Source organism: Ochotona princeps, chromosome 6 (assembly GCF_030435755.1).
Source record: "Ochotona princeps isolate mOchPri1 chromosome 6, mOchPri1.hap1, whole genome shotgun sequence".
Taxonomy (NCBI): Eukaryota; Metazoa; Chordata; class Mammalia; order Lagomorpha; family Ochotonidae; genus Ochotona; species Ochotona princeps.
In genome coordinates, this window is record NC_080837.1 from 68,323,035 (window position 1) to 68,395,123 (window position 72,089).

Consider the following 72,089-nt stretch of genomic DNA (forward strand, 5'->3'; position numbering starts at 1 on the left):
GTTTTCCTAAATTGGCCATGGAGAAGAATTACCTGCATTGCTTGTTTTTAAAAATGTAGTGATTTCAGCTGAGAGAAGTTATAAGGCCATCTGGGGTCAGATGACGTTGAAGTTGCTCATTAAAAGTCTGATACTAGCAAGGCGAAATGTATGTGATTTATTCTGTGTCAAAATATAGCAGGAGTGGGGAACATTTTCCCCTGCAACATATAAAAACTGGGACTCATTTGCTTTGACTCTGCCAAGGCAACCAAAGTGGAACTTGAAATGTGCAATGTGATAATTTTTTCAAGGGTCATTACTTTTATTTGAAACTCAGAGATACAGAGAAAGAAGAAAGAGAAAGAGAAAAAGAACTTCCATCCACTGGTTCACTCCTCAAATGGCTGCAATGGTCAGAGATGAGAGGATCTGAAGCTAGGAGCCAGGAGCTGCCTGTCGGTCTCCCATGTGGGAGATCCAAAGGCTTTGGGTCATCCTCTACTGCTTTCCTAGGCCACAAGCAGGGAGCTAGATTGGAAGTGTAGCATCTGTGCAAGTTTCCTAGCATCTGATATGTAAGGAATCAGGTTTTGTTTTTGTTTTTTTTTTCCACGAGTGCTTCCTTTGCTTAGCTTTGAAAACACAGAGGAAGAGGCTAGAGAATTGAAAATGACCGTGAGTGTATTACACACTCTAGCATTTGCTGCCTGCTGTCTGTGACATAACCGCATGTTCCTCTTGCGCGGTCATCAGTTTACAGGGAGCAAAGAGCAGAGGAACAAGAGGAAGGAGAGACTTGAGTGGTGGATTGTGGAGCTGCATCTAGAATCTTAGCAGAGGTGGGCCACGAAGAGGAGCGGGGGTGGACTCTGAGGGAATGACTCCCTCTGCTCATTCTCTGCGAGTGCTTCTACCCTCTGCTGTTTCTAGGAAAGTAGGTACTTGGCCAAGTTAGGAGAGGAGGCTGCCCAGATGCCAGCGGAGGGTGGCTGTGCTGGCAATGACAGCACAGTGTAGAGTTACAGTGTTTCCTACCACAGCCATTGGGGTGATGAAGAAGTGGTAGAAATTCTTAGAATAACATAGCTTGTGGGGCCTGGCTTGATAGCCTAGTGGCTAAAATCCTCGTCTTACATGCACTGGGATCCCATATGAGTGCTGGTTCATATCCCAGCTGCTCCACTTCTCATCCAACTCCCTGCTTGTGGCCTGGGAAAGCAGTAGAGGACGGCCCAAAGCCTTGGGACCTTGTACCCATGTGGGAGACCTGGAAGAAGTTCCTGGCTCCTGGCTTTGGATCTGCTCAGCGTTACGGCCACTTGAGGGAGTGAACTAGTGGATGGAAGATCTTTCTCTCTGTCTCTCCTTCTCTTCATAAATCTGCCTCTCTGTCTCTCCTTCTCTTCATAAATCTGCCTTTCCAATAAAAATAAAGAAATCTTAGAACAAAAAGAAGCAGGACAGCCTAGCTGACACCTGGAAGGTTGGCTGCCAGTGGTTCTAAGTCATGACTTTAACATACAGAAGGACACTTCAGAATGTCCATGAAAAGCCCATGGAAAATAAAACGGTATGTATTTGGGTACAAAAATTGCAAAGCCTGTGTCTCACTGTTTCATAGCATATGATTTTCATACATTTTGGAAGATCCAAGATGTGCATGGATTTCAAATTGCTTTGCACCAGTGTCAGCTTACCTTGCTAAATCCATTTTCATGGATCTTTTGTTTCATAGATCGAGTAAGATAAGTGAATCCACCAATGTGATGTCAACTAAACACTAGGAAGAATGATAAAGGAGGGTCGAGGACTCCAGAGCGACTGACAGGGTGGTGACCTCTGGGTGGGCTCCCGGAGCAGGTGAGGAAGTTAAGGCAGGAGGCTGTGGAAGGCAAGGGGTCTGGCAAGGTAAATGCAGAGACCCAAGGCTCTCACCTGCTGGGTGTGTCTTCAGACCAAACGATACAGAGGGAGAGGAATCAGAGTGGTGCTTGAGTTAAGAATGGTGTGCAGGGTCAGAGGGTCAGACCACCATGAAGGTCTCTCTATGGTGTGAGAATTTCTGCTTTATTCTGAGTATGATGGATGTAATAAGTTGAAGACAAACAACAACACCAACACCATCTCTTACTCTTCCTTAATCACTGTGGTCAGAAATTTCTTGCATGAAAGGCAAGAAACACATGTACTATTTGTCAGGACCTTTGGATGAAGGACCCTAGGAAGGTAGTTGACTGCAGGTATGGAAGTCATGATGTATAGGCCTTTGTAGGATGGAGCAAGTTTAGCTAGGGCTTTGGGTTTAGTTTGTTGTCTGTCAGTACTGCCAGCAGTACAAGCCATTAGCTCAGTGACTGGGTAAAGAAGGGCAAGAAGGGCCAGGTTGGAACCAGACATCTCTGCTCCCATGTGTGGGCCCTCAGTGAATGGGAAGTTATTTGTGGGTGCAGAGAGGTGGGGGAGAAGCACATGTCAGCTGACATCCAACACTTCTGGGGTCATAGACAGTGAGAGAAATTCATGAAATAGGGGCAATAGCATGTGCATGATGTATAAGGATGGCCAGCAAGGAAGCTGAAATTCAGAAAGCACTTGAGCAATGCACCTGCTTTCATGATGCAGCCCACAGGATCCTGAACTTCAGGGACCCATGCCTTGATGACTTGAGTATGGTTTGGATCTATTATTATTGGTGTCCAGTAATAGAAATTCAGCTACAAAACGTACACAGTCCCTCCTCATGCTTTGATTAAAACTCCTTCATGTCTTCCTATTCCTACAGTCCTGCCAATCACAGACAGGAGAGCAACCAAGACTTAAGCACCTATGGCAGATGAGGCCCTTTAATTACATTGCCTCACTTGAGTTTCACAGCAGTTTTTGGTATGTGTGTTTCTTACAATATGTATTTTTAAAAATTTAGATTTATTAGAAAGTCCGATTTACAGAGAGAAGCAGAGATAAAGATCTTCTGTCCGCTGGTTCACTCCCCAAGTGGCTGCAATGGCCAGAGCTGAGCGAATTTGAAGCAAGGAGCCAGGAGCTTCTTCCAGGTCTCCCACGCAGGTGCAGGGTCCCAAGGCTCTGGACTGTCCTCAGCTGCTTTCCCAGACCACAAGCAGGGAGCTGGATGGGAAGTAGAGCAGCCGGGATGTGAACTGGGATCCCAGTGTGTGCAAGGTGAGGACTTTAGCCAGTAGGCTACCATGCTGGGCCCATATAGTGTTTTAAAGTAGGTATTGTTATCTTCACCCAGCAAGTGGTAAAATAACACTCTCAAAAAAAAAAAAAATTTCTCCAACTGGTCAAGTAGCAGAAACTGGGCCTTCCCAATCCCAAACCTAAATTCCTCTCAGGATCCTGCATGACCTACACAGAGGGCGTGGGCATTTGCAAATACCCAAGCTTCATCCTCTCCCACAAAACCTAACACCAGCAAGGGTGCATGGAGCCAAGGGATGGTCCTTCTGAGTTAGTGTCGGGATCTCATTGGATTCTGTGGATAATGGATGCCGAAGGAATGGGGTCAGTTCTGTTGCCAATGGTGTAAATCTAGCCAGGAGCAACACCAGAGAGTGAACCTTGTAGCCTGTTTTTGAAATCGGCACCTCTCTCAGCAGTCTGTTCTAGAGTCTTCTAGCTCCTATCGATGTCCTCGTTTTCAGCCTCTGTTCCCTTCACAGGAAGCTGCCGCCCTTATTGCAGGCCCTAAATCTTAAATCTTTAGACCTGAAACCACACCATAGAGGGAATAAATGACTCCAATTCCTTTGGGTTTCTTATTTTCTTGTATTTTTAAAAAATACTTTTAAGAACCATAATGTGAACATTTTTTCAAGCTTTCCATCACTTGCAGAGGTTACTGAGTTCAAACTCGGACATTTAATTCTAATAGAGTTCTGAGGAACTCTGAAAGCAGATAACTGCCCACAGTCCTGTATTCTTGTCTGCTGTGTGTATGCCCAGGGGCAATGCTATACACTGTACAGTGGCGGTAGTAGTTTGAATCATTTTCCTCACTGTGAACAAATGCCAGCTTTGAGGTAAGCAAAAGTTTTCAGAATCTGAGGCTTTTAACAGTGTCTGATAGAGCTACTGCTACTAACATCATAGACATTTCCAATCCACAGTCTTCTTCATTCTAGAACAATGAGTATTTTTCCTGCTAGGATCACAGAACTTACAAAGGATGCCAATTAAATGCACCTCATTAAGTTTCCTGGCCCAAGACAAGCAAAATCCAGAGTTTACAAACAACAGGGGAGATGTTTGTAAGAGGCAAGTAAACAAGTAAAGATAAAGACTTTGTAATACAAATTGTGTCAGAATTTTTAAAGTACCAGGATTTGGTCTCTATTTATAATTTCAGGGTGCTTTAGGAGGGATTACTCAGAAGAAAGGAAGAAGCAGCTTACTGGTTTTAAAAATACTCTCATATGCATGTAGCCCCAGGGAACCTGTTCACAATTTGGTATTTGATAGTTCTATTTTTGCTTTGGTTAATGATTCGGAGTTATGATTTCATTAAACCTTTCTTTCAGTGCAGCTTGGAGATCGAATGTTTTGTTGCATCTGTGGCCCTTGCTTCCTTTTCCTTGAGACTGTATTTTCCAGTTTCATAGAGACAGTAAGAAGAATCTGTTTATGAAAATTTCTCCTCTAACAAATGGACCAAAACAAGCATACACATCTGCCTGCACATCCCATCACACTGGCAAGACTCCATGCGACCTTGAGGAGATGATTCACCTCTCTGTGGCCCAGACTTTTTTTTTTTAGTGCAACTTACCTGTCTGCCAACTAACATACATTCGTATCTCTTTATGTCTCTGTCAGCTTCTTCCATTTGTTCTGCTGAGACTCTAATCCAGTCCTTCAAGGATTTGTCATCTCACATTTTAACAGTCTCATCCTCAGTAAAAAAAAAAAAAAAAAAAAAAAGAAGTATCAGGCAAGTGAAAGCTTTGAAAGTCCAGGATAATGCTCTCTATTCCCCAAACGGCTTTCTTGCTTTCATGTTTCTGCCTTTGCCTGCAAAGGTCTTTCTCTGTGAGCCTCTGGCTGGTGCAGCATTTCCAAGCCCTTAGGACATCCACGCGTGCTTTGTGCCTGCCAGCATGCCAGGTTTTCATGTGTGCCGTAAACTTCTACCTACCCCATGGGCACCTCTTGTTCCCTGTCTTTTAGGATTGCTGTGGTGCTGTTTGAATAAGAACTTCTATGAGGGTGCTTCAAAGGCTTCATGGAAAAAGATGAAAGTTCTTTGTGAGTTTATTTTGGTACAAAAAAAAAAAAAGACTATGCATAGCTTCTCATAAATACCCATTTTCATGAATTTCTGGAAGTACCCCCATGTTACCTTGATTTTATTTACTGGTAACTTTGCTCTCATAGAGTTTTTTCTGCCTCCCCTACCCCCAAGCCAAGTGGAAAGGGGAATTTTGTATTAACTTTGTGCCTAATTTTTAAAAACGTGGAGTGGGCAAGTCATACAAATGAAAGCCAATATTCCATTTTTTTCTGAACTAATGCAAACAAATATGGTCACACTCTGTGACAAATGGCTGCTTTGTTCCTACTCTTGTGTAGGCGTCTTTCATGATGACCTTGGACTCAGGCAGGAAACTGTGTTTGGCCATTGGAACAGTAACCTGTGTGATTTCAGGGAATACCTGACAAGTATTTGTGTGGTGGTTGGGGACTGGTGTTCTTGGAATATTTGTTCTTGAGAAAAAGCTGCCATATTGTGAGAAAGGCCAAGCAGGCACTTGGACAGGTCTAGATGGAGGGGGACGAAGCCCTTGGACAACAGCCCAACAGAGGTCCCTCTGACAGTGAGTCTGTGCTTGCAAGGAGATCCTCCAGCCCCAGTCAGCTTTCTCCAGCTAACTGTGTGTGGAGCAGAGGTACATCGTCCTGCCTGCACTTGACCAAGAGGCAGATCTGTGAGTACAGAGGGGTGATAGCTGTTGTTGGAAGTCATCAGGCTTTAACATGGTTTGTAGGTAGTTACAGGTAAATGAAACCTACAGTCACTGCCATTCCTGACCTTACAAACAGAATCAAGACAAAGTAGCAGTACATTGATGGAAAATTGGGCTGATGCCCAGTGTCGCAGGTGTGAAGCTCTTTCATTGAGGCGTGATTAGGTATGGACAACAAGGAAGGGCCTGAGACTTGGAGAGGGATCCCACAGCACTTGTTTAGTGGGGACAATGTGTTATCTATCGCCCCTTCCTCCTCTTTCTCCTTCTTCCTCTGAGACACATAAAAGAAGCAGGGAGCTTTGATGGGGCATGTTCATCATCCCACTACTTCCCAGATGTCCAGATCCACACAGTGAAGTTCTACTCACTTTCTGAACCCTTACTTTATGCTGAATTGTAAGATGATCAGAAGGTGGCTAGCTGATGAAGAGGAACAACTAGGACCTTAACCCATCCTCCAGGAGGATGACTGCGGAGATGATACATGATTGATTCATTCTTCCTTGCATACGTGTGCGCTATTGACAGATGGGTTCACTTTTGAGCTTCCTTTCCTCGGAGGATGGTGTGTCTCTCACATGGTCTTCAGATTCCAGATTTTCTGGCACCTCCTTGCTAGAGGGCCTGGTTCTCCCTGGCACTCATCAGATTTTCCTTTGTTGTCCAGTGACTGCAGATTCCTTAGTGTGAGAGAACTGATACCCTTTAGCAGCTGATGTTAAATCTGAGGGGACAAGTGAACTCTCATCTACAGCTAAAGACGAAATCAGAAGCATGGTGGCTCCTGGGTCTTCCCATGCTAGGCAGTTGGCAAGAGGACTGGAGATCCCAGATGGGAAGGGATAAAGAAAAGACATTCACTTATGTATAAGTGCAACAGATAAGCCAGTCTCCAACATAACATAGTCCAGCTGATGACAGTTCGACTTAAGAATTGTAAACTTTATGATGGTACGAGAGTGATATGTAATCAGTAGAAATTGCACCTGGAATTTTCTTCTGATACTGAATTTTCTTGTGAGACTGGACAGTGACAGCAGCCATAGCTCGCAGTTGGCTCCCCATATTTACAAGGGCAAATCACTGACCCTCTAAGCTGTGTGGCCAAGCGAGGTGGTTCCAGTTTAGGTGTGTTCTATATATTTTCTCCATATGATGCTTCCAATGTGCGATGGATTTATCATAGTGTAGTCCTATCATAAGTCCACTGTCCATTGTTGGTTTCACTTGGTTATTTCTTCAGACAACTGGAGAGTGAGATGTTTTGCTTCTCAATCTGTAAGAGTAATAGGCCGCAATGACTGCAAAAACAGGCACTGCTTGGTCATATTCTACCACTTACTAATCCTATGATTTCAGTCCAGTTGTTGAATATCACCAGGCTTCAAATGATTCCATTTACAAAATGCAGAAAATAATGATACCTACTTTGTGAGTTGTTGGGAAGAGCAAATGTGCTACTAAATGCTCAATAAATACACATGACTAGCTATTACTATTAGCCATTCTTTCCTTAAAAACTCCCCATTTCCAGCCCTTCTGAACTCTGCAAAGCTGAAAATCATACTCACCATTCTACAGACAAACCTTCGTGGATGTATCCTATTCTGATTTTCTGCAAAGACACTTAGCTACAAATTAGAAATTTCCTTGCCTCAGAAAATGTTTCCTTAATAAATGTAGTTTGAAGTCCCTGTCATAAGCCTTTTCAGTGGTACGCTGCAGTGTCAACATTTTAAAGTAAGGCTTGTCTCTCCCAAGTTATTACAGGGTGTGCGCATGATTTGTAGAAGGCTTTTGAAAGTTCTGCTGGGGGAAAGTTCCTGAACCTGTATTGTTTTTCCAAACAGACCATTCAGAAGGGAGAACTAAGATCAGTATTATTTGGTGAACCTTCAAAGATGTTCTGTTAGGATCTCTGCTGCAAAGCTGCCAAGTTCATTTGTATGCACCCACATCAGTGCATCCACAGAGCTTGACAAACACTGCATTGCCGTGTCTTTCCCTGTTCTTCCCTGTCCTTCTTTTTCCCTCCTTCCCTCTTGACAAAAATGGTGACAAAACATTGAATGTGAGATCCAGCCTTTTAACAAATCTGCGAATGCATGACAGCACCGTTGCCAGAAGGCACCATGTTGCCCAGTAGTACATCTCCAGAAAGTAGTAGTTGTGTTGCATGACTGGGTATCAACCTCCATTGAACACTAATTCCGCATTTCCTCCTGCCCTCAGTGCTTGGCCCCACCATCCTCTCTCTACTTATGTGAGTTCAACTATTTTGGATAGCTCATGTTGGGGAAATTGTACAGTGATCTTATTTTTTTTTTATCCCTGTAAGTCACATAGCTTTCTTAGGAAAATGGTCTCAAAATTTGGGTCCAGCATTATGGTGTAGTGGATTAAATCATACAGGAGTGACATTTTGCATTCTGTCTGCTCTGCTTCCAACCCATCTTTCTACTAATGTGCCCAGAAAGGCATAAGAGAGCCGATGATTGTGGGTCCCTGCCACCCACATGGGAGACCAAGATGGAGCTCCTGCCTCTTGGTTTGGGCCTGGTCCAGCCGTTGGAGTCTCTGACTCTTCTCCCTCTGTAACTGCCTTTTAAATGAGTCAATCTTCAAAAAAAAAAATGTGCTCTAAAAGTTTATCCTTGGGTGGATGAACAGGTGAAGAAAATATTGTGTATAATATGTATATTATGTAATAAAATATTACCTTTCTCTAAGAAGGAAGACCATTCTAACACATGCTACAATACAGACCTTGATTGTATCATGTTCAGTGAAATATATGCATGAGAAAAGCACAAATATGGTATGATTGTATTGATAGGAAGTATCTAAAGTATATGAATAACTTCCTTTATAAAGACAGACACGAAAGTACTGTTTGCCAGGAGTGGGTGGGAGGGGAGAGGACGAGTTACTGCATAGTGGGTATGGGGTTTCAGTATGAGAAGATGAAACCTTGGACATGGAGAGTGCTGCTGGTCACTCATCATTGTGAATAAATTTAATTTAACTTTTTAAATAAAAATCACAAGAGGCCACTGTTTTAGACAAGACTCTTGCATGTGGGGCTGGTGTGATGGCTCAGTGACTAAATCATTACCTTGCAAAACACTGGGCTCCTATATGGGCACCGGTCTGTGTCCCAGCTGCTCCACTTCCCATCCAGTTCCCTGGTTATTGCCTGGAAAAGCAGTAAAGGAAGGCTCAAAGTCTTGAGACCCTGCACCCATGGGATCCTGCACCTATGTGGGAGACCCAGAGGAAACGCCTGGCTCCTGGCTTTGGATTAACTCAGTTCTGGCCCCTCTGGCCACTGAGGGAGTAAAACAGCAGATGGAAGATCTTTTTCTCTGTATCTTCTCTCTGTAAATCTGCCTTTCCAATAAAAATGAATACATTTTTTTTTAAGATGTTGTAAATTGTTGCTGATGTGATATTGGGGCTTTGAATTGGTAGGGATGGTGCTCTGCCGCCTCTATCTTCAGACCAGAGATGGTCTCCCCAACAAGCCGTTGAATTTGTCTGTGCAATGAGATGCTGGACGCTAGGCTTGGTATATGCTTGCAATGAAAGAATCTCAACTGATTTTAAACTGTGGTAATGCAGCAAGGTGGAGGAATCTACCATGGGGGGAGGGTTTGGGGAGGGGTAGGGGGAATCCCAGTGCCTATGGGACTGTGTCACATAATTCAATGTAATTAATAAAAAAAGAGAGAGAGAGAAAAATAAAAATAAAACAATGCTATTTGACATTGGATTTGAAAAAAAAAAAGATTCCTGCAGGATATTCCAACAGATAAGATTTAAAATTCAAATGGAGTCACTCAGGATATGGCTGCATGTCACCAAGCTGAAACTAAGCTGTTTATCTGACTTACAAGAAATGACACTGAGATAACAGCTAGTTTCAATTGGCATGACAATGAAGTTTCTTTTCCTTTAGTCGTTAAGAAAAAGGACCTTAAAGTAACCAACCTCATGTTAACTCAGCCCTTGTTTTTCTGTTGTGTTGTCTCCCTATCCCTGCCTTACAAGCAAAGTAACTTTGAAATGACCAATCTTTGTTTCTCCTGTTATTCACTTTTGTCTATAAAGCAACAACAAAAAAAATATTCAAACTCAGTCATTAAATCTTGCCCTTTGGTGTGTTGAAGTCTACACTTAATAATGGTAAAGATAGTAAAACATGTGCAAGTTACCATAGTTTAAAAACACGATCAAATATAAATGCATGTTTGGAAGGTCTATTTTGTTCTATTTCTCACTGGTTGGAAAACATCCTTGTTGCAATGCTAGTGCCCAAGTCCTGTGGTGAGTTCGCTTTTCCAGTTGACACTCATGCCTGTTATTAGTAAACAGCACAGAATGAACATGCTTGTGTATTATCTCGTTTCGTCCATATGAGACAGGTAGCACAGTCATCTCTGCCTTACACAGCACTGTAATGCTCCTATGAATCCAGCTCTCAACAACGGTGTCCTAGAACCTTCCTAGGAGAGACAGGAAGGACTGTGCTTGCTTGATTTCAGTCAAAGGAAGAAGTGAAAGACACAGCTGTGTCCTTCCAGACACCAACAAAAGCTTTACAACAAGTTGGCTCTAAGTACAGCTGCATTGTGTCTCACTTCTTTATTACAGATATGACAAGGAGATCCAGAAAAACAAAGATACCTGAAGTTTCTTCCCCACCTGAGTGGGGTTGAACATTTTAGGTTTATCTCAGAACTCAGAATAAATAGAAAATGCATTTCTGTTGGATAGCCCTTTCCCCAACTGCTCCCATGCTTCGATCCAACTGGGTGGAGAACAGCTGTTCTCTGACCTAGACACTTTCCAGACCTATTGCTTCCAGGAACAGGCCTAGTTGGAGTGCCAGATAATTGCAGAGTCAGAACTGAAAATATCTGTTTTAATCAGGGAGGCCAAAACCATGCAAATCCTCCTCTTTCTTTGCAGGTTTTCTCAGGGTTCTGTGACCAGAAAGCAGGCCCTGGACCTTGCTGTCTCCCCATAATGAGACTATGTCTTATTCCTAACCAAGAGCCTCGGTGTTGGACTTGAGAAAAGGATTACATGCCTTCAGAGAATAGGTGAGAAATGGTGAAGTAATGATTCTGGAAAGTGAAGGAGAAGTTGATTATTTTCATGATGTCTTATACTAGGGCAAATTAAAAATATGTTCATTTATCTGAGGCAAAGAGATTGAGAGAGAGAGACAGAGAGAGATATGCTGTCCAGTGCTTCTTTCCTTAAATGGCTGCAGTGGCCCAGGATTGGGCAGAAACCAGGAACCAGAAACTCAATTCTGGTTTTCCATATGAGAGGGAGGAACCCAATGACTTGAGCTGTCACCAGTGCCTCCCAGTACTTGCATTCACAGGAAACTAGAGTGAGGAAGCAGAGCTGGTATTAAATCTGGGAATATGGGCCATGAACATCTTAACTACTGTTTGTAACCATTGGGCTTATACTCATAATACTCATAGGAATAAGCATAATACTCATATGCTTACATTAATATTTAGCAGCAATATCCTGTAGCTCATGAAGAGTGTGGTTAGATGGTAGGCTCATTTTTGATATCTAGTTGTCTGTGGATCTCTCCCCAAGAAGACTTCTAGCTCATTTTCCCTGGTGCCTAGCCCAGCATTTATGTAGCACAGTCTTGGCTGCAAGCAAGCAAGACTGGATTTCCTGAATGAATTTGTCTGCTGTCTGAAGGCATGTCAGTTATCAACTAATAAACATAATCATGTTTTGTGCTTCAGACTTCAAAGTTTCTAGTGCTGGTGGAGAATACATCTCTAGGAATATCTCTGGGGATCCTTCAGAGTATCATAAAACCCAACCCCTGCCTGCTTGGTCACTCTCCTGGGGTCCAAGGGAGAAGCAGAAGTAATGGCTTCTTGGTTTGGAAGGGAGACTCCATTTATGAATATTGAGGGAGCTGCTTCCAGGTTCTGAAATCATGCCTAAAATTGCTGTTGGAAAATGTTCCTCTAGTGGTACCTATGGCAGGGATGGAGATTTTATGAAAGAAAAAGTGAGTGAAGAAACATCTTCACGTCTTCTATATGATTCCAAGAGTGGTCCACTGTTGACGTCTGTGGAAAGGAAAAACAGAGTCTCTAACAAGACTACCTTGGGAAATAGAGCTCCCCTCACCCTTCCTTTTGCTGTGTCTCTCCCTCCCTTGCTTCAGTGTGGGTGTCACGTCTCAGAGCGGTCTGACCAGTTCAGGGCTGGAACCACACTCCATGGCTCTCCTCCTGATTCCCATGGCTTATCCGCTTTCTCCAAGAGTCTCTACCTCTCTCCTTCCTCAGTCCCCATCACCATTATCATAAATGCACTTGCTGGAACTCTCACTTTCTCCCAAGCAGTGTACACCTTGTACTAGTGTAGATGAGCCAGCTGCAGCCTGCAGGGTTTCAGTGGCTTGTCTGGGGTTCCAGACGCTGAGCTCCTCAACACTGGGCCAGGCATCGCCACATGGGACTTCATCTGTTCGCGGACCCTACTCCCTAGGACTGTGCTAGTGTGGGTTTTTGGGGTTTTTTAAAAATCTTTATCTACTGTCAATCTGTCAATGATGACTATCAGTGAAGCTGTCTTGTTCAAATGGAAGTAGCCTGTGTATTGCTTTTGCGAGGCGGGCTGCATTAGGAAAGTACTGCAGGTGGGGCGACGCATTGAAGATGTTTATGTTCTCACAATTCGGAGGCCAAGATCAAGATGTGAGCAGGGCTGGCTTCCTCCAAGGTATCTCTCTTTGGATTGCATTGGCCATCTTCTCGTGCTCCTCCCTCTACACATGTCTGTGTTCACATTTCCTCTTCTTGTCTAAGACACCAATCAGATTGGATCAGGGACCACCCTAATACCTATTTTTTTTTTTTATCTTCATTACTTTCCTAGAATCCCTTGCTCCCAATTTTGAAGTCCTTGGGGTTGGGCCTAAAAGACATGAATTTTGAGAGAGACACTTGAGCCCACTACTGCTAGATGAGTCACCCCTCCCAAGGGTGTTCTTAGAGACAAAAATGCTAAAGCCCAAAGGAATCGCCCTGGGTATTGAAGTCTTTAGACCAAGGCAATAAGTGCTCTGTTGAAGGGAGGTGGGAACAGAGCAGGTGTGAGCTGCTCTTCTCACACCTGGGCCAACAGCACTCTCAACTCCCATGAATCAGTTCCCAGGTCGTGTGAAGCGGCTTAGATGATGGGAAGCAGCAAATCAGACCACTGGTGCCCTTCCCTTGGGACTCCGGTTGACACCACAGAAGAATTTGTATCTTCTGCATCTTAACATAATGAACAGAAATGTTCCCTTTCCAGAGGTATCTCTGGCACAGTACATCCTCAAGGTCAATGAAAAACAAGGCCCCAGAACCATCTCTTTTTAAGTTTGGGGATTCTGTACTTGCTGTGCAAACAATTCCCTGGCCTCTGACTAGAGGGCAGCCCATAGCTCCTTCCCAGGAAGGCTCCTTAAGCTCTATTTACAAACCCTCTTTTTCACAAAAATCGAGACCCAGAAGTGGCCAGCTGTATTCTAGCTACATCCTGTAATAAAGTCAAAGGCAGAACACAGGCGCTGGTTATTGCAAGTGATCTCCAATCACTCCCCCTCCCCTGGGAACCCTCAGGGTGAGGAGGACCAGGAGTTCTTGGGAGGAATGAGGAAGCGATCCTGTAGGTTGGGAGGAGGAGGGGGGCTCCCCAGTTTCTGTTTAGAGGGTTCCACAGTGGTTCTGTTGTTCAGAAGAGAGGAGGTGCCAAACTCCTGCCCCAAGGAAGAGTGGAAACCTCTCCCCGCTCTTCACTTCCTGTGCCCTCCCTCTCCTCTCACTTTGGCATTTGAACTTGCTCTTCAGGTCAGGCAGGTTGGTACAGATGGCACATTGTTTTATTCAATACTTCTAACCTTGTCAAAAAGATCTGTTTAGTGACAGAAATGCTGCCTTCTCCCATTGATATCTCCCCCGGTGACCTGTTTTTTTTTTTTTTTTTGGTTTTTTGTTTTGTTTTGTTTTTTTTCTCTTGAAGAAGAGCTGAGCTCAGAGTATTACCTCTCATTTAAACCACTCTGCAGGATGGAAAACCATTCAAAATGAGATCTACCTTCCCAACTCTTCCACCAACTCTGTGTGCCTGGCATGAGGCCACCTGGCCCGGCCTGAATGGCCTTCCTTCTCCCAAATCCTCCAGAAGTCTCTTTCCAGCTCTCTATGTGTATGTGATTCTCCCAGGAAGGGGAGCACCAGGCAGGTGGCTGACCCCCCACCCCAAGCTCAAGGCTCTGTGGGCCTGGCTGGGTGCCATAGCCTGTGAAAGGCATTGTTGGGCTCATTCCTTCTGCCCATGGGGCCAGTGGGGAGGCAGCAGGCCACCTGCTGGCTGGGTCACCCTCCCTTGAGCCATCTTTGGAACAAGTCTGGGCGTCACCCCGACAGCTCATGAAAGCAGGTCAGAGCATGAGCTAGAGGGCAGGCACTTGGAGGAGAGGCCCCCCATGTTTGTTTTGGATCCTCAGAACATGCCATATGGGCTTAGGACAACTTGGGATTTGTAAGTGAACATTCTTGTCTGGGGCCAAAGAGGACAGAACCACAACCTCCTGCCACTTGACTCTGCCAGAGGGCGATGCTACCCTCAGAGCCTGGGGAGGCCTGGGATCAGCTCTCCACTCTCACGAGGTACAGGTGCAGGCATGAAGCCACAGCAACTCCTCCTCCACTTGCTGGCTCTTGGGTACCTTGACCAATAAAAACCCATCCAGACTTTCCTTCCTGCTCTCCATTCATTCCCTTCTTCCTTTTCTCTTTGTCTCTTCCGGAAAAAGCACTCTTTTTTTTCCCCCAAAAATTGTAACACAGATGCTTCTAGTTCTTTCTAAATAAGTGATTGAAACCCCAGTTGCCAAGTTCACATCCTGTTTTGTGAATCCTCTTCTCTGTTTAATGTGACCTCTCTGACCTCCTGCTGGACCGTTCATTCCTCACTGTTTAATATTCCTGTATCAGAAACCCTGGGGAGATAGAGATTCCAATGCTGTATGTTTCCCTTCATACCGGAGAATTGCATTCCATGGCCTAAAAGTTTCTCCTATGCTTGCATAGTCACAGATGTCCCGCTGGTTTGTAAATACCCGAAATACTCGTTCATGGAGGTTGAAGGGATTTTTCGGATGATTCATAACCATCTGGTGAGATAGCAGGAAATGAGATGTTTGGCAGATTTCTTTCCTTTTGTCAGTGCAGTCTTCGTTTTTCCTGAAGAAGTGAACCGTGTGTTCAGTGGCCTCTGATCCGCAAGAGGTATCATTGATAGTGACTAATTGTGGGCTATACTACATGAGTTGCTGTGGCGGTGCTGCGTGGCTTCTGAACACGCTGCCTCCAGTCCCCAGCTCAGGAGTCGCCTTTGGGCTGAGTGCTGTCACCTGGCATGCACAGTACAGACTCCTCCAGGCAGTGCTCAGAATATTCCTGCTCTGCAGAGCACCTACCTGAGGAGACGTTCTGGTCTCCTAAACATTGAACTTCAGCTGAGTCCATGAGTCATGCATTCTCCCACTTGTGCAGCTGCAGGCCAAGTTAGTCACCAGACAGGGTGACACAGTGGACATGAATAGGTAACCTGGCAAGCCACGGGGTCCTTACTAATCAGATTGCATGAACAGCCTCCATTTTTCTTTTTGCTCTTTAAAGATTTATTTATTTAAAAGGCAATTAGATAGAGATTTATCCACTGCTGCTTTGCTCCCCAAATGACAACAGCCATGGTGGGGACAGGCAAAGCCAGGAGCCAAAAACTCCATCCACGTTTCCCACATGAGCGGCATGGACCCAAGAACTTGGACCAGCTTTCACTCACTGCTTTCCCTGGTTCATTAGCAGGGAACTAGAGCAGAAGTGGAACAACCAGGAATTGAACCTGTGTTCACATGGGATGCCTGCATCTTAGGTAGTGGATTAACCCACTGTGCCACAACACAGGCGCCCTCCATTTTTGTCTGCAGATCCAACATTTAGTTACAGTTGTGCTCGGGAGTTCTTCTGGGTCCCTGTGGGTGAGGCTGAGTGTTAAGCCAGATCCTGGGAGGAGCCAATGGGCTCATCCTTGGCCAGGGCAGTTCTTCAGGCACCTGGTGTGGGTTTGCTCCTGCGAGGGCTGTGTGCTGGGGGACCTGGTGACCTGTGTAGGGATGATCAGCTCATTAGAGAGGCACAGAGGAGGATCACAGAGGAGGAGCCTGGGACACAGACCCTGGCAGGCTGCTCTCTGTGCTCACATCCAGAGGCTTTGGGCACTGCTATGTACATCAGGAAAGGAGCTGAGGCAGGCAGAGTTCCCGGAGGACAGAGCACTAACTGGGCCTGCAGAGTTCTACCCAAGGCACAACTGGCAGCCCCTTGGGATCACCTATCCATTAGCCATGCTTGATTGGATAGAGGGGAGGCCCATATCATGTCAACTGCTTTCCACAGAAACTGCTATTTCCCACACAGTGGTTGGGAGAACTCTGGAGGGAGGCCGAGTTGGCTCCTGGCTCAAGAGTCAGTGTCCAATTCCCAGTCAGAGGACAGCTTGAGGGACTATACCCTGCTGGGAACATGGCTCGTGCCAGGGCTATGCAAGGGCTGTGCCCCACTATGCCCCCATTGCGTACAGGTTGACTTAGGACTCTGTGGGCTAGGTTGGAGACCCCAGCATGGTGTCTCATTCTGTGGGAAGTGAGCGTGGAGAGACCTCGCTGGATGAGGACAAAGTAAGGACCCCTTGTCCTGCTGGACTGCCTTGGGAGGCTTAGAAGACACCTCGGACCAGTGAGTGCGCCCAGCACCTTTGTTGACCCTCAGAGCAGAAGAGATGTCTGGTGACCTTGGACAAAAGCTTGAATGGTGCAGTAGGAACAGCCCTCAGCAGAGAGAAGCACAGAGTCTTGGGCTGCTGCCCTGCCTCTAATGGGAAAGGTGACCTTGGATTTGTTCTTGCTTCTCTGAGTCTTAACAGTTTCCCCTCAGAATGTCAAGGTTGGACAACATCATAACATGTGGAGCATAAACTGTGCCATTCCAAGTTGTGACAGTGGCTCAACAAGAAAGTGATCTTTCTCTTTTAATACAGGAAGTTTTAGTTGAACACAGTAAGTGAACATATATGCATGGAGTATCATATGACACTTTTATTTTTTTAAGTTTTAGAAGATCTATTTTCATTTGAAATGCAGATTTGTAGAGAGAAGGAGAAGCAAAGAGAAGGAAAATTTTCATCCACACAATTCACTCCTAAAATGGTTACAATGACTGGAGCTGAGCTGATTTGAAGTAGCCAAGAGTTTCTTCTGGGTCTCCCACATGGGTGTAGGGGCACAAGGACTTGTACCATCCCCTGCTGCTTTTCTAGGACACAGGCAGGAAGCTGGATCAAAAATGGAGCAACTGCAACATGAATCATGGACTGGCTGACACTGTAGGCGGAGGCTTAGCCCACAGCCCCACAGTGCCAGCCCCTAAGTGTATATTTTAAAACTACCTTGTAGAAAGTGGGCACTTGGCCTAGTGGTTAAGACACCATTTAAGATGTTAGACCTGGGGCGCAATGTGATAGTCCAGTGGCTAAATCCTTGCCTTGCATTGCTGGGATCTCATATTGGCTCTGGTTCATATCCCGGCTGCTCCACTTCCCATCCAGCTTCCTGCTTGTGACCTGGGAAAGTAGTAGAGGATGGCCCAAATCCTTGGGACCCTGTACCCACATGGGAGATCCAGAAGAAGTTCCTGGCTTCTGGCTTCAGATCAGCTCAGCTCCGGCTGTTACGGCCACTTGAGGAGGGAACCAGCAGATGAAAATTTTTTTCTCTGTTTCTCTTTCTCACTTTAAATCTGCCTTTCCAATAAAATAGATAAATAAATCTTAAAAAAAAAAAAAAAAAGATGTCAGAACCATACCAGAGTACCTGGGTTCTGGTCCTGGTTTCTCATTCCACTTAACTCCTAATGCAGATTCAGGGAAGGCTCACCTAGTTACTAATGCAAAGCCTACGAAATAGAAGTGATGGCTCAAATGGTTAGGTTCCTGTTGCTGATATGGGAAATCCCAGCTTCTGCTTGGTCCAGTCCCAGTAGCTGCAGGTGCTTGGGGGAGAAAACCAGGGGATAGGAATTATCTGTCTCTATCTCCATCTCTCTCTCCACCCATACATCTCTCTCGTACCCTCTGCCTCGCAAACAATAACATTTAAATTAAAATTTAAAAAGCAGCTAGCAGAGAGGATTCTGAATGCTACTAGCATAAAGAAATGATTAATGTTTGAGGTAATGGATACACCAATTGCCCTATCTGGTCGTTATGCATTATAATGTGCTATAGTTCAAAATGTTTATGGAAAATGGAATTACATAAATAAATATTTAAAAAAGAAAACCTAGCTTTAAAAAAATGACCAATTAGTAGTATAAGCATCTTTGAAAACTGTGGCTGGGAATGACCCCAGGTCCGCAAAAAGTAGTGGAGCTAATTCCTAGAAAATGAAAATGGAGTCAGAAACCCAAGCATACCCTTCTTGCCATCTCATTGAATTCTGATGTAGTTGTGTCCTCTGTCCCCCACCATAGGCTGTGATCCATATTCCTTTATTTTATTATTATTGTTGTTGTTGTTGTTATTATTATTAGAGAGGTAGAGGGCTAGGGAAAGGAGAAAGAGACAACTTCCATCTGCTCATTCACTGCCCAGATGTCCACAAGGGTCTGGGGCTGAAGCTGCAAGCCAGAAACTCAATCCAGGTCTCCCACATGTGTGACAGGGACCCAACTTCTGGAGTCATGTTACTGCCTGTGGGGCTCTACATTACCAGGAAGCTTCCATTGGGAGGTGGGACCAGGAGCTGAACTCAGGCACTCAGATGTGGCGTGTGGGCACTTCACTGGCATGTCTGTCCCCTGTCATATATAGTCACATGATAGCCCATAGCCAAGCCAGAGACTCCCATAAAGGTCACAGGGGGATGAGCGTTTGGCCTGGAGGTTAAGGTATCACTTGATGCCACACTCCATATTGGCGCACCTAAGTTCAAGTTCTGATGTTGGCTCCCAGTTCTAACTTTCTGCTAATACACACCTTGGAAACACAGCAGAGGATGGCCTCAATAGTTAGGAGCCAGTTGTATCTAGGAGAAACTCGCTGTGAATTCTGGACTCCAAGCATTATCCTGGACCTGCCCTGACTGTATTGGGCATTTGGAAAATGAACCAGTAGATGAGAGATTTCTCCCTGTCTCTCTGCCCTTCAAATAAATAAATTAGTTAATAAAAAGCAAGGGTTATCTAGAGAAAACCTATAACAACCTTTTACAGTATATCCTTCAAGTATTTGTCTTATATATCATACTTTAATACTTCTAAACAAAATCAGGAATACCTACTGTATATCCTGTGACTGAATGGTAGAAGAAATGTGCCACAAGTAGATTTCTATTTAATCATCTATTTTTCTACATAGTCACTTTTAAGAACTGACAAGTATTATGTAATATGAGCATCCAGTAAGCGCCTTCATATTTAACTTCATCAGAATAACTTAACTACCATACTTTTAGATTCAAGCTACATGTATTTGCCCTCCTAGAGGAAAGACTTCAAAATTTCCCCCTTACATATTATGGTTGTTCATTGCCATTTCACTCAACATTTCTTCCTTCCTTCCTGCCTTCTTTTCTTTCATCCATTCATTTTTTTCTTTTGGCAGCTCCATTTTATTTGGCTTGAAATTTTCAATCTAGTTTCCGGAGAAATAAAAACCTCTTTTTTTGTCAATTCCTGAGTCTACATATTTCATAATTACAATAAGACTCTCAAGCAGCACCAAGTGGTTTGGGAACAAACACAGATGATTCTTGGTGGAAGTACAGCTTAATCGGTGGGAGTGTCAGTGTGAACAAAAACCCCAGGCTGGGCACACGCAGCATGCTGGGGCTCACAGACCTGGCGCCCACCATGCAGTCGGTCCCAAGGACTGCTGGCAAGAGTGGAGAGTTGTGGCTAATCCTGACTGCAGCTGAGGTGTTAAAGGGTGCTTCCACTAGACGGTCATTTATTTAACCAATTTTTGGTGTTGCATATCTGTGTATTTCCTCCTTCATGGTTGAAAGTAATTTAGTATTAAATATCTTTGCAGATAAATCTTTGTGTACTTTCAGAGCTATTTGCAGAATTCCAATTACTGAGTACAATTACACACATTTGAAAAGCTTGAAGTACACATTTTCAAATTGTTCCCCAGAAAGAGTCCCCTGGATTTGGGATTTTAAAATACCTTCTAAAATAATAAGAGACCTTTATAATAGGCAGGCTAATCAAGTTCCCCACTCTCTCTTTCTGCATGTGGCAGGAATTTAAGTCTGATCCTTTGATCCTAAAACAATGACTTCATCTCTTCCTAGATATGGCAGGAAAATACCTTCCTTGTTTTCTGTGGCAATAGCAACAGTTCCCACGGATAGAATTTACTTTTCATCTAGTAATTGAATCCATTTGGTTTTAGGATGTGGCTAGGAAAATGAGCCAAAAATGCAAGATGAAGGCAACTTGATTTTTATACTGTGTGTATAGTTCAACATTGGGTTTGGCCAGTCCAGTTGCCATGGTTTGGAAGTTTCTGTTGTAGCAACAAGTTCCTTGGGTGGCAGTCTGTGCAATGCTAGCTCCCTCTGTGAGGAACACTGTGAACCGTGAGAGGAAAAGCTCAGATCAGGTGGTGTCCTGGACGGGTCCTCTGGAATGCTTGGCCTACCCCTAGCTCAAGCCAAGAGTGAAACAATCATCAATTTCTCCAAAGAGTTTTTCCGTTGTTTAGAACGTCCCAGCGGGAGTATTCAACTTGTTAATGTCAACAGGATCTGAGTGAGGAATGCTTGACTCGGACCCATGTGAGATCACTAAATTAGAGAGGATGTAAAGCAACTGCTCATCTCTGACCTCCTCTGCAAGTGTTTGAGATACAGAGATGGGTGCGCAGGGAAGCCAGGTTTGCCCGTCCCAATGATGCTCAGCTGTAAAAGTCTGAGAATGGATGTTGGAAAACAGGTTCTGGACAGTGGTGAGGATGAAGTCCAGACAGACCACTCACTACAGGAGCCAAGCCAACAGTGATAGTTGAGGAACCCAGCCACAGTGAGGGAACCTGGGTAGCCAGGAAAGCCAGAGGTCCTGGGGGATGATGTCTGGACAAGCTCAACCAAGATTGAACAGCGTTGGCCATGAGTACTTTTTGTAGACTCTTGACAAACATTTGTGTGGGTGATGTGTTCATTGCATAAGGCTAGAGTGAAATGGGCCTTATGGTCTTGAGGAGCATATCTGAAGATGGCAGGAGGAAGTCAGGGAGTTCATTTCAACTCTAGGTCTTCGAGCAGAGATAAGAAGACAGGGGTCAGAAGGACTACCTCAAGCCAGGTAGCCATTCCCACGGCCACAGGTAGCGCAGGATAAAAACTCTTAGACGACTTCTGCAAGCTCTCTGAGGAACATTCAGGAAGCCCGACATCCCCAGTGGAAATGCCCTGCTGTGGTGGTGGATGTTCCATTGAGTGATTTAGGCTGCCTGTGTGCCACATCTCAGTGCCTACAGTCAATTCCTGCTTCCACTGTGCTGCTGATGCAGATGTGGGTGATAACTCAAGGAAGCAGGTTCCTGCCACCGATATCAGAGGGCTGGGTGGTGTTTCCTGGATCCCAGCTTTGGACTGGCCCAGCTTCAGCCCAGTTGTGGGCATCTGGGGAGGAAACCCACTGTCTCTCCATCTGTCAAATACGTATGAAAAGGAATGAGCTGTTTTGGAGCATTTATGATTTTCAAAGTATTTTTTAAATGAAAGATACATGATAGAAGTATAAATTATGTAGATGAGGAAAAGAATAATGATACCATCTGCTTGGTTCAAGATGTATTACCTTTGAAGTCCCCTGTAGGTTCTTGCTGTTTCAGAGAAAATGATGACCCTGATTTTGACATCAATCATTGCTTTGCTTCTCTTTGAAATGTTACCTTTTGCTTTTCTATGAAACATATTGTTCAGTTTTATCTATGTTTGAACATTATATAAATGGAATCAAAATACTTTCTGCAACTTTTAAAGGTCAATGGTATGCCTTAGGGTTGATCCAGATTCCAGTGTACAACTGGGGTTCTTACCTCGTTACCATATAATATTGTATTGAATGTGCTGTATATTAAAACTTTTTAAAATAATTGGTCCACCTTTATATTGTTTCTGCATTTTGCTGTCACTGAGCCACGCTACTGGGAGTGCTCTGGCCTCGTTTTCTGTCACTTGTCTGAAGGAGTTTATGTTGGTTTATTCCTAGAAAGAAGATACAAAATTATAGGGCTTATGAATCTTCAGGTTTATTAGCAAATGCTAAATTATTTTCCAAAGGGACAGCATTTTTTGAAGTTCTGATGTGTATAAATGTTAAAATCATCACTGATTCTTGCCATTTTCAGATTTTGTGTTTCTTTGATGATTTCTTCTGTTTGAAAGGCAGAGTTACAGAGAGAGAAAGACAGTAGTTCCATCTGCTGGCTTATTTCTCAGTGGTTGCAATGGTTGGGGCTGGGCCAGAAGGAAGCCAGGAGCAAGGAGCTTCATCTTGGTCAGTCACATAGGTTTAGGTGCACAAACACTTGGGTGATCTTCTGTTTTCCAAGGCCCATTAGCAGGGAACAGGATCAGAAGATGAGCAACAGGATTCCAATCGGCACCCACATGGGATGCATATGTAGATGGCAGCTTAACCTGATAAGCCTTAACACTGGCCTCTGTTTTCAGACTTAAAAAAGTGTTTTGCTTTTCTGCTAGGCTGAGTTCTATTAGATTATAATTCTAATAGCTGAGTAGTATTCCATGGAGTAGATGAACCATAGCTTTCTTATCCAGTCCTCTGCTGATGGGCATTTTGGTTGTTTCCATGTTTTTGCAATTACTGATTGTGCTGCTATGAACATAGGAGTGCATGTTGGTTGCTCGTAAAACAAGTTTTTTGGATATATTCCTAGGAGTGCTATAGCTGGGTCATACAGTATGTCGATTTTGAGTTGTTTGAATATTCTCCATACTGATTTCCATAGAGGCTGTACCAGCCTGCAGCCCCACCAGCAGTGGAGTAGGGTTCCCTTTTCCCTGCAACCTCGCCAGCAAGTGTTGTTGGTGTTTTTCATGTGGGCCACTCTTACTGGCGTTAGGTGGTACCTCATTGATGTTTTAATTTGGATTTCCCTTATTGCCAGGGAGCTTGAGCATTTTTTCATATGTTTATTTGCCATTTGGGTTTGTTCCTTTGTGAAATGTCTGCCCATTTCCCATGCCCATTTCTTGAGTGGCTTGTTTATTTTGGTGTTTTGGCTGTTTTGTAATTCTTTGTATACTCTGGAGATTAGCCCTCTATCACCTAGTTAGTGCGCGAAGATCTTCTCCCATTCTGTGGGCTGCTTTTTTACTTTGTTTATTGTTTCCTTTGCTGTGCAGAAGCTTCTTAGTTTGATGAGGTCCCATTTGTTTATTTTGGTCTTGATTTCTATTGCTTTTGGTGTCCTTCTTAGGAAGTAGGGACCTACCCCTAGATCTTGCAGAGTATTTCCAACATTTTCTTACAAAAGCTTGAAGGTTTCTGGATGCAGGTTTAGATCTTTTATCCATTTAGATTTGATCTTAGTATATGGTGAGAGATGTTTGCCTTAATTTAAGATGATATGATGTTAAGCATAACATGTTATGTTATGGATGTTATGTCATATGTCGTATATAAACTAAAATTGAACTGTGAATGGGGGGGTCACAGAAAGTGGTTAAGAAATCGCATTTATTTTTAACATGTTGACTGCTCAATACCATGTCAATTAATTCCATAACGATGTTAATTGTTGCAGATGGTATGTTAGTGCTTTTATTTGATACTCTGCTGTCTCTGCCCTCAGACCAGAGAGGGTCTACCCAATAAGTAGTTGGACTTGACTGGACTATAAGATGTTGGACACTATGCTTGGCATATACTTGCAAAGAGGGAATTTCAACTGAACTTGAACTATGGTTATGCAACAAGGTGGAGGAATCCACCATGGGGGGAGGGTGGGGGGAGAATCCCAGATTCTATGTAATTACAACACAATGTAATTAATGAATAAATTTAATTTAAAAAAAGATTATAATTCTAATTTTCATTTTCTGAATACTAACAGAGTTTGTATTTTTAAATTTATTGGTTTATTTTCTCTTATATATGCTCACGTTTTGATAATTTCTTTTTTATAATGATAGAATTTCTTTGTATTATTCTGCATATTAAGCTTTTTTCATTTATATGCTTTGCAAATGTCTTCTCCCACTTGATGCCTGACCTCTAGTTCCTTTACGATGTCCTTCATTATGCAGAAGTGCTGAATTTTAGAACAGTTGATATTTATAAAAATTTCCATTTTTATAATTCTGACTTTTAAGTCTCATTTTAGAATCTCATTTCAGATTACTTAATTCAGTAATATTTTTTAAAAAATCAATCCTTTCTTTGTTTTTCTCTCTGCAATAAACAGTGTTTGTGCTCTCTGTTCTGTTTTATCCCTAATGACACTCCACTGATTTAATTGATATACTATTTAATTGATATACTATTTAATAATTCTTTTAAAAAAGATTTATTTATTTTTATTGCAAAGTCAGATATACAGAGAAGAGGAGAAACAAAGTAAAAGATCTTCCATCCAATGATTCACTCCCCAAGTGGCTACAATGGCTGGAGCTGAGCCAATCAGAAGCCAGGAGCCAGGAGCTTCTTCTGGATCTCCCATACGGGTACAGGGTCCCAAGGCTTTGGGCCATTCTCAACTGCTTTCCCAGGTCACAAGCAGGGAGCTGGATGGGAAGCAGGGCCTGCCAGGATTAGAACTGGCACTCATATGGGATCCTTGCACATGCAAGGCGAGGACTTTAGCCACTAGGCTACCGTGCTGGGCCCTATTGAGTAAATCTTGACATCTGATTGAGTTCCTCTACTTCTATATGAGATCTTCAAGATTATGCTACTTCTACATACATTGTAAGCACAATTGTTCAGTTACATACACATCTACACAAGGGAAAATTATTTTTTAAATATTTATTGATCACTTTTATTGGAAAGGCAGGTTTTGCAGAGACAGAAGGAAAGACAGAGAGAGAAGGTCCTCCATCTGTTGATTCACTTCTCAAATGACCACAATAGCTAGAGCTAAGCTATTCTGAAGCTTAGAGCCAGGAGCTTCATCTGTGTCTCCCACGATGGGTACAGAGTCCCAAGGTTTTGGGACATTCTCTGTTTCTTTCCCAGACCACAAGCAGAGAGCCGGATTGGAAGCAGAACAGCCTGGGCATGAATGGACACCAATATGGGAGGCTGGTGCAAGGGAAATAATTTCTTAGATTCCAAGTTTGCTTAGTTTTTGAAAGGGAGGGAGGGAAGGAAAGAGAGAGAGAGAGAGAGAAACACAAGTGAGCTTCTAACTAGTGCTTCAGCAACCCAAGGCCTTCAACCTGGGGCTGAGACTGGGAGTTGGGAATAAACTCCAGGTTTCCTATGTGATTAGTAGGAACCCAATGCCTTGAGCCAGCACCACGCCTCCAGGGTTTGCATTAGCAGGAAGTCAAGCATTGAACTGAAGTACTCTGATATGAGATGTGAGCACTTGAACCACTAGAAGAAATACTCCTCCCATTGTACAGTCTCAGCTTGTGTTGCATTGATTGACAGGTTTCAGGAGCCTTGGCATCTTTACAGTGCTTATTAAACCAATTCGTATCCAAATTTAGCTCTGTTAATCTGTTAAATAGTGTTTGTCATTTGCAGCAGGTAAAGCGACCTGCATCACAGTATGCCTGCACTGTCCTGGCATTCCATATGCACACTGCTTCAAGACCCAGTGGCTCTACTTCTCGTCCAGCTTCCTGCTAACGCACCTGGGAAAGCAACAGAAGATGACCCAAATGCTTGGGCCGCTGTACCTATGTGAGAGACCCAGAAGAAGTTAATACTTCCAGGCTTTAGCCTGACCAAGCCCAGAAGGCTATGGCCATATGGGGAGGGACCCAGCAGGTGGAAGATCACTTTCTATAATTCTGCCCTTACAATAAATAAAAATAAAAATGCTTTTAAAATTTCATTTTAGAATTCTTTGTTGGCATCAAATGAGGCAATTGATATTTAGATCTTGCTTTCTGTTTCCAACAACTTGATAAACCTCGTCATAGTTTTGTTTATTTGAGAGATCATTGGGATTTTCTTTCTTTTTTTAAAAGATTTATTTATTTTTATTGGAAAGGCAGATATACAAAGAGGAGGAGAGACAGAGAGGAAGATCTTCCGTTCGATGATTCACTACCCAAGTGGCCACAACAGCTGGAGCTGAGCCAATCTGAAGCCAGGAGCCAGGAGCTCTTCCAGGTCTCCCATGTGTGTGCAGGGTCCACTGTGTCAGACCCAGGATTTTCTTTGTGGTTAATCACATTAACGGCAGTTAGAATGAATGTTGTTGTTCTAATGGTTTACATGACCTTGTACCAGCCATATGCTCTGATAATGAGGTAAATATAACTCATCACATTGTATCATTGGTTTCTCAGTTTTAAATCAACTTAATATTCCTCGGAAAAACCAAGTTATTCTAATTATATTTTTTGGTTGTAATTGATTTATTCACATATTGGATGTTGCAAGTATGTTAATAAGTAAGATTGAGGTGTGATTTGGTTTTCTTATGCTGTCTTTGTCAGGATTGGATAGCAGGGTAATTCAAGCTTCACTAAATGAACTGAAAAAATATTTTTTCTTTTTCAATATTCTGGACTAGTTTTTGCAATTGGAATCATTTGTTTCTTGAGTGTTTGGCAAAACTTTCTTGTGAATGCATCTAACTCTAGAATTTTAGTTATGGGAAGATTAATGGTTATTGAAGTAATTAAGTTTCCTATTTCTCCTATGTATAATTTTAAAGGAATTTGTCCAGTTTTCTCATACTAGTATAATAGCAGTTTTATATTTAGTAATTAGATTTTTTAAAAAAAATCACTTAAAATATTTTAAAATTTCCATTATGATTTTCTTTTTCTAACCCAGGATCATTAATAGAAATATATTTAATTTCCAAACACAAGGAGGTATTGTAATTATTTTTTAATTGTTGATCTCAAGCTTAATAGCTTTCCTAGAGAACATCAGATGTGCTTTCTAGTCCATTTAATCTGATTAATTACCACAAATGCATCATGCATATTTTGACAGTATTTCAATGATTTTTTTCCAACTCTGTCCAAATTATATAATGCAGGGCATACCACTCATTGTTCACAGTGTTTCCTTTATTGTTCCTTTAAGGAGAAAGTGCAAGTGCTGCTAATATCGTCTTTATATCTCAAGTGTTCTGCAATTTGTCTAAAGATGTTCAGTGAAGCTTTTGGGGCTTGCTTTTACTGACATTCTTTGGATACCCTGAGGCTCCACATTGCTGTGTTTTGTTAGGACTGGAAAATTCTCAGCTATTATCCCCCTAATATGGATTCCTCCCCAGTTTTTCTCCTCTTATCCTTGTCTCAAGGAGCTCCACGTGGATTTATGCTAGCATTGCCATCATCTATTTTCCAAAACTACTGACTTCCATTTAAAGTCTCTATATATGTTTTCATGAGCTGAATTCTGGGTAATTTCTTCAGATTTCTCTTTCAGTTTATTAGTTCTCTATTCAGATCTATCAGATCAACTGTCTTCATATTATTGCTAGCATCTTGCCTTTTATTTCCATTTCCATACTGGAAGCTTTTTCTCTGTAACCCCTTTGTTTTCTCCTACTACTCTTTTCAAGGTTACATTTTATTCCTTCAAACACATGTTTTGTATTGTATGACCAAAACTTTCAGTTCCTATATATTGTGTATCAGATTTTAGTTCTTTATTTCTTCATTTTTCTTTTTGGTGATATACTTATTGGAAAGATGGAGAGAGAGAGAGAGAGACAGAGAGACAGAGAGAGAATATCTTCCACCTGCTGGCTCACTCACCAAATGCCTGAAACAGTTAGGGCTGAACCATGTGGAAGCTGGCTGCCAGAACTCCATCCTGGTCTCCCTTGTGAATGGCAGGAACAAGTGCCTGGACCATCACCTCCTGCTCCCCAGATACATCAGCAGGAAACTGGCTTGGAAGCACAGAGACTGAACCAGGCACTCCTACACTGGATGTGATGTAGACATTCCAAGTGACCTTTGAACCTGCCTATTCCCATTTTCTTGCTTTCTCTAGCAGGAGCTTGTTTTCTGTCATTTTGGGAATTTTTTGTACAGTCTCACATTCTGAAACCCTTATCTTGGACATCTTTTTGCACATGAGTCAAAACTGGTTTCCATCAGAAAGGGTTTTGCTGGCTTCTGCCAGGCTTCCAGGCCACTGCCAGTCCCCCCACACTGTAAATGAATACACCTGAAGGGTTTTGAGATGCCTTGAAAACATGAAGCACATGAAATCTGGCAGTGGTTAAGAATATATAAGGGAGGATTTCTTTCTCCCATAGTTTTACCTTTTGTAGGGATGGAGGCAGATGTATTGCTAGGCCAGCCCTTAACTGAGCCCTTGCAAGCTTTTAGGGGGCCCTCCTATGAGCGCTTTCATTTTCTGGATGTGGAGTTTTGTTCTTTCCACCAGTATCCGTTGTAGCATGAAAGCAAATACCCTGTGCCAACTGGACTGACAAATCTCTTGGCGCCAAGACTGACCTAAGGGCCTATCTTCTGGCTTTTTGACTTGAATTAGATTTTGTACCCTCACAGAATGTCTTGCTTTTTAGAAGGTTCATCATTGAGCAAAGAGGCTAAAAGGCATTTTACTCAATTTGTGGGTGCTTCCAGCAGAGACTTGTTCAGGGCCTCTATCCCACCAGGTTGTGAGAAATGAGTATCAACTTCACCTCATTAGCTTGGCTTTGACCCTTGTTAAAATGCAGATGACCGAACCTTAGATAGTGGGTTAAAGTGTGCCAAGACATCCTTTGAATCTTGAGACCACCACCCACCCCCTTGCCACCCTCCCAACCCCCCCAGCTGCCCTCCCCGCCCCCTGCACCATATCATCTAGCTTGCCTGTTAAAACGTACTTGCCTCACATGTTAGACTTCCTAAAGATACTCCTTGGATGAAAGGAGAAATTCTGATTAAGTGTTCCAATGGACCATGACTTTGGTAAGCGGCTATCTGTTTTTTATGCTTTTGTACAAATTAGTTTCAGATCCTGTTCTGGAACAAATTTTCATAACAAAAAGCTTAGGAATACCTGGTGTTTGGAGGGATATGACTGATAGTAGCATATGAAAGAAATATCTCTTCTTTGCAAGGAGTCCAGCAATCACTGGCTCCATTTTCCTGACCAGTGGGGATGCTGTTTTCCATCTCCCCTTTATCTGCAGCTGACTTCTGCTTCTGAATTTTCAAAGGAATTGTGCAGCAGCAGGTTCATTTTTCAGTCAGCCTTCTTGAGAAAATGTGAACACTCAAAAAGTTTAGTTTTTCTTTCTAGAAAGGAAAAAAGTTTTTGAGCTTTTTAAATGAGAATATGTTTAAGTGTAACTGCAGTTATTCTCTTAGAGAAGTGTTTTGAAGTGGATTGTTACCAAGTTGCAAGGTATGCACATTCTAAGATTCCCATCCCCTAATTGCTTTATTATCTTGATTGTTGTTTTAAAGTGTATGCTCAGTGTTAGACATGTGTAGACACTTCAGAATGATCTCAGAAGAAATTAAAATGATCCCAAACCCACCACCCAGGGAAAAAATGTGGTCAAATATTTCCAGTATTATATATCTTGTTAGACTTTTTTTTACACATAAACACTAGTTTCATTTTTCAAAAACATAATTACTCTGTAATGCTCCTTTGGAATCTGATTATTCATCAGTGTGAGAGAATAGCAGTCATTCTATGTCCATAGATGTGAAATTTAGGAAACGGAATGACATTTTCTTGGTGTGACAGACAGTATACTTAGCGTCTAAGAGAACACTGAAGTTCGTCTGCTCTTCATGTGTTTAACAACTATTGCTTCCCAGTCCTCCCCTGCCTCTAATCTGCCTAGGCAGTCAACCCCTGTCCTTGCGAAACAACAGCTATTAAATACATTTTATATCATTAGTTCCCTCTTATCACCAGTTGTTGCCATTTGAAAAGAGGTAAACAGAGGGTCAGCAGCAGCCAGTCCCCAGGCTAGCTCTTGGATTCCTCATCTTAAGTAATTCCCAGGAGGAGAGGCAGCTTGTTGGAGGAGCAGAATTTAAAATGTCATCTCATAGTGCAAGACAGGAGGGGTCGTAAAGGACCAAGTGTAAGACTCGTTTAGCAGAAAGCAGAACTATGACACAGGGACAGGAGATGGAGGAAGACCAATGCGGGGGATGCAGATAGGAGTAGTCAGTTAATGGGTGAGACCTGGAACAAACTCCACAGGCTCAGCTCCTGGCCCAAGCTCAAGTTACTCCTCATGCGCTGGGGGTGGCCCACTTCTGCTGTGATTCTTAGTGCTAGATTTCCTTCTTTCTTTCTTTCTTTCTTTATTTTTTTTTTTTTTTTACCTTTTTATTATTATACTTTTATGATACAGTTCCATAGATCATGGGATTTTCTTTATCCCCTCTCCAATTTGTTCCCCCTTCACTGAGTTCCCCTATATCATTACTATAGTATAGTTCTTCATACACAATCATATGTCCATCATTGCGGGCATGGACAATGGCAGAAAGTCCAGCATCGTAGTATCAAGATATAGTAAAGAGTTTCATTGGGAGTCCATCTTTGGCTGGAAGTAGAGATGCATGCTGTATTGTATCCTCACATTTGAATATGATAATCTCCATTACACAGTTACTGTACATCCCCTTAAATGAAAAGCCACAATACAAAATCAGCAACAGGAAGAAAAATAGAAATTTACAATGCCATGAAGTTAAATAACATGCTACTGAATAACTAATGTGTCATTGAAGAAATGAAAAAGAAAATCAAGAACCTTCTTGAAGAAAATGATGCTACTGTATGATCTATGAGTCAATGAATAATTTAGTCAGAAGAAAGTGTTTTAAAGAGATGAAACTAAAGGAAAAAAATCAAAGTCCTTGAGATATACTTTCCAATGATCTTTGTTGGTGAGATATGTTTCCTGTAGGCAACAAATATATGGGTTTTGTTTTTTAATCCTGTCTACTGATCTATGATCTTTGATTGATGAATTTAAGCCATTTACTTTCAGGGTTAATATGAATGGGTGGTAATTTGGTCCTGTCATTTTAGGAATGGGTTGTTCATTGGTTTAGTCTTCTGTTGTCATTTTACTGGGATGTTCTTCACATTTGCCTTTGGTTTTGGTGGGCCCTATTCCTTTTCTCTGTCAAAATAACATCTTTAAATATCAAGTGTAGGGCAGGTTTGGAAGAGGCAAATTCTTTTAACCTTTTACTTTGGAAGAATTTTATTTCATTTTCAAAGACAAAAGAAAGCTTTACTGTGTACATTATCCTGGATTGACAGTTTTTTTCTTTTAGAATCTGAAATATGTCACTTCATTCTCTTCTTGACTGTAGTTTCCTGTTAGATATCTCCTGTGAGTTTAATTGGCATTCCTTTAAATGTCAATTGATTTTTTTCACGTGCACATTTAAGGATCATTTCCTTATGTCCAATTGAAGAGAGCTTGATAATCATGTGTCGTGGTGAAGATCGCTTTTGGTCAGGCCTGTTGGGAGTCTGTGTCCCTCCTGGATCTGGTTTCCCAATTCTTTCTCCAGATTAGGGAAGATTTTCCTTATTATTTCATTAAATACACTTGCAAACTCAGCTTCTCTTTCTGCACCTTCTGGGACTCCAATAACTCTTACATTAGGCCTCTTAATAGTGTCTTTCAATTCTTGAATACTTTTTTTGCCTGATCCAGCTCTGCTTCCAGCTTTTTGTTTGCTTCTCCCTGATGACAGGAAATATCTTCCAATTGTGAGATTCTTTCTTCTGCTTGCTTCATTCTATTTTGGAGACTCTCCACTGTACTTTTAATTTGCTCCATTGTATTCTTTCTTCATTTCTGATATTTCAGTTTTCATTTGATTCATTTCCAGTGTGACATATTCCTTGAATTCCTTGAATGCATGCTTTATGTGCTTCTCATTGTTGATAAGTTTTATAACAAGTGTTTTGAATTCTGTATCCTCCAATTTGATGATGTCTTCCGCAGTGAACTCTGAGGTTGACATAGGGTTTTGCTCCTTTGCAGGAGAGTCTTCAGTAATATTCATTGTGCCTCTGTCTCTTCTTTTATTCTTGGTAACATTGTACTTCTGTTTATTAGATTCTTCTCCTTGGGGCAGGTTTCTAAGCTGTGCCACCCACAGGTCTACAGTTTGATTTTACTTATTGCAGTTGGTACATGGCTCTTTGTTTGCAGTCACTTGTGCCACTCCCTCCAGCAAGTTCCAGGTCTGGGTTCTTATGTTAGACTTCTGCCATGGTCTCCATAGCCCCAGCTCCTGGCTCACCAGTCTCCACCTCCTGTGATACGATGCTGAGGCTGCACCGATGTCTGTACAACCTTTCTCCCACTTCTAGTTGGAATATGTTCCTGGATTAAGGGGACACCGAGTGTCCTATATAGGTAGGTTGCTGTTGGTGCTGATCTTGCCAGAACCTGTTGGCCATTAGGTCTGAGGGCTACACGGACTTATTTTGACCCGTTCGATGCCACAGTCAATATTATTTTCCTGTGGGACCAGTGCAATGCACTGAGCTCAGTGAGTTCTTGCTGAGCTCAGTGAGTTCTTGTTGAACTCAGTGCATGCGCAGCTCACTGTTGTCCACTGTAGTCTTAAATTCTTTGCCACACTGTAAGAAATGGCTCTTGATGTGCCACTACTAGAGTTCTTGATCTGCTGTCCGTCTTGGGTGGAACCTGTAGGATGCCACATTGTTGCAGTTCACTAAATCAGAAATGAGTTCACTCTCAACTCCATGCATGCACAGTCCTGCCCCATAGCTCTTGCCTCCTTAAACAAAATGGTGCCACATATGACTCTGGGAGGCATACTGGGTTGTGAACTCCACCCTGTTCCTGCATTTCTCACCCGGGACCTGTCGCTCTGTCTCTGCTTCTGGTCAAATCAAACAGACCAGCAGGATGGGCAGTTCTTTGTCTGGGTTCACCTCTGGGAGCTCCCAATGAAAGTCCGTTCCCACCTGGTTGCTGGTGGAGTTCTGGCTGCTGGTGGAGTTCAGATGGCCATTAGCTGAATGCTGCTGGAGTATCAGTCACTGCAACACCATACCGTTGTGTCCGCTGCTTTCCTGTGTCTGTCAGTCTCCAGGTACCCTTCTGCTATTGTTCTGTCCTCTCCTATTTCCTGAAATGTGTCCTCTCTGCTTCATCCGGATTAAATGTTTCTCTGTCCGTTTAAACGTGTCCTTACCTTATGCCGCCATCTTGATTCTCTCCTCTAGATTTCTCTTCTGTGATACTCTGGGTGCCCTTACAAGTCTATCTACCCATTCATCCACTCACAGTTTTGCCTGAGTCTTGATTCTCTGAAAACTAATAGAGGTTGCACTGTTGTTTTGATTGCTTAGCCCCCACAAGCTACTAAAAGGGTAGATCTTTTAGTTGCAGATTTGTGTATGTATGGGCATTTCCGAGTTTATATCAGCATTGTTAGAATATGTGCCCTGCACAGCTGGCACGTTGGGGGCAGGACTTTTTCTTTGTGGCCGAGGAGAGTGTACACATCTATATATGCTAAGAAGGAAGTGCATCCTCAATACAAAGGTAAAACATTTTAAAGGAGCCTAAATATGTGTTATTTAAGTGCTCTGTATGCTTATTTTTCGGTTCTGACCTATCAGAAACTAAAAAGTAGTCTGCTAAAGTCTTCACTAGCAAACTGCACCTGATGGTCTGGTCTCTTACACTTCCAATTGTTACTTTATAGTTTGATATAGTTCATTTCCTTCAGTATTTATTTTTTACTTAATGTCAATTGCTTTACCTTTCATGTAATACTGACATAATGCCACCCTGCTTTCTCTTCTTGGGTGTATTTTTCACTATATATATAATCTTCTTGTTATTTTTAACTGTTCTGTGTTCCTTGTTTTTTGCTCAAGTCTGTCCTAGTGAACATAGAAAGTTTTTTTTTCTATTTTTGTTTGTCTATACATGAAATCTGTGGAACTTGTAGGATGAGATCAGCTTCTGTTTTGCCATCTCTAAGCCCACTGGTTTTCTTTCTGGGCCCGGAGGGTCTCTCGTTGGTAGGTGTGGCTGTGTAACTCCCTCCTCTGTGGTTAGGTGTGGCCCTGTGATTGAGCTCTGGCTTAGGAAGTGCAATCAAAGTGAAGTAGGAGGGTCCCTGCCCTGGCATCATCTCTTCGCTCTGTGGTCTGCAGGCCAGTGCCCAAGGCAGCCTTAGAAATCACAGTGAAATGGCGGGGCTCCTTTAACTACCAGTCTCTGAATAACCACCAGGAGCAGAACCCTTCTGCTGACTGGCCACTGTACCAGAGAGGAGTAAACTTCTGTTATGCAGAGTGACTAAGCTGCTAATGTCACAGCAGCTCTTGTGAATAATGAAAGAAATTCAAGGGAAATAGAAAGCTACAATAACAAAACGCCAAACTATGCTATTGAACCAACCTAGTAGTTGGGGAGCAGGCAGACAAGCAGCTGATATTAAAGGATAGAAGAGGGTTGGCATTAATGAGTTAAGCAGCTGCCTGAAGCCAGCATCCCATATATTATTGGTCCTGGTTCAAGTCCCAGCCACTGCATTTCCCATGCAGCTTCCTGGTAATGCACCTGGGAAACAGTCCTTGGATCCCTGCCAGCAGTATGGAAAACCCGGAAGAAGATCCTGGCTCCTGGCTTGTCTTGGTCCAATTCTGGTCGTTGTGGCCATCTAGACCATGAACCAGCGGATGGACAACCTCTCCTCTGTCTCCCTCTGTCTGCTGTAACTCTGCCTTTCAAATACAATATCGTTTTTAAAGGCTAGTGGCATGGAGATTCATGATTTGCAATGGAAAAATGTTTGGGGAAAATACTATAGCTGATAACTGGGAAGGCATATACTAGGTCTATTCAACATTCTATGAATGAAACGGAATCAAAGACTTTTAGTATAATACATGCATGCTGTTTGGGCCGGACAGTGGCTACATTGTGCAAGGTTTTAAGTGAAAGTGCCTAGCAAGGGCCATCTGGCTCAAGTGTAAAAATAAAATAAATAATAAATAAAATAAAATACTGGGATCCAAGGATGTGGGGCTTGAGGACTAGGAGAAGCTGACTGTCTCTAGAGCTCTGGCAGCAAAATAATAATAATAATAATAATAATAATAATAATAATAATAATTTGTAAAATTATTTTTATAGTTCTGTGTATCTACATCTGCATTGTTTTAAAAATTATTATGATTATTATTTTCCTCCCTAACCTCCCTAACCTCCTTCCCCATTTTCCCCTATTCCCTCCCTCACATTATCACAGTAGCATGGTCCTTTAGTAACAGTTACAAGTTTAACATTCTGCTATTTAAGTGTGTCATGGCATTGTAGGTATAGGCAAAGGTAGATAATCTAATATCTTATTATCAATGTATATTTAGTTGTTTCATTGGGAGTCCTCCTTTTATTCTGGAGTAGACATGCATACTGCAACATATCTTCACTTCCTGGTATATTTGTCTCCATTATACAGTTCATCTCTGAGAATATACCTATATACAAGTTTACCTATACAGCTATTTATTTTGAAGGTTGTTTTAGAACATGATACTTGTTTTTTTTTTTTTTTTTTTTTTTTGACTGGTTCACTTCACTGAGCATAATGGTTTCTAATTAGGACAACTTCCTGGCTGCTCCACCTCCCCCTTGAATGGACACCCCTCCAGGGATTAAACTCCTCTGCCCAGGATGGTGTAGACATGCCCTCCTCCTGCTGTCTTCTCAGAGAGCTCTGTGGTTCATCCATCTGCCCCATTTCCTGGTCCTCGGCATATCACCTTTTCTTTTCCACCAGCAGCGAGACCTCCAGCCTCACTGGCGTCCTGTCCATCTAGCCTTGCGTCCTCTCTCTGGAGGACTGGCATGTTCCTCTGGGTGAAAATGCATCAAACTCTAGGGCTTGACCTAGGGAAATGTAAAAAATAAAATGTAAAACCACTGAGAACAGAATACTGACAACCCAGTCAGTGAAAGCACTTGCTGAACCGGAGTGACAGACGTTAGCATCAGGTGTGTCTGGATGAGTTCTGTATCATGTGATTTAGATAATTGCCAAACTTGGCAGTATTGGATTAGGTGAGAGCTGCATGGTGTTGAGTTTCTCAAAGGCGAAACACCAAAGGAAACCATCAGGCATTCTCTTCATCATCCTGGGAGATGTGAAAGAACAATAGGTAGCAGAGGAAATGAAAGATGAAAACCAATGGCTGGGGTGCAGGAGAAATGCAGAAGTAGAACATTAGTGGGGAGCAGAAAGTGGCCTGAAAGTCTCCTTGTGGATACAGATAAACCAAATGGTTAAAGGAGTTGTTTCCGTGTGTGTGTTTTATTATTTGTTTATTTTACTTGAAAATCATATAGCTTCTTCTAGGTCTGTGACATGGGTGCAGGGTCCCAAGGCTTTGGGCCATCCTATGCTGCTTTCCTAGGCCCTTAGCAGGGAGCTGGATTGAAAATGGTGCAGCCAGAACATGAACCAGTGCCCATAGGGGATGCTGGCTGTGCAAGTGGAAGATTATTCTGCATCGCCACTATGCTGGTCCCTTATTAAGGATTTTAGAGAAATTTACCAACAATATAAATGAATGGAAAGTGTGGCAAGATGCTACACTGGAATTCACACCCTTGACCTGAATTGCCTGAGCGGAGAGAACCTTATCTAGGACTGAGGTGTAATGGAAAGTACAGGCTGTGCACCCAGATGCTTTGATTCAAGGACTGAGGCACCCATTTTTATCAAATAGATCCCAGAACAAGCTCACATGCAAAGCCCAGAAGAGGGGAATTTGGCTCAGAGTCCCTGACCTCCAGTGCCACCTGTGAACGCTGCAGTCCAGACAGTATCATTTCATAACCTCTTCCTCCTCTTGGTTCCTGAAGCTCCAGCCACTGTGCTTGCTGGCATCCGGCAATGCTGCCCATGCTCTTGGGCCCTGGATGTGATCTAGATGACCTGGATGCTGTCCTCAGAGTTCACTCCTTGCTCCTTGGCTTGCGCTTGTTCTCTCTCTCTCAGCCCTGGAAATCTTCTCTTGGTCTGCAGTCTTCAGCTCCCTATTCTCCATCACTTTGGCTCTGCTCCTCCCTCACAGGGTGTGTCCGGGACCACCAAGGGTTTCTGGGCTGACCTTACACACACCTAGATCCTTGGTTTCTGTGCAGTGTCTGTGCAGCTTCTATCTCTGCCCTTGGCTGTCTGCACCCAATGTGCTGTGTGCCCTACCAGGTGAGCTGCCCTTTCCAGCTTGGGTCCTCCACTTAGCAGTTGCCAACCACTGCCTTGATTTACTTGGGGGGTGGGTGCTGTGGACCCTCATCTACAGTACATCCAAAGCTCCCCTTCTTATTTCTGATGGCCTTGCTCCATACTGTCATCACCCCCTCTCAGGAGTGGAGCTGCCTCCTCATCCAAGGTGCCCGTACCTGCTCCTTGTCCTCTTGCTCCAGCCCCATGCAGGGCTGTGACCTCCCCCTCCTCCTACCAGACTCGCCAGAGTGTCCCCTGCAAGGAGGCTCTGCCCAAGAGTGCCGCCCGCCCCTGCTTGAGTCACTCCCTCCTCTTGTGGCTTTCCACTGGGACAGTTTCCACTACCTGTGACTGTTTATCTTTCACTTGTCCCTAGCCTCCTGATGGGTGTGTCCCATCAGGAAGGACTAAGGCTATCTTCCCTGAATACTGAATGCTGTGCTTGGCGCACAACGACGGCTCAGAGATGGTTAGGGAATGGGATGGGTTTTCCTGCTACTTGGCTCCTGAACCTCAAAGTCACATGGACTTTAGACTCTCTGGCTCCCAAATCCACTCCCAAGCCTATTAACAGTCTTGCTTAAATCAGGCCATCATTTCTGGATTATCCCACTAGCTCCCTTGCGAGTGTCCCATTTTATCCTTTCTTTCTGCTTTCCTTGTCACTACCACCACTTGATGCCTTTGCTTGATGTGGTTACCACAATGATTGCTTTTCTTTTCTTTTTTTTTCTTTTTTTAAAGATTTATTCATTTTATTACAGCCAGATATACACAGAGGAGAGACAGAGAGGAAGATCTTCCGTCCGATGATTCACTCCCCAAGTGAGCCGCAACGGGCCGATGCGCGCCGATCCGAAGCCGGGAACCTGGAACCTCTTCCGGGTCTCCCACGCGGGTGCAGTGTCCCAATGCATTGGGCTGTCCTCAACTGCTTTCCCAGGCCACAAGCAGGGAGCTGGATGGGAAGTGGAGCTGCCGGGATTAGAACCGGTGCCCATATGGGATCTCGGGGCTTTCAAGGCGAGGACTCTAGCCGCTAGGCCACGCCGCCGGGCCCACACAATGATTGCTGTTCAAATTCAAACACCTTTGACTTATGTAGTTTAGTATTTTTCAATTCTGTACTCCCTGCCCTTTTCCCCTCCCACACCTCCACCTAGTTACACTGCATTTTGAATGCGGGATTCCCACCCCTAGCCATTCCTACCCCACCTCCCCTCTCACTAGAATTAGCCCCTGCTCTTAGAGCTCTCTGGTTTTTCTCTGTAGTCAAGCACAACGGTTTTTGCCTTATGCTGTGGTCATTTATAAATAAGGAAGCTTCACAATGTTCATGGGAAATGGACATCACCACTGAATTCAGTTTTCCGTGAATGTTTTGAAACTCCCTTATATATATGCTATTTTCCTAAGTGGGTAGCAAACTCCTCCATAGTGAGAACATCATACTCTTGGCACTTGACTCAATGTTTAGAAAATTCTAATTCAGTCATTTAATAGTGAAAACTACTGAAATCAGTAATAGGTCTAGTGATAAAGACACCACTTGGGATGCTTACACTCCTGGGGGTGGCTGGCTTTGGGTCCCAGTTCTGCTCCCATTTCCAGCTTCATGCTAATGTATACTAAATGAGACATTTGGTGATGGCTCAGTTGGCTGAGTCTCTGCTGCTCTCGTGGAAGACTCAGATTGAGTTCTTGGCCTTGGATTTAGCCTGGCCCAGCTCTGGCTCTTGGGTGGTATTTGGAAAATGAACTAGCAGATGGATGACAGCTATCTCTCTGTCTTCCAAAATTAAAAAAAAATCCCTTTAGCAAGTGAGATCTCTATTGACCTATGAGTACAAACATGATATACAAACAATTGTGGGATAATAAAACTAAAAATATGAGTTTATTTATACATAAAAGTGTTGAAATCCATGTATATTTTTCCATAATATATATTTCCATGAAGGTTTTTAAGACCCCTCATTTAACCTCCAGTGGAACTCAGCTACCCCAAGTAGAACAAGAGGTCCTAGGAGGGTACAAGATAAGTAGGGGTGAGAGCAGTGTGTAGAGTGGGCTCATGCGGAGTGAGTGGGCTTGCACCTGGCATGTGGGGTTGGCTCACATCTGATATGTGGAATGGGCTCACACGTAGTATATGGAGTGGGCTCCCATGCAGGGGAACTTCTTTCCTGAATCTGAGGGTTTTGCTGTTGCCTCCTTCTTTGGACCCTGAATCTACAGCAAGGCCCTCCAGCTCTGAAGCCCCCAGCTCCGAGGTTCCTGGCTCTGAGGCTGATTTCATGGAAGGACTAGGTCTTCCTCCAGGTTTCCTGTCTGCTCTGTTCACTCACTCTCTTAGCTTAAAGGTGACAGAGCAATTGCAGCTGAGAACAAAATGCCTGCTAGAAAATTGGAAATGGATTAAAATTAGCCTACTGGGAAATGGAACTGTTACCAGTTTTCCTTCAATTTTCTTTTTTCTTCCTCAGAAATTAGGATCTAAGTCCTGTTGAAATTACAAAACATGAATCTTTTTAAATGAGGGAAGTGATTGCTTTAAAGGGCCTGGGTTTGTCTCTTCCTTTTTTTCTGCTTGAGGCTCAGCACCCTTTCTTAGCAGAGCAGATGGGGTGGTGGAAAGTGGGTTTCTTTTATGGAGTAATTCCAGGAGGGCTCTCTAGCATCACTTTTTCTCAAATTATTCATCATCTCCCATCCAAGTGTCATGACCTACTTGTGGCTACCATGGGTACACAAAGTGAGAGTGGGGCACATCTATTCCTTTATTTGGTCACCATGTGGTTATTGGACACTTATCTATCTGCTGACCACTCCTCACATTCCTGGCGATATGGGTCCCCAGTAGAAAACAATGATTGGTTTCCTGGAACTCACAGGCCCAAGAGGAAAGCAAACAAGCTACAAAAGTGGGACATTTGTAGTAGGTTGAGGATACCAGAATGAAAAGCAGGGGAAAGCTCACCCCATATAGCATTACTATGATTAAAATCCTCATTTGACATATGCAAAAATTGAAATAGAAAGTAAGCCATTCAGGCATCTCACCTTGGCATACATTGTAGAATTAGAATTTTGCCTTAGGTGGTCTTACATCAAAGCTCCTGTTCTGCACTGTGACTGTGGTTTGCTCTTTGTATCAGTTGTGAGTGCAAACTATCCTGTAAGCTGCGAGTGTGTGTGTACAGTGAGTTTTCACGTTTGGATGTTATGTTGCGACTGAGGTCAGTTGTGGTAGGAAATACAAGTTGGGCATCCCTAATCCAAAACTTCAAAATTGGAAATACACCAAAATGTGAAACTTTTTTTGGGTAGTGACAGGCTACCAATGGAGAATTCCACACTTGCACTCTTGTGACAGGTTGCAGTTGAAACAGCACACTATATAATGTAGACAACTACCTCAGCCTGTGTGTGTAAGGTATGTAAAAAGCAAATATATGTCTGATCCCCCAAGATATCATACTGTCTTCACAAAACTTGAAAAATCTGAAACAATTCGGTCCTAAGCCTTTCTCATAAGGGCTACTCAGACTCTTTCTGTGTCAAAGAAATTGGTACCCACAGAGTCAAACATTTTTAGTCCCTAAAGAATTTGTTACTCAACATCTACCAGTGCACACTGAGTGCATATTGGGGCACATTCTTCAAAAACACAAAATATAGTTGGAATGTTACCAAGAAGTAAATCCAACAGATCTGAACACTTAGTGGCATAGGAATGATATGATGATGTGGGGCTTATTCTTTTTTATTTTCTTTTTCAAGTATCTATTTTATTTCTTATATTTTTAAGTGTTGGGTTATTTATTTTTCAGTTTGAAAGAAAAGTGACAGAGGGACACAGAAACAAAAAGAAAGACTAAAAGAAAAATCTTCCAAATACCTACAACAGCAAAGACTGGACCAGGCTGAGGTCAAGAACCCTGAACTCCGCCCAGGTCTCCCACCTGGGTGGCAGGGGCCCAAACACTTGAGCCATTATCTGCTGCTTTCCAAGCTGCTTTAGCAGGAAGCTGGAGAGGAAGCACAGCAACTGAGAGTTGAACCAGCACTCCTTTATGGGATGCATTCATCCTAAGAGGCAGCTTAACTCACTGCACCACAACGTCTGCCACTCTACCTTCTTTTTCAAAAATCCATTTAATAATTGTTTATTTGAGAGGCATAGAGAAGCAGAGAAACACAGATGACAGATAGACAGAGAAAGCACACCATTCACTAGATCACTCATCAAATGATTGCAACAGCCAAGATGGCTGGCTGAAACCAGGGACTCAGTCTAGATCTGGCACATGGATGGCAGGACCCCAATTACTCGAGCACTAACTGTTACACTGGAGACTCATCTAAACCCCTTCTCCAGCTATCCCCGACCCCATCAGAGCTGTCCATAGCAAATAAAACCCTGGAGGCCAGAGGAGAATGAGACCCAGCTGTCCACTCCCAACAGAAGGCTTCAGAACAACCTAGGGCAGATGGAAGAGATGTGGCACTTCTTGAGAAGAGAAACTCTTCACCTAGAAGCAGTGAGAAGCCCATAGCCCTGAGCCATGGCCAGGTTTGGGATCAGGAATACCCCTGGGGTCAGACCTCTGGTCTCCTGAGTTCTTATTGGCCATGACCATGCACATCCCTTAGGTTCCTCGCCTAGGCAAATGGGTGTGTGGGGGGAGCTCACATGGCCTCTTGCCTTGATGTAAACAACTGAGTCAGCCCCTGGCCAGTGCTCCTGGCAGGGTGGACAGGGTCTTTCAGCCCCTGGTTCATGGGAGGAAACAGCACCACAGGGCCTTTTTTGAGGTTATAGACCTGGCAGGCCCTGGAAACTGGATCTCAGTCCTCATCATGGACCATGCCATCCCTCCCACCACCTGGGTGATGACCCAGAAGTTGTGGGGCAGCTCGGGGTTTCCCCAACCAGCTTCCCCCACTTGGGTGAGTGAGCACTCAGTCACAGCACCTCTTTGGTCTCTACAGGATGAAAGAGAAGGATGCAGGTGTGCTCACAGGCTGCAGAACTCTCCTGCAGAGAAGCCAAGGGAGTTCTGGGTGTCTGGGAGCTTGCCTCACTCGGGGCTTCTTGCCATCCCTCCATTCTTTTTTTTTTTTTAAAGATTTATTCATTTTATTACAGCCAGATATACACAGAGGAGGAGAGACAGAGAGGAAGATCTTCCATCCGATGATTCACTCCCCAAGTGAGCCGCAACGGGCCGGTGCGCGCCGATCCGAAGCCAGGAACCTGGAACCTCTTCCGGGTCTCCCACGCGGGCGCAGTGTCCCAATGCATTGGGCTGTCCTCGACTGGTTTCCCAGGCCACAAGCAGAGAGCTGGATGGGAAGTGGAGCTGCCGGGATTAGAACCGGCGCCCATATGGGATCCCTGGGCTTTCAAGGTGAGGACTTTAGCTGCTAGGCCACGCCGCTGGGCCCCATCCCTCCATTCTTGCACTACACAGGTGCCCACCTGGATGATCTGTGCTCACCTGGCCAGAAGGCCGGGTCCAGGAGATGCAACCATTGGAGTGGAGGCAGCAAGGCTGCTGGATTATTGGTAGATGGCTGCTGGGTGCAGGGGCCATGTGCAAGTAACCTGATTCAAGTGTCAGCCGTAGAAGCTGACTCTAGCAACTTCCATTACTTCTCTCCGGAGCTGCTGAGGCAACATGATTAGGGAAGGCTTCCAGAGGAGGTGACAATGACTTCCCAATGTCCCATCTCTGTGGAGTCTGGGAATGTTTATTCTAAAACTGGCTTGAGTTCATTACGTCTTATCAAAAGAAAGAATTTTATGTTTTATAAAAGATACACAGTAAAAATTAGAACATACTTTAGGACACACACTTTCCAAGTAAGTCTTTTATTTATTTATTTTTTTCTTTTACAATAGAGGTTCCAGGTGAACTCCCTAGGTTAATCATTCCAAACCTGTACCAAAAAGCCAGCACCAGATGGTACCAGCTGCCAGGGCCAGGCTCTATTCCATCCCCCATGAATTGGGACTCTAATAGGAAACTGCAGCCAAGTGCCCAATGTGGCTCAGGTTCACTGTGGCAGGTGACTTCCATTGTCTTCCTCCCAACTTGGGAACCTGTGGTGGTCATCTAACTATGGATGTTGTATGTTGGTGATAAGGGACCAATCATTTGGCTCATTACTGAACTGATTTTCAGGTTGGGAAGAGCTGTATTTAGAGATTTGTACCTGGTGAGCCTCCTAGGTAGCTGGCGTGATTTTAGAAGTTGAGATCCTGAGTTTCAGCCAGAGTTGGTTGCTGTATGAGATGAAGCCCCTGGGGAGTGTGGCAGAAGTGTGTTTTGCATGGAAGAAAAAAATAGTATCATGAATTAATGTTAGCTTGAGGCTGGCTGCTCTTTGCTACTTGTTTCCCTGAGGGGTGGGATGGGTTTCTCTTCATTGGGGGTCTGGGCTGTGTCACTGTCTTGGCCCACAGAGAATGGCAGAAGCAACATCAGGCAAGAAGGTGCTTAGTCTTTAAAAGGAATGGCAGTTTCTAGCAATTTTTTAGGCCCTGGGTTGCCCTGTCTGAAGTCTTCCATATCCATTCAGAGAGAGAGAGAGAGACCAAGTGATGCAGCCTTCAGGTTGTTGCTATCAAGACCCAAGGTATCTGGGAGAAGCCCTCTTGGATCCTCTAAACCAACCCAACTGCCAGCTCAACACCAACAAATAACCCCAGCGGATAAAATGGGGAACAGAATAGTCGTATGGTTGGCCCTAGCTCAAACTTCCACCCCTCAAATTGAGGGACTAATAAAATGGTGCTGTTTTCAGCTGCCAAATTCAGTGACGTAGCAAGAGGTCACAAGACTCTCCAAGCGATTTTAATATATAGGCTGGCCATTCAGAAGTCATTTTACCTGGTGAGCTATAACTATTTTTTTAACCTAAGCTGATCATATAGACATATTATCTAACTCTTTCTTTGATTTTTTTTTAATCTAAGAGAGAGAGAATTGAAAGCCATGCCATGCAGTTGGAAGAATTGTATTTCTCCCATTTAACATTCAATACAGTATTAAGGACTTCTACAGAAACCAAGTGCTGGGCTAGAAACTAGGAAACCTTGACTTTAGTTGCAGGCTCGACTTCACCATCCCATGACCTTGGGCAAGTCATATATCATTTCCCAGTCTTCTTTTTGACATTTATAAAGGGAGGGATTTTGACTGCTTTGTCTGTAGGTTCCCTTTCACTCATGGGATTTTGTGACAGTGTTATGATGTGTTGAATAGCGAGTGTCAGTGGGAAGGGATTATTTTTACAGAAACTAAGCAACTGATCAATCTTCCCTTGATCACCACTGACCGAGTCTAGATTCATACTCGCCACCCAGGGTAGAAGAGCTTTGTGTCTACATCACTTATTCCTCAGGCACTTAACTTCCTGAGAATGTGTGCCTTTTTAAAAAGCAAAAGCTCAAGAAGAAAGAAACAGAAGCTCAATATTCATTCTTTCTTTCTAGAAAATTCTATAGAGGCTTTGTGGTGAGAGTGATTATGCCATGTGAAAGCTATTCCATGCCACAGGCTATTGAAGTAGAATGAGAGATAGAACCATGAAACTCATAGAAGTTTGGGTTTATAATTCAATAACAACCCTCTCTGTGAGCCTTCAGAATTTGTCTACCTTGGCTTAACAAAAAGTTAAAAACAGAAACAAAGCACTCTCTGTATGGAAAAGTGGACTGTGCTCCATCCTGGGCTTGCAAATACAGCCACTCAATTTCTCAAGCTCCAGTTAATCCCAGTGACCTTTCCCAGTGTTCTTTTCTGGTCTCCAGTGATAGAGAAGTGCGCATGACAGTGTCTCAAAGGCTGAGAAGCGATGGCTCTATGTGAATTGGAAGTGATCTTTGAAATTCCTTACTTAAAAAAAAATCCAGAAATAATCGTGCATAGCAATTTGTATGTTCCTGAGTGAGAAGTCAAAGTCAGGTACTATTTGCTGCAGAGAATCATCAAAAGAACTGTTCCATCCCCAAAATCAGATGAAAAGAAAGCCTCAGCAAGAACATTTCTCTTGTCTTCCCCCAGCACAAAAAAACCCAGCAGGACAAACATGAGCTGTACGATGCTCACTTGCCTTGGCTGGCAGCTGCTGGAGTGCAACACTGCCATCTGTATTCAAGGGATCTTTTATTCCCAGCTGCGTGAGCCAAGTCACAGGGCTTGCCAGAATGCTTGGGATACTTCCTGAGGCCATAGAACACAAAGAATGATGTGGTGTGGTTCTGAAATAGGATCCATTAAAGAGCTAAAGGAATTCTTTTGCTGGGAAGAATGGTGCTACTCATGTATGGAGTGCATGCATGTGTATGTAGAAGAGAGGGTATATGTGTGTTCAGCAGGATTTATGTATATAGGGCTTTAAGATGTTTAGTTTTTGAGTCAATTGAGGTTATTGTTTTCAGCATGAAACCCAGAAAATTATCAGAGTGGCTAGTTGGGCACTGAGCCATCTTACAATGGCTGGCCAAGTTCACTGAGAGAACTACGGAATGAGAAGGAGCCCATGTTTTTTCTATTAATGATTAAGCCATTGCCCTGATAAGAGATTTTCAGAGCTTGTAAACTTGTCACTCAAGCTGGAAATCCTTCCAAAATAGATTCCCTGTTTCACTTAGTATTGAGCAATTTTGTAATGCTATGGGCTCTTAACAGAAGTTGTTTTCCATGAGATGTTCTAGGTTGATATGCTTCCAATTCCTTCTTCTGCTCCTATGGAAAAGTCACTTGGAATTCTACGTGGTGCAATAAGTGAGAGATATGAAACATTTTTGTTTACATCACAGTTGGGGAAACTGTCACACAATCCAAGAACCTTTGAGATGACTAGTACTGACACCTCTTTCTTAACCAAGGCTGCAGTTAAAAAGTGAACATTAATTTATAGTTCATGGTCATTAACTGGAACATCATGGATTTAGATGTCCAGAAAATAGCTGCTAATACAAACAAGACCTTGAATTTCATCTGAAGTCAGCAATAGACTTCCCTTAGCTCCTTTTCCCTTTCCCTATCTTCTTTCTAAATTAAGGATAGATTTACGAGCTGTTCAAGGTAGATGAAATCAATTTTCCTTAATCCCTTGTAACTAATAAGCAGAGCTCTTGGTGAGGTCTTTTCTATTGAGAGGAAATATGACTATCTAACAGGCTCGCATTGACTTATATCCTTTCCAGCCCTTGAGTCAATAAGCAAAAAAAAAAAAAAAAAGGTCTTCGATGACTGAGATTGCTGATGATACTAAACAAGAATGCAAGCTTTTGACTTCGACCATTTAAAGACAAGATGTAGCAGAGAACAGTGCAGTGGAATCTGAGTGGTTGAAACTGATCCAGTGTTGAAAAGGCAGAGGGGCAGAGAGGCTGTCTCCAGTAGCAGTTTAGCCTCAGTGGGTCAAATCCAACTCCATGTCTGTCCTAGCCGCATACTCATGGATGATGCCTGAAGCATGAATCCCCAGGTAGAGCTGGCTGTTTACAAGGAAGAGCTGTTGAATATGATTAATTCCAGTGAAACTCAGCAAAAACCCCCTTTCTTTTTGTAAACAGGGAGGTAGAGAAATTCACAGTGACCTGGAACACAGCATTATCAGTCCTGAGGTCATTCCCCTGCTTGGACCTTCACAAACGGTGAGTTGAATGACTTTCCCTAGTGGTCTGGGATGACCGAATCCTCATGGGAGACCATGTTAATGGTTAACTGTGTGATGTCTACATCAAACATAGGGCGGGCTCTTCAGCATTTGCAAAAATTGCAGCTATTGATACAAGAGACCTAAAAATAACCACAGCCTTTGGATCCCAGACCCCACTAAGCACATCAACCAGGCTGAGGGGCTGAGGTCATGGTCAGCCTGTGGGAGGCCTGGGTATCTGTACCCCCGTCACTGGATGTATCAGTATGGCTAGGATAGCATGTGCATTTCTGCTTTCTGTTTCCAGAACTCAGTCAACAGACAGAACCCATGCCGTGACCCAGATTTAAAAGTCTCTAGCCACGGCTGCTGCTGGTTTTCACATTCATGGACAATTCTAAAGAAATTACGTGAAATGGCCCTTAAATGTATGGAAAATCATCATCAGAAAATTATAATTAAACAACACTGGGTGTTTTTTTTTTTACCTTTGAATCAGCAAAATATTAGGGCACATCCTTTTGGTGAAGCTATGTTCACTAGGCATTCATATACAATACAAATAGGAAACCATACTAACTCAGCCTTTCTAGAGTGATCTTTGGCAATGCCTGGCAAATCTACAAATGTGCTCATTGTTTGACTCAGGAATTTCTTCCTAGAAGTCTAACCTGAAGTATACTTCTAAAGAAAAGAAGGTCTACATGTTCAAGAACTTCACTGCAACATCATTGGCAATTGTGAAATATTGGAAAAGATCTAAATGTCCATATGTGGAAGAAAGACTAAAGAAGCAATTGTTCTTCCACGCATGGATTCCTACGTATCTGTCAAAAAAGGAATGAGGAAAGTCTATAAACCAACAAGTAGTGATTTTCTAGGATATATTATTAAGTGAGCAATAGCCAAATAAAAGTATATTGATAGTATGCTGTTTATTTAAGAAAAAGTGGGATATTAAAACCATATGCATGTATATGCTCATTTATGCATAAGTAAGACAAAAATAATAAATCACAAGAAAATGAGATCATCTACAGAAGATGGAAGAAACCAGAATGGCAAAACAAGAGAATAAGAAGAGTAGAGTGGGCAATGTAAGAGTAGCCTTTCCCTGAATACACCTTACTATGTAGTCTGACATGTAGAATGAAAAGAATATTCCACATCATACACCCACAATGCACTAAATTCACTCAGGCTGCTGGGGGAACCAAAAATATAATTCAATAGTTAAAAAAGAGCCAAGTTGGGCACGGCGCTGTGGCCTAGCAGCTAAAGTCCTGACCTTGAACGTGCTGGGATGCCATATGGGCGCCAGTTCTAATCCCGGCAGCTCCACTTCCCATCCAGATCCCTGCTTGTGGCCTGGGAAAGCAGTCGAGGATGGCCCAAAGCTTTGGGACCCTGCACCCGTGTGGGAGACCTGGAAGAGGTTCCTGGCTCCTGGCTATGGACTGGCGTAGCACCAGCCATTGTGGTCACTTGGGGAGTGAATCATCGGACGGAAGATCTTCCTCTCTGTCTCTCCTCCTCTCTGTATATCTGACTTTATAATAAAAATAAATAAATCTTTAAAAAATTTTTAAAAAGCGGCAACTCAAGTTACAATAGATTTTGACTACAAATGAGTACTGTAACACTAAAGATCCCTATATATAAATAAGACAAACAGAACAGTATGCAAATATGATATAGGTGATAAATGTGTTTCTCATGGGTGCATATTCCAGTAATCCTGAGCTTGTGCATATTTGATGTGTCAACTAGGAGTGCACAAAAGTCAAAGCATTGTGATTAATGAGAGTTGTGTATTTCCAAGAAGAAAGAAGTTACAAATAGGGAAGGGTTAGGAAGCCACAAAGAACCCTGTCATGTTGGAATAAGTGTCAGCACAAACTCATGAATTTTGTGGTGTATACAGGAGAGATGAAGAAGTAAATTGAAATGCATGTATGGGTGTGTCAAGTACACCCACAGATTTCCTTAACTGGCATCCCATAAACACTGAGCACATTTAGCACCTGTATCTTGGTTCCAAAATGCCATTCCCCAGTAAAAGGACTCAGGGATCCTTATAGAATGGGTTGACTCCAGAATGGAACCAGGGAAAAGGTAACGTTTGTCTGGAATATTCTGTGGTATCAGAAAGTATGACTAGGGATATTTAAATAGAGAGAAGATACTTGAAGGAGCTGTGTCTGGTGACTTGTGGGACAATTCAAACAACAAAAAAATGATAGCTATGAATTATATTCCATAAAAATTAAGTAATTGTCTAAGCTTTAATTAATAGGAATAACTGAATGAAAACTAATGGGTTAGAAAGGAAATCCAAATAATAAATTTAGAAGAAAGTTGTAAGAATAACTCTTAAGCCAAGAACAAAGGATCAACTAACAATCATCATCTATGCTTGATTCCCACAAGATGCCCTCAGCCCTCTTCAGAGTCCACTCAGTTTTCTTTCTAGCCCTGTCAAGGTCAGCTCTGGTTTCCTGGCTGACAACATGTGAGAACAGTACTGCATCAATCAGATAGGTCAATGGTGGGAGACCCCAGTAAGAAGTTCACCAGGTGTGATGGTTCTCAATAGAGTTTAGATACTCTAAAAGGTTCATGGAAATTGGGTGGCAGTATTGGGAGGTGGTAGAATCTTTAAAGGAAGAAGAAGAGGGATCATGGAAAGGGGTTCCTTGTGTCAACTACAGCAGCCCCTTGAAAGGGGGTTTATGGGACCCCAGTCTGCTCCTGTTCTGAGATGTGATCACTTGTTCTCCTATCACCACCATCTACTAGTTACCATGAGGTCCCCGCTGAATGAAGCAATGTAAGCACCATATCCTTGAACCTCCAAAGATGCGAGCAAAACAAACCTCTTCTCTTGGTAAAGCCATTGTCTGGTATTTTGCTGTCATCATGGAAGCTGATGACTGCACTGGATCTCAGGTTTTGTAAAATTTGCCAGGCTCAGCTGTTCAAGCCACAGTGGGTTCACACTGCTGCTGCTGTGCTAACTTGCCCCCTAACCTGTGTTGCCTCTGGTTAGTTGGAATTGGAGAGGTTGCAGGTATTTTTGCGCTCCAAATAAGTCAGGACTTACTGGGATATAGTTGTATGTCTTACAGTCTCTTCTGCATTGTTAAGTCATTGATGGTTTAAACCAGAGTGGAAATGTCTTCCAGGAATGCACCCACTGTCCAATCTGTTATCTAATTCTGTATTTGTGATTTTTTTTCTTAATGAACTCCTCTTCTGCACATAAAACAGTCATCCATTGTGTAAGCCTTATCCCTAGAATTTCTAACCCACCCTTGTTTGAGGAAAGACCTAGCTAGAAATGTTGTGTCAAGCTATTAGGCTGGAAAAGATTCTCTAAATGAATGTAAACAAAACATCAAACAGCAAAATGTTCTGGGGCTGTTTAGCATGTGGGTTAAGATCTGACAAACTGTAGTCTACTATAGAGCCTTCATTGGACTGAAGCATATGAGGTAATTGATATTAGTAGCCATGGTCTTGAGACATGGAAAAAAAGCTTGTGCTGTTGGATGTGCCCTGCTACAAATCCAAGGAGGTGTATAGTTCACTTTGGGAAGTTTAAAATACAAATGTTGATGTTCACTCATCTAAATCTTCAATGATCCAGAAAACACACCTAGGAATAATTAATTGCCCATCAGTTTAGACATCTTAGGTTTTTCTGTAATTTGTTTAGGTCATGGTTGAATGGTGGGTTATGGTCCTTATTCCAAAAATAAAGAATAATATGGTGAACCAATTGATTGAATTGGACTTTTCTTGACTGTAACCCGACTCATTCATACACTTGCTTTTAGTACATTTCTTGGAGAACAGAGACCAGAGCAGCAAGGTCATTCATAGAAAGTGCTAGATAACTAAAGTTCTTTGCGAAAGATGATTTATGGAGACAAAATTGTGTCAAGAATGAGTAATAGGTCTTAGAGCCAAATGTGTTTATACTTGCTCAGAGACACAGAAACTGTGAGATCAATTGCCATTACTGAATGGTTATAGGTGTGTCAAGAACTGGGCAAAATGCTACTTCATATAAAACATGTATGGAATGTAACCAGCACAATAACTCAATAAAACAGTTTTTTAAAAAAAAAAAAAAAGATTTGTTAATCTATTTGAAGAGAGAGAGAGATTTTTCATCTCCTGGATAGACTAAAGTCAGGAGCTTTTTTTGGGCCAAGGACCCGACCATCTGCTGCTGCTTTCCAGGCACATTAGTAGGGAGCTGGATTCGAAGTAGATCAGCCAGTATTTGAACTGGCACCAGCCCATATAGTATGGTGATGTTGCAAGTGGCAGTTTAACCTAGTATGCCACAATGGCAGCCCTTCTGTTCTTTTAAAATTCCATTTGGCTTTAAGGAAAGACAAATGGAAATACCTCTATTCTGTGGTTGTTACGAGGGGAAACTGATCCAGGTTCACTTCCTATGTCACCACCCCAGGAAGGAGAGAGAGAACTAATCAGACTGAGTGTGATTCTAGGGAGTGAGTGTAAGCTGACACACTTCAAGTTCATGCATGGGTACTGTCTGCTCTTCCTGCTATACTGGTGATAAATTGAAGTTGCATGGACTTCTTTGGAGATCCACCAAATTTCAGAAAAGCACATGAAAAATATTGTGGGAATAGTGTAAGCTAATGATGTGAAATTGCTTTGAAAATTGCCATAAGTATACAGTGATATTAAATCTGCTTGATAATTATATGCTTCTTAATGACATAATTAACCTTTTCCATTTCTATCTACTCGAATGAACACAGAAACAGCCCTCCCTTCCTTCTGCAGGGCCCTGGAAAGCCACGATTCTCAAGGCCCTGCTCTGTGCCAGGTTTGCTGTCTCTGTTTTTATTCAGAACCTCCCGTCCGCAGCCAGCGCACAAGGTGTGCCCAGTAGAAAGCTCATTTCTATTTATCTTGTTCTATGAGGCACACTGATGCTTGCTCCCACATAGTTAGAGATCTTAAAATTATTTGTGGAGGGTGCAACATTAACAATTCTATTTGTTTGGGGTTTTTTAGATTTATTTATTTTTATTGGAAAGGCAGATCTGCAGAGAGGAGGAACAGAGAGAAAGATCCTCCAGCTGCTGGTTTACTCCCCAAATGGTCAAAACAGCGCAAGCTGAACCAGTCTGAAGCCAGGAGCCTCCGGAGTCTCCTCTGGATTTTCTATGCAGGTGCAGGGACCCAAGGCTTTGGACTTTCTTTCACTGTCCTCCCAGGCCACAGGCAGGAAGCTAGGAGGAGCAGCTGGAATATGAATTGGTGTCCATATGGGATCCTGGCACTTGCAAGGGAGCAGTAAACCAACTGAGCCATGGTAATAATTCTGACACTAGCAGAATGTACTTAGGGTTGGGAAGTGTTGGCCTCTATTGGGAACACCCTCTGCCCTCATGTTTTTTTCTTCCACTTTGTCTTGGCCTCCAATTCTCTCTCACCTCTCTCCACTGTTCTTTTAAATTTTGTTTCTCTTTCTCTCTCTTTCTCTCACACACACAGACACACACACAGACACTCCAAGCCCTCTTCGTTCAAAACATATCAAGGGTGTACTTTTGTGTCTAGAGAACTAATAATAGTAATGGCCCAGGATAATGCAACTGGACCTGCAGAAGGAAGGCTGGTCTCCAGAGATGGACACACAATAGAATAAATGGCCCTGCCAGCTTTTCCTGTCTCTGATTTCACTCTGGCAAACTCCTGAAAACTTCCTGCCTTTGTTTGTACTTATACTATCTTTTAATTGTTAAATATTTATCAGTCACCTCCACTGCTTCTCTAAATAATATCAACTCCTCAGGGCAGGAGCTGGGCCTCTAGAGTTTATACAGTTTTAACGATGGCTAAGGAAATATTTGTGGACCTATTTGACATGAAAGCTCTCCCAGGTTACCTAATTTCTGTGCCTTGTAACCGTTAGTCCTTATCATCTGGGATGGCCTCAGGTAAGGATATGCCACACTTCTTGAATGTTACTACATCGGTATAAACAAAGCTTTGTGTTCCACTACAAAAAAACCAGAAAAACAACAACAACAACAACAACAAAGGAGTACAGTATTTTATGAAGAAACCAGGAAACTACACAACATCTGGCCTTGTGCCCTGATGCTTTCTGAACTTGGATTCCTGGTGTAGGATTCACTGTGTGACTCTGCCTTCCCCGTACATAATGAGGTATTAAAGACCCCAGAATGGGAATAGCCCACCAGAATTCAATCTGATGCTGTACCCTTAAGTCCCCATCTCTTCCCACTTTAGGACCAGGTTCTAACAAGTAAATCATATTCATATTCCAGCTGCCTTTCAACCAGGCTTGCCCCAATCTAGTGCATCAAATCTATTCAAACGTTTGAGCTCTTCATTCTTTTGATCACGACCAAGGCTCCCAAGGAAAACAGTACATCCAAGGGGATGTCACCAAGTTTGTGAGAAAGTTAAAATGTTTCTCTTGAAGTTTTCATGCAGTACACAAGTACTAGCAAAAAAAGAGACAAAATCTAAGAAAGTCCAAGACAGAATTCTTATTTCTGCTCCCAAATATTTCTATTTCTATCCTCCTAGTGTCAAAATGGATATGACTCAGTGCTGAGACACCAGGAGATCAGCCTGTATGTAACTCAACTCTCCTTCTTTCTCTCTCCAGCATATGGCAAAGTTTAAGGCTGCCAGAAATCGCAGACTCTTGCTTCCAACAATGAAAAAAATCCCAACCTGTGCAACCAAGACCTGTGCTTCCAGCAGCATTGTCAGATATATAATCTCCCTGGACTGGATCAGCCTGAGATGCTAAAAGAGTTACAGGACCAGGAACTGGTTTTTCTGTGTCAGCTTTGTGCCCTCTTGTTGAAAGCTAACCTCGAGACAGCCTCTGGCCCCATCTTCCAACAGAAACCATGCAAACTGTCTGCATCCCCAAGTCCCTTTGAAGCACTCTCCCGGCCTGAAAAATAAACAAGGAAGCGTTCCTTAGCATTTGCCAGGAATGCCAGAGCTAGGCTTATCTCCCACTCACAGAGAAGATTTTAGCAAAGAGGATTGTTTTTCCTGGAGAAAATTGTGTGTGTGTGTGTGTGTGTGTGTGTGTGTGTGTGTGTGTGTGTGATTGGAGTGGGGGTGAGAAGGAGGGATTATACCCTTGCAAGTAGTAAGTTTTTCTCTAGCAGAATTTTTTTTCTGTTGGCATCCGGAAAGAGGCTGCATGATAATTTTGCAGCTGTAACTCCCTGAGATTAGTTCCTAAGCTTTACTTGGTAAAAACTATGTGAGGCTACAAAGTAAAGAGGTTCATGGCAACCCCAGGATTGTTTGCGGGGTTTCCTTGACATGAAAGTGGGAATGGGTGCAAGCTCCATTTGCTCTGTTTTCCTTGGGCGAGCTGTAGCAGTTTGATTATTCACAGTGTGTATGGTCCGCCCCTTCCCTCTCTCCCCCCAGCACACAAGAGAGGCTGATGAAGATGAGAGAGAGCAGAGAGTCCTTCCTCAGGACCTACCTTTGCTTTTAAGGCTCCTAAGGGGTGACAGCATAGGCCAGGTGAACACCAGGAAGTCACTGCATCCCACGCCCCTGAAATTCTCATTTCCATGTTTCTAATCTGGTTTCCTCTAGTGCCTCACTTAACAAGCAGCCTCTTTATGTGGCTGCTGGGGCATGGAGGCCTTGGTGGGCTTGAGTGTGCCTGTGTGTCAGGGCATGATCCTGGCGTAACTACATCACATTGCCATCTGGCCCTCTAGGAAGCTCCTCAGAGATGAACCCTGCCATTGCCTTCTCCCCCTGCTAAGGTGTTGTGCTTAAGAAATTGTTTAGAATAGCTAGTGGTCGTGGACATGCCTCTGAACCTGGAAATGCCTTGAATGTTCCCTGAAGGACAAGCCTGCAATGTGGGGAAGAAATGGCAATTGAAGAAAAGAACCATCATGAGAAGTGAGCCATGAGCCTCCGGCCCCTGGCAGCACGGGCGCAGGGATGGGCACTGGCCACAAGTCTTGCCAGAGAAACTATACTGTGAGCAAATAGTGAATGAACGACCATGAAGGTCTTGGCTCTGCCGCTTTTTTGTTTTGTTGTACTCTGTCCCCATAAGGAGTAGATTGTGCGCTCTGTAAAGCCACCAAGTTGGAGAGTCAGGGAGGGCTGGTGTCTTGCTCTAAAGTGGAACTTACTGGATTAAAGGTAAGGTTTTGGGGGTTTTGTTTGTTTCCTCATTTTGACAAAGGGGCTACCCACCCAGGCAGCTGAAGTCCAGCTTCCCCACTCTCCTGTCCTCCTACTCAGCTCTCAGGATCCAAGTCCGGTTTAATGCCACTTGTTCCCTTTCGCCTTCAGCAACACCTTGTTTGCAAAATGAAGTGCTGCTCCCTTTGCTTTCCTCAGATCACCTCATTTATAACTCTACCACCACCCTCATCACAGCCTAAATTGTTTTATTTCTGTTTGGAGAGCATGCAGTGCCAACTTGGCAGCCATGGACCACCTGGGAGATATGCTTCTCCTCTTCTGGCTTCCAGCACTGTTGTCTGTACTGTACAGTCACTCTCGTTGCTGTTCCTTTTCTTTCTGGTTGCTTATAATATCATTGCTCCACTTTTGGTGCTCTCCGATTCACTATGTTAGAATGTCTGTGCATTTCCTTTTATTTAATATATTTGTTTTGTTTAGAATTCCTGATATATAGAACATTCTAAATTACTATTTTTAGTAATGTTTCTTCATCAGTACCTCTATTACCTCCTAGCTTTCTGATGAGATAAATGGTGTCACTCTTTAAAATACCTTTTAAAAATGATTTATTTATTTATATGAAAGAGTTACAGAGAGAGGTAGAGATACACAGAGAGATCTTTCATATGCTGGTTTACTCCCTAGATGGACACCAACAGCCAGGTGTGGGCCAGGCTGAAGCAGTAGTCAGGAATTTCTTCCAAGTCTCCCACATGGGTAACAGGGGCCCAAGGACTTGAGCCAGCCTCTGTTGCTTTCCTGGGACCGTAAGAAGGAAACTGGATTGGAAGTGGAGCAGCTGGAATATGAATTGACACCCATATGGGATGCTGGCATTGCAGAATGTGGCTTTACTTGCTACTCCACAACGCTGCCCGCCAACCCTAATGTCTTTACTCATAAAAAAAAATAAAAAGTTCCATTACTTTGGAAGTATGGGTTGCCTTCTGGACAATTTATTTGTCTCTGTATTCCAGTTCAGTATGCCAGCTTTGGGTGTGCACATGTATGATGACATGGATTAGATCTGGAAGCAGTTTGAGGGAAGAGAATACATATATTTCATCTTGGTTTAATGTATGGTACACAGCCAGGCATCAGTGTTAATGGAAATGAATTGGTTGGAATGACTAGAAGGACATCAGTAAACTCATCTTCCTGTGTCCTCCAAGGTAGAAATACATGCTGCATATTAAGTAGCTATCTGATGGCAAGAAAAGAAGGACTGTGGTGTATCAGTGCTTATAGCACTGGTTGACTTATTGTTGTCTGTCTATAGAAGGGTAGGTTGGGTCAGGCAGAAGTATGTGGCAAGTGAAATGTGCTTAACAACCAAGTTCAAGCCAAGGCTACTTTCTTTTTTTTTTTCCTTTTCTCTTCTTTCTTTCTTTCTTTCTTTCTTTCTTTCTCTCTTTCTTTCATTGGACGTGCTAACAAATACTAGGCAAATATATGCTACAAAAGTTGAAAGTAAGCTACACACAGGAAAAACTCATCTTTGAACCAGGTTGCCTCTTCTGGTTTGATAAAGATATAATAAGCTTGACATTTCTCTCTTAGAAATGCATGAAGGAAGATTCTTACCAAGAGGAAGGAGTTTATAAGTCTCCAGGAGCTTGTTCAGACTGGCCTTGAGAGCAGCCCAGGCACCAGGTAAGTGGGCTGAGGGTAGACAAACAATGCATACAGACTGCCGCTGGATATCTGATGCCGGGGTTAATCACCGCAGCCTGTCTCTGCAGTCTTGTTAAAACAAAGATCCATCGCGCTATCTCCCAGAGCAGGTGTTTGCTCCTCAGTGGCTGTACACAGCTGCTGGTGACCACAGTCATGCACAGGCAAGGTCACCCTGCAGAAAGGCCTGCATGACCTCAGCGGGGGTTCCCAGAGTGTTTTTGGGAAGAGGGAAAGGGCCCCATGTGAAGGGAGAGTCTTGTCTGCCTGTGGCATTCAGTGTCTGGCAGCTAGCCATGCTTGGGGAGAGGTTCCTGGGTGGGGAGAAGTGGGGAGATCAGTCTTCAGGGCAGTGCTGCAGAAAGGGCCCAGGCGTCTGGTGCTGACTTTGAGATTCTAGCTGATGAGAAAAACATCTCAGCCAACAATGAATTTTTCCCCTCAGAGCTTATGTGATTATCAGGTTAATCCTCATCTTCTCCTGTCTGCCTGCCACTGCTGCTATAGAACAGTTGCAAAGCCACAAAGAAAGAGCTGGCCCGCTATTCCAGAAGGTCGGCTGAAACAGATTCTGCAGGCCCTCCAGCCTAGAATCCTGGGTCAAGATTTTGGGCAGTAGCTGTAAGTATTCCCAAAGAATATCACCAAGTCTTCCATTGCAGGAATTTGAACGCATTCTCTTAATCATGAAAATATGTAGAAAAGCACATTGAAGCATAATCAGAGAAAACCAGCAGACATTAAAGGGCGGCTATCTGACCCCCATCTTTGGCCTGGCCCATAGATGGCTGAATGCAGGGCAAATGAAACACACCACTGCAACTGGGTGATCCTGCAGGACCCCTGAGTGTCCTCAGCTCCCAGGTCAGCAGAATGGAGCAGACGGCACACCATTGCAGCTGGGGGATCCTGCAAGTCCCCTGGGTGTCCCCAGCTTCCGGGTCAGCAGAGCAGAGCAGACGGCAGCACCAGCTTAGGTCAAGTTCTGATTTCCTCTGCATTTCATCTTGTTGCTGGATCTCAGTTGGGGATTTCAGCTCTTCCTGCTGACTGGGATTCCTGGCTGGACTTGCAGTGGAAAAGAAATGCCCCTGAACCATGCAAATTTAGAAAGCTGTTAACATTTAAGGCATTAAAAAAAAAAAGTAGAAAAAAAACTATCAGTGAAGTATCTGTTTTCTGTTTTGTGAAAGCAATCATATCTGTGGTGAAAATGTAATATATTTACAAACTTGAATCACTCCTGCTAAGACCCTGTGACTTAACATCATAGAGATCACTAAGGAATTAGATAGAAGTGTTAGCTGGAAAATGAAAATGTCCCTAACAACCTCTCTTGGGGATTTTGTGGGGGAAAAGGTATTCAAGGGAGTTGGAGGTAAAATTTCAAGTTTCAAAAATTGAACTGGAAACTGCATTATCATGATTTAGACATTTGCTAAAAATTTAAGACAGAGATAAAGCTGAATTAATTTGACCATGGTAGGTTGCTTGCTCGCTCTGAATAGTCTGCTGTTACCATGTTGGTCTCTGACAGTTTCTTTGCTACATAAGGAAATAGACACTGGTGGATCTTGTCCATTTGAAATACAAGCTGGTCGCCATCAGGGAAAATCCAGCCACCAGACACCATTTGTTGGGTCATGTGATAGTGTGAGACTGTGGAACTAAAGTAAGAGCTAAGTAGTACTAAGGTGTGCTGAGTGATGGATGAATCAAGAGAATAGTGTGTTAAGCAGTAGATAAATAGTACTAGAATGATAGTAATAAGAAATAGTATTAGGGAGTAGTATGAAGAAATAGTTCAATAACAAATGAATGTTTAGCAATAAAGAAAATAAAGCTGGGCCCGGCGGCGTGGCCTAGCGGCTAAAGTCCTCGCCTTGAAAGCCCCGGGATCCCATATGGGCGCCGGTTCTAATCCCGGCAGCTCCAGCTTCCCATCCAGCTCCCTGCTTGTGGCCTGGGAAAGCAGTTGAGGACGGCCCAAACCTTTGGGACCCTGCACCCGTGTGGGAAACCCGGAAGAGGTTCCTGGTTCCCGGCATCGGATTGGCGCGCACCGGCCCGTTGCGGCTCACTTAAGGAGTGAAACATCGGATGGAAGATCTTCCTATCTGTCTCTCCTCCTCTGTATATATCCGGCTTTCCAATAATAATAAAATCTTAAAAAAAAAAAAAAAAGAAAAAGAAAATAAAGCTAAGTTTGGCTTCTGTAATGAGAGTTTTGCTTGCTATTAGGGGAACCAAAGTAAAGCCATAACAGGCCCTGGGCCTAAGTTTCAGTCCCTAGAATTGAGGCACTCACTTCCCCGAAGTGGGCCACCACACACCCTAGACAGAGCCGACCAATCAGAGGAGACTTGAAAGGTCCCTAATCTTCAGATGGTCATGGCAATAGAGGCTGACTACCAGGGTGGTCGCGGATAAGAGAGACCGACCACCAGAGTGGTTATGAGCGATAGAAACTGACCAATCACAAATGTACCTGTGTTTATTCATGGAATTGATGGCCCATTCCTGGAATTATAGCCCAAATCCTATATGAACTATGTGAAATGTATGTACGGGGTCCTTGTCAAGACTTGGACCCTAGCGAGCTAGTAATGAAGTTCCTTTGCTTTTGCATTATCTCGTGTGGAATTCCTCTATTCAAGGCGGTGGGATAAATTCCAGACCCAACAATAGATTTTATATGCCCACATTTTAAATCAGGAGACCTATCTGCTTTGGTCAGGGCCTGAAAGTTTCCTTAAAAGAAACCAACAGAATTCCTTCCAACATCCAGCAGAGTAGGTCTGAGGAATTTGCCCTGGGGCCAACTCCGGGGTCCAAGAGAGATGTAGATAAGTGTGGACTGAAGATAGGAGCAAGAGTCCTTTGTTCCTATCTACTTATTTGGAAGCAAGACAGAAACTGAGATCTCTATCCTCTGATTCACTCCCTACAGTTTGCATTCACTGACACCCAGAAACCTGGAGCTCAATCCAGGTCTCCCATGTAGGTGGCAGAGACCAGAGTACTTGAGCCTCTTGCCTTGGTCAGGTGCCCGAGTACCTATTGCCTCCGGGGTGCACATCAGCAGGAAACTGGAATTGGAAATGCAGTTAAAACTCAAACCAGTGAACTCCTATATGGGAAGTAGCCATCCCAACTGGTGTCTTAGCCACCATGCCAAACACTCGCTCCTGGTCACCTTTTTTAGTGTATTCAATCACCATAGCAAAATACGACACTAATGTGTCCAGATATTTAGATATTTAAGAGAATCTAAATGTTGATGTTTTCATATGACATCTTCTGATTTTTGAACATGCATATAGAAAAAAATACAAATTGATCAGATGGGTCATAAAGACCATAACTCTGAGCTGCATTTCAGCTGCTGGCACTCCATGGACAGACCACAGATCCTATGATTTTCATTGTTGATGGAGTTGTGAGTCCAGTGATACAGTTGGAGTGGGTCTCCAAAGAAACCTCACCAGAGGTGAGCCCAACCTGACTCCTATGTATGGTAGACAGTGTGGGGTCTGGTCAAGTCCATCACCCATATCAGCCTACACACACACTGGTGGTTGCAGTCACCTGGTCAGTTCTGTCCCCAGCCGCCCCCCATCTCATATGCAAACCAATGGATGCTGTGCCCCAGCCTAATCCTGCCCACCACACACTCAGCCTCATGTACATCAGCAGGAACTACAGCCTAGTTGGAGTGACCCTTAGTAACCCTGCAAGGTCTGCCCTCAATCCTGGTTTCTGTGATTATGTGCAGCAGACTTGTCCAGTTTGTCCCACACCCCTTTCAGCTCTTATACATATCACTGGGCATTGGAGTCTAGCTCAGCTCCATTGACCCCACTATCCAGCCCACACTCATGCCGGCAAGTGCCACTGCCTGTCTAGCCAGGCCCACCCCCAGCCCTGGTTCTCATGTTCATCAATGGGCACTGTAGCCCACCAGAGTACCTGCAGCTTTCCTACTGGGCCCATTCCTAGCCCAAGCTCTTGTATTTCCCAGGTAGTTCTATAATCTAGTCTGACAGGATTTGCCCCCAATCCCAGCACTTGCCAGCTGATGCTGCAGCAAAGCCTTATCAGCCTACACTTACTCTCACTCATGCATGTACCAGTGGATATGGTTGCTTAACCCAGCCTGGCTTTCTCCCTAACCCACATGCAGGCCAACGGGTATTGCAGCCCTGCCCAGCCTAGTCTGCTTCTAGTCCCAACTCTCATGCTTACCAGTAGGAGGTGTGGCCCAGCAAGGGAGTCCCCACAGCTCCCTTTCTGGGCTTGCCCCCAACCCAGGTCTCATGTGTGCTGGTGGGAGCTGTGGCCCAGACTGGCATGGCTTGCCTCACCTTGGCATCTACTGGCAGGTGTTGCAACCTGGCTCATCCTGGCCTACCCACAGTTCCAGCTCATGCTGGCAGGTCCTAGCCACTACTGTTAAAAAGTAAATTGATGGATGGACATTCTTTTTTAAATTTATTATTATTTTTTATTATAAAGTCAGATATATATATAGAGAGAGAGAGAGGAGGAGGAGGAGAGACGGAGAGAAATATCATCTGTCCAAAGATTCACTCCCCAAGTGACCACAACAGCCGGTGCTGTGCCAATCTGAAACCAGCAGCCAGGAGCTCTTCCGGGTCTCCCACGCGGGTGCAGGGTCCCAAGGCTTTGGGCCATCCTTGACTGCTTTCCCAGGCCACAAGCAGGGAGCTAGATGGAAAGCGGGGCTCCAGGATTAGAACAGGTGCCCATATGGGATCCCAGTGTGTTCAAGGCGAGGACTTTAGCTGCTAGGCCACCGCGTCAGGCCTGGATGGACATTCTTATTCTTTTTCTTTGTCTCTGTCTTCCTATCTCTTGGTATTGCAAAAAATATATATTTAAAGTTTATTCATTTTATTTGAAAGAATTACAGAATGTGAAGGACACACACATACCCAGATCTTCCATCTTCTGGTTCACTTACCAAATGGCCCCAATGGCTGGAGCTGAGCTGATCCAAAGCCAGAAGCCAGGCGCTTCTTCCAGGTCTCCCACATGAGTACAGGGGCCCAGGGACTTGGGTCATCCTCTGCTGACTTTCCAGGCCATCAGCTGGGAACTGGATCAGCAGGGTTATGAATTGGCACATCTGGGATGTTGGTGTTGCAGGCAGTGGCTTACCCTGGTATGTCATGGTTCCGGCCCCTGAAAATTTTTAACATAGATGCTTATACTGGCACAAAATAATTTGGATACTTACTTGTTCAAAGGGTATGGTTCACTGTCTAGTGCTCACAGGGACTAGGGCCGAACCAGGAGCAGATCCAGGATCTGAAAATGCAATCTAGGCCTCCTACATGGGTGGCAGGACACTCACTCGAGTAAGCTTTACTTCATATGGCATTTCACAGGAACAGTTGGAAGCACACTAGTATGTATGCAAACTGACATGGACACACACACCCACCCCTTACACGTGAGCAAGTTGTAACCCAGCTGCTTGGATCCCCAAATCAACAGGAATATCCGAAGAGAATGTTGAGGTATGGGACAATGTATAAATACAGGTGGCAGGACACAAACATCTCCAATTCTGTTTACATGTTCAGGTTGTGTTTAGAAGTCATGGAAGAGTTGTTCAAAATCCATCCTGAGGTACCTGTGTGAAGAGGAAATGAGCCATGGCAATGAAGCAGGGCTCTGCTCTGTGCCAGGCAGTGGTTGCAGTTGAGTGTGCATGCCTGGAGCAAGGGCCAAGGCTCTGCCAGCAGCCAGCAGGAAGGTGGGCGCTGCCCCCTCCAATCATCCCCCTTCATAGCCAATGTCTCCCCTGGCACCGGGAGATGTCAGGTCTTTTTATTAGCTTTGTTTTCTGTGGGCAGCTGGGAGCCAAGCACACAATCCTTTCAGGCCATGCACTGTATGTTTTTTTTTTTTTTAACTTTTAAAACATAGGTTTTAAAATGTTATTTTTTCCTGGCATCAAAGCAATGAATATTCTTTGCAGATATTTTAGCGCAGAAAAACAAGGGTAAGATTGAAATGCCTTCTTGGTGTCAGGCTCAGATAAGAGTTGGGCCATTTCCTTCTTGCCCTTTCATGGTGGCTTGTAAGGTGGCTTCGTTCACTTATGAGTGGGCCAAGATTTTCCTTTTTGAAAAAAATAACTAACTCCAGGATGGAAAATGTGTCCTGGCAGAGGCACCCAGGGGCCTGGGTTCTAATCCCCGCTCCATCATGGCATACCTTGTGGTCTTGGCAGCTGCCATCCTTCTTTCTTTACCAGTTGACAGCATCATTGGGCCAATCCCCAGGAGCTGCTCCATCCAACATGGGATGTGACAGGCCTGTGATGTTCTGACTCCCAGGACAAAGTGCTTCGGGACAGGGACCTTCCTGAGCAGTGAGAACTCCCACTGCCAAGTCAGAGTGTTGTGGAGCTGGGACTGCAGGACTGTTAAAAAAAAAAAAAAAAAGGTGGCTTCTTAGGTGGGGACCACTCCCCTCGCCTTTGGCCAAGTTCTGCAGAGTTTAAATGGTGAATGTAGTAAATAAAGATGTAGCTCAAGGCAGGGCAGGTGTCAGAGATCTCCAACAATACATATTGTAAACATCCAGTGAGCTATGTGACGCCAACAACCAGGTTCAGCTCAGTTAAGAGCTAAACTTAATGACAAGTTTGGGGCCAGTATTGTGGTGCAGTGCATTAAGCTGCCACCCGTTTTGCCAACATCCCAAATGGGTGCCAGTTTGAGTCCTGGCTACTCCACCCATTCTCCTATTCCGTTGTGTGTTCTCTTTGCCTTTAGTTTAGCCATGAGCTTGTCTTCTGTTTTTCTGTGTGTGTGTGTGTGTGTGTGTGTGTGCACGCGCGCGCACCATTTTTTGGGAACCTTGACTCCCTGTTATGTTACCTTAAAGACTCTGCTTTGGGTTCCCGGGGCCCTGCCATCAAGGTGTGACCTCTAACCATCCTGCCTGTGTCCTTCGACCTGTTTCTTTCTTCCCTGTTTCCATTCCTGCAGGTACTTGGATCCCCTGCCCTGGGCACCTGCAGCTGCTGGCCCTCCCGCCCAGGCTCCGCCCCTTCCTGCCGGCCCCGGATCCGCCCCGCCCCTTCCGGCCCAGCCTCGGTGGCCTGTCCTCTCCTCAGGCCTCAACGCCCGGCGTGTCCTGGCTGTCCTACACTCGGGGCAGGCTGGGCCTCTGGTGATGTGTAGAGGCTCCCTGGGGCCTGAGGCGGACACTGTACTCAAGAGGGTGCTCGGGGCGCCCTCTCGTCCACTTCCCCGAGCTGCCGGTGGCTGTAGGCGGGTCGTCAGAAGGGGCCTGGTTGCTGGAAGACCTGTGGATTCAGGGACGGAGGTACAGAAAGATTGGCTGATTCCCGTTTCTGTACAAACTCAGAACCCTAAGAACGTTTCAAAAAGGTTCATGGGCCCTGGGTTATGTAAAGCTACTCAAGAATTTCAAATTTTTGCACCCTAAAGAACAGCTTTGAACTCCATTTCCGATGAGGTTTTTGCAGAACCCACATATAAGATAGTTACAACTATAGAGACGGTGTGTATCATTCAAAAGTGATGAACAGTATGGGGCAACATGCCAAAATTACAATGCGAATTGGGGAATTCTGCGCGAGGGGTCTAGTGACCTGACATGGAAGGCCCCACTTGGCCTGCAGCCCTTGGCTGAAGCCAGTCCCGCAGCCTACCGGGGCAGAGGTAGACCCAGCCCTGGCCCATGTGCCTCATGGAGCAGCTGCTTGCGAGAACCCAGAGAGGGACAGCTGTAGAACCTTGCCCATTAAGGAAGTGATGCCTGTATGAAAGAGCTTCTGTTGTAAGAACAACAGCAGTAGCAGCAGGCATTGAGGACCTAGGCAGGCGAGGAAGAAGCAGCTGTGGATGATGAAGGAGGTGTTGTAAAGGAGAAACCGATGAGCAGACAGAGAAAGGTGAGGACTGTGCTTGCTAACAGTCATTCTAAACAGCAGGCATGGGACTTCAGGAAAATTGACTTCTCCTTTGCTGCTCTTGGGGTAGCCAGGAGTCAGAGAACCCTCTCCGGCTTTCCCACCGCAGCGAGGCCCCTTACTAAGCCAACTTGGTAGGCATCAGGGCTGAGCCATGCCTCTAGGTCCTCGGGGAGGGGGGGGTTGGAAGTGAGCAAAGTGGTCCTCACTCGGTTGTTGAATCACTGGCATCTCGTTGTCTTTAAGCGAAAGCCTAGTGGATGGCTGTGAGCTTTCATCCCCCTTGGCAGCAGTGGTTTGACTTGGAGCAGATGGATGGTAGTATGGCTAGTGCCCCACATCGTGGCTGCTGTGTTCTGGAAGTTGGGCTGAATATTTAGAACTCTGCCAGGGCTGGCTCTGAATCAGGCCTGGCCTCAGCCAGGGTTGCTTGTTTACTTACCTTTTTAAGGTGCCTTGGCACGTGGGCCCGATAAAAGGGGGTCAGAAGCCGACTTGTCTTCCTCATGCGCTGGATTCATTCGTTTGCAGAATCCAAAGGTTCGGCCTTTTCCCTCACTTGCTTCCGATGCTATGATGGGTCACGTTTTTGCGAAGTGCAGAAGACAGAGCGGCTAGAATGACAGAAGAGAGCAATGCCAGGTATTCATTGTCTCTTCTCTGCCTCTGCTCCCTCCTATCCTGAGCTCTTATCTGTCCAGGGAAATGTTTGCCAAATGACTGATTAGACTTTCACAGTAAATTGCACTTTTTTGCAGATGAGCCTGATAGCGTCTTCACAGCTTTATGTATCTTATCTCCCAGCTGTTCTGTTTCTTTGGGTCTAGGCCATATGTTATCTCTAAGGTTTTTTTTTTTTTTTGGTGGGTTTCAAGTGGGATAAGTCCTTTGAAGTGGGTGGCTCTTCTCAGCTCAGTGAATACCACATGCTATCTTTCCAGACCATTAGTGACGCAATTCCAGAGCCAATTGAAAGATGGATTGTTTATAATTGAGAAAACCAGAAGATAAGCAAGGTGAAACTAAAGAATGGAAATGGGATCTGGACTGTGTTCTAGTGGACATCCTGATGTATTATATTTTCGTTGTTGTTGTTGTTTGGTTGGACTGATGTTGGGATGAGCAATGACTGAATCACAGTGTGTCCAGTAGTAGGAAGGGTCGTCAGAAAGTTTCTGGGTGATGTACTTTATGGAAAAAGTATGCATGGGATTCAAAACATGTTGGCACCTAAATAAACTTACCTTAAACCTCCCATCAACTTGTTGAAGTCCCTTCATCCCACCACTGTGGTTTCTGAGTTGCAGATTTTTTTATTGCTGGTTTGTAGGAGTTTAGGCTGCGTAGAAGTTTGGTCATGTATGTAAAGGGCGTGCCTACCGAGACCCTCAGGCCCAGTGGTTCGGGATGAAGGCCGGAATTCTGTGGCTTGGGCAGTCAGAATAAGAACTTCTTTGAGTTACCAGGTGTGGCAGTGGTCATCTGGATCATTAGCACCGTGATCACATCCCGCCACCCTCTGCTGCATGGGGACATGACAGAGCACATGGGATCCGCAAGGCAGCCGAGGGGTGAACTGTGCTGGGACATAGTAGCTTCATCCTATGCTCGCATCCTAAGGTGCAAAAATACTAAGTTAAAAACACACAGAATACCTCTAAGTGTCATGGCTAGCTCAGCACCAGGCTGTGCTTTGGGTAGCAGTGGCATCCCCTTGTGACTGTGCAGCCAGCCTGGTGCTGTGCTTGCGTCACATTGTGCCTGACAGGTGCTTTAGAGAAAATGGAAATTCAGCGTCTGTAGTGAGGTTTGCACTGAATGGGTTTGCTTTCACACCGCGTAGTTGAGAAAACTCCCAAGTTGCAGCCCTGCAGATTGGGACTGTCTACAAATGATTGAAAATTTTTGACCATGGTGTTTATTTACCTGTAATCCAAAGCTACAGCTTTTATTTCATTTCCGTGCAGCAGCAAATGTCACTTCCTGTGACCATCCCTCAGATGCCTCAGGCTCCTCAGTCTTCTATTATTCTTCCTATAATCTCTCGATGACTATCAAGGGTTGTGAATATCCTATAGGCTTTAGAATACAATTATTGTGGGCCTGGCATTTTTTTTTTTTTGAGTGACCAGGCCTCTCTCAGGATCCCCTTCCTTGCCAGGGACTGAAATCCCACTGTGCATTGTATGCTGGTCCTTGGTAGGTCCAGTGCTTGGTCCACTGCTCACATGTGGACAGTGCGGAAGTGACACAGGCATTGGCATTTCCGCCTTCTCTCTGTTAGATTTTAAATGCAGTTAAGTTCTTAAAGTTCTTACTTGCAGCTAATTTCCCACAGTCAAGTCCTGTTTTCACAATTAGTTAACCGCAAGCCAAAATCCCAGATACAGCGAGGTGCTTGGTAGATCCTTTATTCCACGTCTCCTGCCATGGTGGAAGGAGGCAAGATGGAGGACAGGGGAGAGCCAGGTAAAAAGGGAAGGGAAGGAGAGAAAAGAAGGGAAGGTAACGGGAGGGGCACATTTATACAACTCACGTGAGCTTGGAGGGTGTGTGTGGGGGTGGGGAATTGGTTGGGAGGGGGTTGTGGGCAGACCCCAGGGGATTGGTGACTGATGATCTGAGCCACAGGTAGGCGGGTGGGGACTAGAGGGAGGGGCTGTGAGAGATTGCAGGGTGGGATTCTCAGGTGAGATGCCATGGGATTACAGTTCCCTAGTGGATAACTAGAACAACACAGATTTCACAGGCAGTGGGAAGGGATAGCAGGAAGCTGCACGCTGTCCAAGATGGGATGTTTGAGTCACTCCACACACTCTTTCCTCAGTTGTTCCTCCACCTGCTTTCCCCTCCAGAGTTCTTTGCTTTTCTCTAAATTCAATCATGCCTTAAAGAAAGTGCAAACATTTAACTTTTTAAAACAAGTTTTAGTTAATGTCAATCTTTAGTCTTCCTGATGCTGGCCTGACATGTTCTTGTTAAACCACATATAAAGATGCTTATAGCTTAAAAATTATCTTTATGATAATACAACTTGGAAACCTAATTTTTTCACTCAACAGTATTGTGAAGGTATTTCCAAGTTCAGGATTTACGCAGATATGCTGTGTCAGTGCGGTGAACAGCTGTGGAACAGGTATGCCGGAACTAGAATTATATTGGAGATGGTGGCAGACAAATAATAGAAATGGGGCCTTGTATTAGAAGCATATTGATTAGCTACTCAGATGTTCAATCACAATTCTAAGTGCTAAAAATGGAACATGTGGACCATGACCATGTGGGGGAATTTGACCTAGTATAGGACGGCAGAGGTACTTATTTGAATTTGTGGAGTATATCTCATTTCACCATCCTATCATTCAGAAGCCCTGTTCTGTTTCCAATCTTTACCTATTTTCAATAAGCCTACAATTAGCACTTTTGTGTCTAAGTGATATTATTTCTTTGAGGTGCGTTTCTAAATTAGTTACTGAGTCAGGAAAGTGAGCATTTTATGTCTCTTGAAACATGCTGTTTAAAAGTCTACAAAAAAATCAACATAGAATTTAAAGCAAGTGGACCACCACAGCAAGTTGCTTCAAAGTATCCCTTAAATTAGTAATAAGAGCAATTAATAGTTTTCCTACACCTGCTTAACCTGGATATACCCTGGTGTAGGTCCAGAGATGTTGAGTGGTAGCCTTTGATAACTACAGAAATGGAGAGAGTTAAATTTAAAAACATTTATAGCAAGATAATAAAATTATTTTAATTTTAGAAAGTGGGGTATGCGTATTATATCAAGACACTTCAGAAAGTTTGTGCAAAATGAATGTTATGAGAAAACTATATCTGATTTCAAACATACTTGAACCAAATTAAACCTCTCCTTAAATTCTATTTTTCCATAAACATTTTTCTTATTTTATTTATGTGTATTTATGGCATTTGGTGTGATAATTCAAAATATGTATTCAGTATGTAAGGATCAAATCAAATTAGTTGGCATACCTTTCTTCTTCAGCAGTTTGGATTAACACTTTATAGCTGTAAATGTTTGTGGAGTACAATGTGATAGTTTAGTCACTGTGTGCAACTCATACCAGTCCAAATTAGTGAAATGGATGTGTTGGTCATTACTTTTTGCTTGGAACCTTTGATCTCTTCTCTGCTGGAGCCCAAGAAGAGGAGGGAAGGCGGGGCAGAGGAAAGCTGGCTGATAGATCCCAAAGCACACTCCACTCAAAGAAATGAGTTCAAGTGTTCCCTTGCACAGGGACCATTGTGTGATCAAACTATTTATTTGAAAGACAGGAGTGACAAAGAGGAAAACAGGCAGACATATTCTTTTTCTCTCTCTCTGTCCCCTCAAACCTCCCCCCAACACACACATATATGGGGAGAGAAAGACATGAGAGATCCTACTGGTTTACACTCCAAATGCCCACAGTAGCCAGGGCTGGGCCAGACCAAAGCCAGAAGCCAGGAAGTCTGCGTCTCACATTCAGACCACCTTCTGTTGCTTCCCAAGGTGCCCACTAGCATGAGACTGGATCAGAAGAGGAGGTACTTTGAGTCACGCAGATAGGGGATGGGGTACCCCAAATAGTAAAAGCCCATCATGCCACATGCCACCCCTGTCCATTGGAATTTTTGAAGAAAGCTTGTTTGCTGCCTTTTTATTTTATTTTTTTTCTACCAATTCATTAGTTTTTTTTTTCTCTGTAATGGAAGTATTAATTCATGATGTATTGGTAAGAAAAAGTAAGTCCTTTCCCTTGGATCGTTGGTGGGAAAACTAGTGAAACCCCTTTGGCCAGATCCCCTTCCATAGATGCAGGATTCCTCATGCCGTATAATGACTTATCTGTCACGCCACCTCCAGTGGAGCCTGCGTGAGAAATCGCCAGGCCGAGGCGGAAGCTTCAAGGAAGGATGCCTCCTGGATTCGGCTGCATCTCTGGTGGTCTTGGCATTCCTGGCTGTACTCTCTTTGCTCTTATCTTTATGGCTGGAATAATATTGTTTATGTGCGGCAAAGGCTCAATGTTCCTTTATAGTTCTATGAAGCCTTCTGACAGGAGACTGGACAAGGATGGCAAGCAGTATAGAATAAAAACCATTAAGTCACTAGCTTTAGTAAACCTACCTAGGACTATTTTTGAGAATTCCTAAAAAGAAAATTATAATAGAAATCTATAACTTAAAAAGCCATACAGGAAGAAAAGCTAAGAAAAATAGACAAGTTAATATTAAAACCAATGTAAGGCACAAAACACAATGAGAGCTAATCGCTTAATGATTAAAACTGTAGCTGGTGCCAAACTGTGTCCACAAGAAATAGCAACTGCAGTCTGTCACCAGGCTATTAGAGAACAATCTTTTTTCGTCAGACCTGCTTACCTCCCTGGAATAATTGTTTGTAGAAATGTAACCACATGAATAAGCAAGAAAATGTCCCTTTGCAATAATCTATTGTATATAAGCTGATGCCTTGCTTTTACAAAATGCACTCAGATACAACTGCCTTGAGTTGTCGTGTCTGTTTGTCACTCGCCGAATCCTTGCCCACCGTTCCCGGGGTCCTGTTCCCGTCGGACTGATTGCTCCCGGCCGAGCCGGTCCGTCGCACTTATCCTCACTGCTCATGGGAGACCAAAGGAATGGGTCTGTTTTAACTTCAGACTTGTGTTCTTAAAATGTACAAGATCTGTGTCTATGTTTCCCAGAGCGATAAAGCACACCTGTTGCAACAATAGAATGCATCCTGTGTAAAGGACTTCAGTTAGACATTTCACAGTCCAGGATGGACAGTTGCTTACCGCTTCATTTTTGCCTTAGATTATTTCAAGGTGCGTAACCACTGAGTCTGCCGTGATCAGACAATGGAAAGTTCGCTAAGTGGCTTATTAGTAGAGAATACTGATGCCAGTTACTTCTTCCCAGAGAAAGTAATCCAAACTATCAATAAGCCTCCCCCCCCATGAGGCTGTCCACCTGCTGTGTCCCTAAGACTACAGTGATTAAAGGCCACTGACTTTGCTTTCATATCCCTGGTAGCAGAGAACAAAACTATTCAGAAATCTTAACGGGGTGAGACACACATCAATAAAAATAGCAACCAATGTAGATAATATGTGAATGTCATGTAACACTGTATTGACAGGATTATAAAAAGAACTTCAGAACTGTCTTTTGTTGCTCTGTTTTTTGGTGTCCTTAAAAATTAAGCCCACTTTAGAGATAGGGCTCATGAGTTCCCAGATAGGTGAGAGCTGTGTGTGTGTGTGTGTGTATGTGTGTGTGTGTGTGTGTGTGTGTGTGCTTTTTAAGATTTATTTCTTTCTATTGTAAAATCAGACATACAGAGAGGAGGAGAGACAAGAGAGGAAGGTCTTCCATTCAGTGATTCACTGCCCAAGTGGCTACAACAGCTGGAGCTGGGCCAATCTGAAGCCAGGAGCCAGGAGCCTCTCACGTATCCCACGTGGATACAGGGTTCCAAGGCTTTGGGCCATCCTCTACTGTTTTCCCACACCACAAGCAGGGAGCTGGATGGGAAGCAGGGCTGCCGAGACATGAATCGGTGCCCATATGGGATCCTGGCATATTCAAGGTGAGGACTTCAGTAGCTAGGCTATCGCACTGGGTCCAAGAGCTGTATTTTTATAAAAACTCTGTTTACCACTGATTTGCTGATGTTGTATGAACCAAGCTCAGTATTATTATTGCTCATTTTGAATTAAAGGAAAGAAAGAAAGAGATGAGCCACAGATGTCTGATGTCAGACTTCCTGGAGTTAAGTCTCAGGCTGTCTGTTCTGCTAGCTGGGCCTGGATTGGCCCACATACAGTCCCCAACTGTCTCATCTACATACTGGAGCTCGTAACAGGGCAGAAAAAGTGTCTGGGCAAGGCATCTGACACACCCAGTCCCAGTGCAGAGCCAACCC

At 43.8% G+C, this 72,089-nt stretch overlaps 1 long non-coding RNA gene across 1 annotated transcript; it reads left to right on the forward strand.

Annotated features, from left to right (window-relative positions):
- The first annotated feature begins 4,963 nt into the window (after window positions 1-4,963).
- On the forward strand, window positions 4,964-48,458 carry LOC131480470 (uncharacterized). Its single transcript, XR_009245558.1, has 3 exons — window positions 4,964-5,247; window positions 47,150-47,230; window positions 47,884-48,458. It is a non-coding gene; the product is annotated as an uncharacterized LOC131480470 (long non-coding RNA).
- Window positions 48,459-72,089: the final 23,631 nt, after the last annotated feature.